This window comes from Natator depressus, chromosome 3 (genome assembly GCF_965152275.1).
Source record: "Natator depressus isolate rNatDep1 chromosome 3, rNatDep2.hap1, whole genome shotgun sequence".
Classification (NCBI taxonomy): domain Eukaryota; kingdom Metazoa; phylum Chordata; order Testudines; family Cheloniidae; genus Natator; species Natator depressus.
The window spans coordinates 135,004,581-135,062,974 of NC_134236.1; the positions used below are offsets into that span (position 1 = coordinate 135,004,581).

Consider the following 58,394-nt stretch of genomic DNA (forward strand, 5'->3'; position numbering starts at 1 on the left):
AGAAGCACCAGGAAGTAGTAAAGTTAGCTTTCAGTAATAGTACCTTACTAAAAAATCTCAATGGCCAAAATTCCAGGTAATTTTATGAAATACCTTATACCTCTCCCTTTTAGTGTATTTCAGATTTTATTATTGGAGGGATTTCTAAGTGGTAGGTACTAAAGGGAATGATCTAAGAATAGATACCTACTCTGTAGTTTCTTCTGCTTAGAGTACTTTAACTATGATCTCTCCTTCAATCAGTGAAAAGAAAAGGAGTACTTGTGGCACCTTAGAGACTAACAAATTTATCTGAGCATAAGCTTTCGTGACCTATAGCTCACTTCATCGGATGCATTCAGTGGAAAATACAGTGCGGCGATTTATATACATAGAGAACATGAAACAATGGATGTTACCATACACACTGTAACCAGAGTGATCACTTAAGGTGAGCTATTACCAGCAGGAGAGCAAGAGGGGGGGGGGAACCTTTTGTAGTGATAATCAAGGTGGGCCATTTCCAGCAGTTGACAAGAACGTCTGAGGAACAGTAGGGGGGAAAATAAACAAGGGGAAATAGTTTTACTTTGTGTAATGACCCATCCACTCCCAGTCTTTATTCAAGCCTAAGTTAATTGTATCCAGTTTGCAAATTAATTCCAATTCAGCAGTCTCTCATTGGAGTCTGTTTTTGAAGTTTTTTTTGTTGAAGAATTGCCACTTTCAGGTCTGTAATCGAGTGACCAAAGTGTTCTCCGACTGGTTTTTGAATGTTCTAATTGTTGACGTCTGATTTGTGTTCATTTATTCTTTTACGTAGAGAGACTGTCCAGTTTGGCCAATGTACATGGCAGAGGGGCATTGCTGGCACAATGGTAGATGTGCAGGTGAACGAGCCTCTGATAGTGTGGCTGATGTGATTAGGCCCTATGATGGTGTCCCCTGAATAGATATGTGGACAGTTGGCAACGGGCTTTGTTGCAAGGATAGGTTCCTGGGTTAGTGTTTTTGTTGTGTGGTTGCTGGTGAGTATTTGCTTCAGGTTGGGAAGCTGTCTGTAAGCAAAGACTTGCCTGTCTCCCAAGATCTGTGAGAGTGATGGGTCATCCTTCTGCAAATACTCACCAGCAACCACACACCACACAACAAAAACACTAACCCAGGAACCTATCCTTGCAACAAAGCCCGTTGCCAACTGTGTCCACATATCTATTCAAAGGACACCATCATAGGGCCTAATCACATCAGCCACACTATCAGAGGCTCGTTCACCTGCACATCTACCATTGTGCCAGCAGTGCCCCTCTGCCATGTACATTGGCCAAACTGGACAGTCTCTACGTAAAAGAATAAATGGACACAAATCAGACCCACAAACACCCATTGTTTCATGTTCTCTATGTATATAAATCTCCCCACTGTATTTTCCACTGCATGCATCCGATGAAGTGAGCTGTGGCTCACGAAAGCTTATGCTCAAATAAATTGGTTAGTCTCTAAGGTGCCACAAGTACTCCTTTTCTTTTTGCGGATACAGACTAACTATTCTGAATCCTTCAATCAGGCCCATTTAAAAGTGCCCACACTAGACAGTGTTACACTGGCATGTAATTTAGATTTACTTTTCACTGTTAAGTACGTTCCAGCTAAAACATGCTTCTGTAAACAGCCTCCTCACTAAACATTTAACCTCAGCCTAAGAAAAGTTGGTTTTTACCGCAATTGCCTGGCTACCTAAAGAGCACTACGTAAAGATTATTTTCAGTTAACTTCACTTTTCTCCTAAAGTCCCTGTGTAAGTTTGACTTCCGCTCTGTAGTGTAAATCCTGCAAACAAAGTTCTTATTTTCTAAACTCCTTTGAAGTTGGATTCTTGTATAGTCATCCATGGTCAACAGCCTTAAATGGAGTATTGCTGGCTTCTTCACTTATTTTCTTCCACAGTTAAAAAGAAGAGAGACAGGAATAGAAAAGGTAACATCTGCCCATTCATTCTTCATGAAAGATTCTAAAACCAAGGTAGTTAAACTAGCACATCTAGACAGAATACCTGATTTTCACAAATGGGTACACACAGTTGTAAGAACCTAATTCACATAACTAGTAACGTGCACATCCCTGTGGCGTATCAGACTTATGGCATAATGGTGATTATAGTAATCACTTTTTAAAGAAAACAGCTACAAAGAAAACACTAATTTAACAACTACTGTTTGAGGTTATAGGCTGGTATAATTGAGACTCAAATCCCACAGAGCATAAAGGATGAGTGATTTAAACTACTGAGTTAACTACTGTGAAAAAAACATCTCACAAAAATATAGCTTCTGTAGTCAGGGACTCTGCTACTAGAAAATGCTTATGGTCACTATAAATGACTAAAAAGCTGCAGTACAAACTTAACAGGATAGAAACTAAGTCTGGAAAAAAAAAAAAAAAAAAACCCAGAAGTCTGTCCCTTCTAAAACCTTGCAGCACATTTTAGTTTATGAAACTTCATCCCCCTTGTCTTTCCTGAACTGAATTCATACAACAGTTTCTACAAGTCACAGATTACAGGATGGCTTTTTGACTTCTGTATAATTTTCAATTTATTAATAACCGTGGAAACTGTCATGACCCTGAACAGCATATAGGCAAGATCTTCGCAGTCTGCTACAAAAAGAGGTGTTACTCTTAATTGGAGTGACATAGTAACTTTGTGGCAATATCATTAGTTCTTTTATGTGAGACAGACATTCACATCTCATGACTGAGACTTTACGACAAAGAGGCAATGGTGTTTCTTAGAAGTAGCTGTGGAGTGGTTCTCCTAAAATAACTTCCAGTTGCTGAATTGTCTTCTGGCACTGGTGTTCTACTTCTTCACATTCATCTAAAAAGCAAACATTAACAAAGATGTAACTAACCTATATGCCCTATCTCCACCCTCACCACTTTTCTTATGTTGTAAGATCTCCCCACACCCCGTTTCATGGGTGTGTCTTTTCACACTGTATGCTCCTTTGGGCAGGGTGTTCGGGATGCACTTATGGTGTTTGGGAAGCATTTACTAGTTGAGCATTACTGCAGCTGAAAAGGTAATGCAACAAAAATATTTCTGAAATAAAGTGGTTTTTCCACTCACAAGAGTGTGGTAAATGTACTAACGCTTCATAAAAACCTGTCCTAAAAGCAGTGCCACAGTCTGACTGTTTGGGACTTAAGTGGTGCACAGGCCCAGTGCACAAAGGTGAATTCCCATCAGTTAGTCTATGGCTCCTAAAACAATGCATCCACTTGTTAACTAAAATTAAAAGTCCCATTAACACCTCAGGTATCAAGTCCCAGTATACTAATTGGTGTACTAAGCCAATGTCATAGTCACTGATTATTCTTTTAAAAAAAGAAGTTATCTAACACTCAGGACAGTGGATTTTTAATATTTGTCAGTGATCGATCACTGTCTTTGTTAAAGTTTGTTTTGTATTTTACAAGTATTTCAAAATGGACAACCCAAATATCCTGGTTGTCAACTGAAGCATTGTAGGACATTACCTTCCATTAGCTCAGCTAAGAAAGGGATGGATTCTGGCAACAGCACCATGTAGTTCTCCTTTAGTTTCCCTGCAAGTTCTACCAAAGTAAGCAGAGCAGCAAATCGGACCTACAATAAAAAAAAAAACCAAACTTAAGACACTGTATAGGGAAACAAGCAATACAGCATATTCTCAAACATACCTTTTAATACTCCATGTCTTAGATCAATTTAGTTCCCTTTCCATTCTCCTCCCAGGGCCTTTATTTGGGGAGAGGGGTAATAAAGTGAATTCTGGGAACTGAAGTTTGCTAAACTACTTGGAGCCAGAGAGCCTGCACTCTACAGGAGAGGCTAAGGTAGTTCAGTCTCCCATATACATAAAAATTTAGAGCCAGTCACATCTTGCAGGGGAAAAGGACAGAAAATTAGTCAAGAATTAAGCCTGGTTGAAGTGATTAGAGACATTAAGGAGGGATGGGTTTGTTAGGAGGAGGAAATTTTCAAAGTTAGCTGATAGACTGGACTCCTTTCATAAAGTCTTCAAAACATTTCCACCTCCAATGGGTCCTGAAGCACACCCAGACGGTTAATGATTCTGACCAACAGAACGGCAAAGTGAAAGGACCCCCATGTAGAACACTGCCACCACCTCCCTCTACATTACATCAGTGGAGCTCCAGCACTTTTGCCGACTGCAATGGTGACAATATCATTGGAGGAGTGAGACCAGTCTTTTAAGAGGAAGAGCCCAAACCATTTAGGACGTCAAGTGTAGTCCCAAGCTGCAACTTAAGTACTGTCTATAGAACTATTTTTAGAGCGCTAATGTGATCCCCGCTGGCCTGAGTGTCCACGCAGGGTGGGAGGCTCACTTCCGTGGTCTGTGTAGACATACCTTAATCATCAAGACAAACAGCTTGAATCCCACCAGGGAGCCTATAACCCTCCAGCAAAGCTTACAGAGCTCTGGTGTTTGTGCTCTTGAAATACTAGCCCTCTTAATAAAATGACTGCTGCATTCTATGTCAGTTCTAGGCTCCAGCTGGTCTCAAGGTGTAGCCCAAATTGAATGCATTATTGAAGGCTAGTCTCTTCATAACAAAAGGACAAATAAGTGTAGCAGGTTCATATACAAAATAAAAGGTCTCTCTTTGTACTAAAAGCTGAAAGCTGGGCTCCTAACTAGTCTGGGGTCCAATGAGACCCATAGATTATACACCAGGCTCAAAAAGATAGGCTATATTTGCTTTTGAAGTTGTGATTAACGCTTACTAATTCTTCAGGTTGCTCCCCACAACCTATCAAAATTAGCCGAGTCTTAGCCAGTTCGCCCTCATCACAATCCCACTCACAAGACAGTAAGTCATCTGTTCTGCTCCATCAGCAAGCCTTGCAGAAATAGAGCTGGGTGTTATCAATTTACTGAAGACATCACAACCTGTCATTCCTCATTAACCATCCTAAGGGCCTAATATACTTGGGCATGGGAGGATTAGATTTTTATCTATAAATGTAGATGTCACCATACACAAACAAACCCATGAAGATTTTTTTCCTTTGATAATCAAAATGCAAAGAAGGAAAAATGCTGCTTGAGAACTTAAGAGTTTGGTTTGTATACTTTGACATGTGGTGTTGACAATTTGTGTTTTAATGGTTATAAGGTTTTAACTTTCTGAATCTCAACATCTACTGTCATTAAATAAATTGCTTGACCGCCCCCCCCCATGAAAACGTAAATAGATAAAAATTGAAAAAAATGCTTAAAAATGAACATGGATATCTTAAAATGATCAAATATAAACATTGAATTCTGCCACACTTAGATATACTATAAATGTGGAACATGAACAAAAGAAAGACACAGTGAAACCCTGCTAAAACATAGGTCAGTCCTTGGGGGCTGATGAACAATTGCCCATAATTATCTTCTGGCATCCATTCTGAAGCTATTCCATTCACACTATAGTAAAGGACCATCTGTATTAATAATACCAGTGTGTTATCCCATAAAGAGCAAATTTCATGTCAAGCAATGACCCAGCCAACCCACAATCTGCTTTCTATGCACAGCAGTTTAAACACACTCATATTCAACTCGGAGATAATCCAGCTTCATACCTTAGGTGAGGTGTGCCTTGTCTTCAGCAGAATCTGGTAGTTTAGTGGTTTCCATAGAGAATCATCTGCCATTGCAATTGAAAACTGAGCTATACATGGAATCAGGTGCATGGTCACTCTTTCCTGGAAGTTCTCTTCTCCTCCAAGCATGTTTTCTAGCTGCAGGAGTAAAATGATCACAAAGCAAGTCAAACAGAAAGGCCCAACTGTTTAACTGAGGCTTAAAAACATCCTGCTGCCCTCTAACCCGCAACATCAGGTTAACATTTCGCAACACACGAGTTCAAAGCCTAATGGAGGGAGATTCCAAAGGCCAGAGTATTAAGGAAGATAAACACCAGTAAGATAAAATCCACCAAACACCAGTAAGATGAAAAATCTAAGAAGTTACATTTTAAAATGTTGATTCCCCTAAAATCTTTCAGCTATGAACTCCCTCTTCTGGGCTTAAGATTTAATGGTACCATTGTTTACTGGTGCATGAAAAATTCAGGTTTAAATTCTTTGGGGTGCCATATCTTTGACTGATAAATGCTGTCTGAGAGCCCGCAGAGGGAGTGCACTTGGCCTGCAGGAGTTGGGGGAGGAGACAGAAAAAGCTTCTTCATGCAGCAATGACCCATCCAACTTGGGAGTGGTGTTGGCTGGCACTGCAGAATATCTAATTGTGTGATGGGGCAGTTTAAAAGGTCCGAGCAAAGGAGAAGGAGCTGGAAACTCCTGAGCTTTGGGCAAGTCACTTAATCCTTCCAATACCCCAGTGAGGTAGTAAGTATTAATTTCTCTATTTTGTAGTAGGAGAAAACTGAGGTGCAGGGTTATTTAGGTAACGCGTTGAAGTGCTTTGAAGACAAATACTAAAATAATAATAATACGATTACTGAAAATAAAACGGGAACAGGGAGAGATTAATCCAAAGAAGGCCAAATCCATGACAAATTACAAGGAATATAATCTGAATATTTAATAGTCAGCAATAAACCTGTTAAACGAAATGGGATTACAATACTTGGATAATCCAGCAATAGTCTCCTTTCAATGTATGTGTCAGTACCTGGTCAACTAGGGGCACCATCAAGGTTTCTGCTCTCTCTTTGCTTACAAAACGCTGGGTATCAAAGAGGAAGATTTTGTGCAAACAGTCAAGGATGAACTGCAGCAATAAGCAGCTCTTTTCAGTACTGTTCTCAGAGTCAAAGAAAGCTTCATCTGCACGTGGGGAAAAAAAGGAAAGGAAAAACCATGAAGAAGCCACTTGCTCTGCAAACACCAGGAATTAGAAATATTGTTAGCTGTTCATGGAACGGGCTATAATGAAAGGAGAGATTATTTAGCAGTCGATGTTACCAACACTCTTTTTAAGAAATGAGTAAGTAGTAAATGGCCTATGGCCTGGATATCCCATGATTAAATCTAGTCCACATGAAATGCAATGTGCAATACGGCCTTTTAGCTCACTGTAGTTTGGAATATTATTGCTTAGACTAATATTGTTGCTGCTAGATGTGGCATACAGCTGGGGAAGAAGGGGAGCACATAGCTTGTGGGAAAAGGTGCTAGGGATTAACTGAAGAGCCTGACAATCAGTGCTACTGATGTACAGGCTGCCTAGGTATGGAAACATCCTGTCACCAATGCATTTGCTGGTTGCCTGAGTTTTGAATGGGGAGAGGAAAATGAAACAAAACAGCAGCAGATATTTCATCAACTAAGTTGTGGAGCCCAAGCCTGGCTGGTGTGTTCTATATGGCCATGTCAGGGGAGGCAATGAGTGAAACGTAAGAGAGCAGGGTCTTGAAACAGGCTTCACTGATCTCACAAACTGCAACTTTGGCTGACTCCAAGAGAAATGTCATGAGTGGAATGACTTCCCCTAGTTGAAGAATATTCCTTTCTTTGGACTTCTGGCCCACACCCCCCAACTGAAGACATCCTTTTGCATCCCCCAAATGAGTAAGCCACCTTGCTGCAAGATGCAAAAGAAAGCGGGAAGAAAACGTGTTAGGAGACAAGGGTGGGAGGCATGCAGAGACAGCAAGCTTACAGTGATACTATATTTCAACTGTTCCTTCTTTGATAACTATAGTAACTGGAGACCTACCAGTTTTGGAGATGTTAATCTGGTTCAGGGTATCAGCAAAAGGCTTCACTAAATTACCAGCAAACAGATTGAAAAGACCCTTGAGCTTGTCTGCAATGCAATCAGCTAACCGGTAGAATGTCAACAGTCTGTCCTTTGAGGTGACTTCTGATTTGGACCAATCATATAACTGATGAGAGAGAGAGAAGTTTGTTCTACATTAACGCAGTTGTAAATACAGTTGTGCTAATACCAAAGGACTATATTAAAATTCCTACCTTGAAGAAGAGGGGTCTGAAAGAAACCTCCGAAAGCTTCATGACCATGCTAATTAAACAGCTAATAATATGAGTCTCTGTTCTACCAACTTCCTCCAGATCATCCTAGAACAAGTGAAAGGTATAATTCAAAATCCATACAGTAAGACTCAGAGCCTGATGAGCATCCTTTTACAAAGTCTAACTTTATCTCTACTATGTTTAGGTCCAAGATACTTGTGTAACTAAAATTTTCTATTCACAAGGAGCACTCTCTCACTTCTCTCCTAGCTGAATACACAATTCTCAAAAGTGCAGAAAATGCATTTAGCAGGAAACAACCTGACACATTCTTATAAAGAACTTCTAAAATTAACATCTAGTAGAAAACCACATCCATTCTTGCTCTTTAAGAATTGCCAATACTCCACCTGTGAGTGCTCTGTTCTGAAGTCCAGGGCTTTCATGAAAAATGCTGTGAGCTCAGACTGATGGGAGATGAGCTGGTTTCTCTCCATAACTGCAATGTGCTCTTTAAGAATGTCCATAAGGGGACCCAGGCAGTTCTGTAAAAGATTTAAAAAAAAAAAAAAAAAAAAAGCTGTTACCCCATAGTTAAAAAGAAGTCACATCCATAGATCATCAGATCAACTGAATTCCTTCCACAATTTATTTTTGAAAAGAATACAGGTAAAATCATGGTCTTTAAACAAATAAACATCCCCATTCACAATGTTAGAAACCCAAAATTTGCACCATTAAGAACCCAAAAGGTGAATCTGACCAAACAAAATAAAATTGATTTAAAACTGATTTTCATTGCCCAAGCTAAGAGAAATAAAAAAGGTTGACAGGTTGTAAATAACTTGGATTTTATAAGATTCTTTGACTTCTGGTAACCTAAGGCACTATCAATAAAAGGTGAAGATGTGTTTGTTTACAATTTGACTTAAATAGGCAGTGTCCCTTTAAAGAGTTTTCTTTCCCTCCCCATCTTGGCAGCAAATTTTAAACGCCCAAGCATGAGACAGTAGCAAGGCCCAGAGGAAAGCTGCAATTCCTAATGTATGTCCCGAGCAAATAAATGAAAGCTTTAATGAACGGAACTGTCTTCCATACTTGCCATCTAGCATGTGAATACTCTAGAGCCTGATGGATCCTTCCCTGTTCTAACTTTTCTGGTTTAATATAAAAATGCATATTTAAACTATAATTACATTTCCATTCACTTTACGAATGAATGAAAAAAATCATAACCTTCCAAGCATTTGCAAGTTCATCGTAACACTTGGTAATCGCTGGCAACAGAACTCTGGGACCAAGCTGTGTAGCTAACATAGTTTTCAGTGATGTTAAACGGAGATTAAGCTGGGACGAAGGACCCATTTCCACTGCAATCCTTTCCAAGCGAACGACCTATCAGAAAATCCAAGAACAACAAAACCAGTAAAACAAATCTTTCAAGAGCTGATTTCATAATCATCTCCTCCAGAAAAATATTGCAGTCTAGGAACCAACAAAGAAATCACCTGCTTAATTTAAAAAGTTTATACTCAGTTTAATTAGCACTTGCAAAGCATTTTGGAAATAAAAAGCACTACTGTCTGTTACTACTTTAAACACTACAATTTATGAACTTTGTATATAAGACTTTGTCTCCTGCAATACATGAAAACTGAAAAAGGGGATTCATCAGTGGAATACGCAGAGGATCATTACATCCACTCTATTTATAAAAGCTGGAGTTTTTATTAATATAGACACATTTGATCAACTTACTGGTACAGGAGAAAAACCCTCAAAATTCACACCCCGCCTCCTACAGTAGCAAGCTAAGTCTCTGCAAGGTTGCAGGAGGAGAACACCAGCTACATCATTCCATTTACTCACGGAGGCTGAGTAGAAGCAGTCGGGAGATTTCCCCCAACCACCCAGATGGCCAAATTCTCATTTTAATTCACTGCAAAATCCTGCATGACCTCCATAATTTGAGCTTCCTCATTCTTGTCCCCTGACCCAATAAAGACAGTGATGGCTCACCTGCAGCAAAGTATCCACCAGGCAGGGGCTAAGGAAGTGTGCTAGTGTTGCCACAACTTTCAGCAGCGCAGTCACCGCGCTGAGCAAGTAAATCTCATTAGAGACCAGCTCCTTTTTGTGTTTTAGTGTCTTCAGCAACGCTGGCATCAGCCTGCAAATAATCAAGTAAAAACACACAGAAAAGTAAATCCATTGTCAGCTGCAAATTTGGAGGTAAATTTCCAAATAGGCCTCAATCCAGCCTACAAAACTACAGGCACAACTTTCATGTCTAAAATTTCTACATGCACAATTGCAGAATCTATTTTTGAAAACCCGGCCTTTTGGGATTCGCTTCTCTATTCTATTTCTCAAAAAGCTGTGAAGAATATTAGATTTAAGGCCCTACTACATTATGAAAGTGATCATTCTTATTAAGGCTAAGGCGTTTTTAAGAAGCTGTTTATTAAATGCCTGAGTTCCATATGAACAGGCAGGACTAAACAGAGTTGTATCAGAGCTATTTTCCAACTGTGCTGAACAAGGTTTCTATGTTTTAAATACAGTCAGGCTTACAGTGGTAATATAGCCATTTGACAGATTCTGCAAGAACTTCTGTGATTATTAAATGATCTCCAATTCTTACACAATTAGTGCATCATTTGCTTCAGAGTTCTCTCACTATAAAAGTACTCAGGAGGACTCTTGGGCCTTTATCCATTTCTACAAAGCACACTGTGCACATACAGACTGCCAATTAGTTTAACAAGCCTTTAAGCCAGTCTTTAGTAATACGTTTCATCTGATGTAGTTCCTGCGGCAGTGAATCCTTTTATGAAAATGGATGATACCTTGGAAGCTGAGGTACGGCTAGTGCTTTCAGTGTATAGGTGACCTCAGCTATACATAGCAAAGCACTTCCCATCACATTCCTTTCTTCCTTCCTCTCTGAAGAAATCAGGTCAATGGTGGCTTTCAGAACAGGCACAAAAGGCTCTGGATGGTCTGTGCCAAAACATTTGCACAGTAATTTGAGGCTGAACAAAGCAGTCTGCCTGTTGATGGCTTGCTCCTCCTCCTCTTCATTTATTTTACGCTGTACCATAGTGATTAGCTCTGGAATTAGTTCTAAGAGCTGCCGAACCTAAGAGAACAAAAGAACACACAAATATGAAATTAAAAACATAGCTAGGTCCCGATCCTGCAAGTTCATGTGGGTGGGCGGACCACATTTTGGTATTCAAAAGATACGCTGCTAATGTGGAACTCACATTTCCATCTGAAAGTTCTACACCTGCCCTTACACGACACCTCATTTCTACATTAGTGGAAAGGTGCAAACAGTTTAAACAAAAAGAAAGGGCTTAACCCTTTGCCTTACTTGGACCTTCTGCCAACGTGTGCGCTGCTGCAATTTATTGTTCAAGAGATCCATTGCTTTACGTCTCACAGAAGGCAGCTGGTTGGTCATCAGTCCCCTAATGACAGGGATAAATGTCTGTGTCGGCAATAAGGCATTGACCTGTAAAAAAAAAAAAAAAACAGCAAGAGAAATGTTCTTTCCTGTACTGCACCATCCAAGCCCCCCAAAAAGTAAAGAAGTGTGCACTTCCTGAGAACAAAGAGGGGATCAGAAAAGAAGGGAAAGCATGTCCTGATAGCGCTTTGTTTGGGAAAGCAAAAGGAGAAAGTAAGTTCCTGCTACAATGTTTAATTCTCATACCGTAACTGCTAGCCACCAATTTGGAAATAAACTACTTACTACTTGCTCTGCCTCATTTAACCCTCAGGATTCCTACGCAATTTTCTTCCACTCCAGGCCGCAGTTGGCTAGATATTACTCGCCACCAAAATAATCCTTCTGACATTGCTCCATGCACATTGGCTCAGAGTGGCGGGACAACTAAGTCTCTAATGGAAGAAAATTCAGCACCAGTCACCCTGAGAACTGATGAGAACTCTGATCCATAGCTCCACTATTGCTGCTAGGGCACCAAGCCAGCATAGCATCTGTACTTCTGATTTAAAAAAAAAAATGACTTGAAAAACACAGCAAGGCTTGTCACTTCATGTAAATTCTTCTACAGAAATATTAGCTAACTAAAAGTCCACGTTAAAAGTTGTAACTAGAAAAAACACCAGAAGGCTATTTTCTTTCTGACAATATCTAGATGGCTCTTTCCAACCACCAGGACGCTTAACAGAAAAATAACCATCACTGGGTTTACTTCACTTTGTTTGCTCTGCCTAATAATACTGCTGGCACTAGAAAATTAAAGTAACAATGCATCAGGTCCCAAATTGGTTGGTAAAGCTTACTAATGAATTATGTAACATAAAACCACCAACAAAAAAACCTTATACAAACGTTGCAAAAATAAAATGTTATATGCAGTGCTGTTGTAACCATGATGGTCCCAGGATATTTGCAAGACAAGATGGATGAGGTATTATCTTTTATTGGGCCAACTTCTGTTGGTGAGAGAGACAAGCTTTCAAGCTTACACAGACCTGAAGACCAGCTCTGTGTAAGCTTGAAAGCTTGTCTATCTCACCAACAGAAGTTGGTCCAACAAAGATATTACCTCACCCACCTTCTCTCACAAAAATTAAAATGTAACAAATGTTATAATCATGTTAAAAAAAAAGGGAGAAGGAAAAACAAAGCCAACAAATGGAGTAATGAAAACTTACTTTATCTAGCATATCATAAGACTTATTGAGCAGAGCCCTCCAAAACTTTGCTGTTGGTTTGTCTGCATTTTCTTCCACTGAGTGTGCCACAACATTTATGTAGCAAAGAACTTCTTCTAATAATCTAAATGGAGAAACATCTTTTCATGAGTAACATTTACAAAGTGATTTTATTCCTGGAGGGCAAGAAATTTCACAGACAATAATGAGGGTTAATAAAATACCCCGTACAGAAAACTATTTACATTAGATCTAGATATTAAAATACAAAAACCTGTTAGGAAATAGTTCAGGCTGGGGGCACATATTAAGAAGAGTCCATCTAGCCCTCTAACCATTCATCATCCTTTCCAAAGGATAAGAAGTCACCCAAACACCTTGGGAAATGTATGAAAGCCCATAAACAGGTCTAAGAGGTGCAGCACTTCACTTGTGCCACACATCCCTTCTTTACTTACTGTCATCCCACGCAAGTTACACCTTCCCCCCAAAACCTAAATTTTGCTGCACTGAAACATCTACTAAGTCAGCTCTTTTAAATTACATCTGTGATGACTGTATACTCTCATTCTGACAAACGGGCTTACATCGATAAGGGATTTTTCCTGGGAGTGAAGGAGCAACAAGTGTTGTGGCTAGAAGAATTTCAGATTTTTAGAGACCCTCTTATCATGGCAGCTACGTGCTCATGTAAACATTAAAGTAAATACATGAAGTCACGCAAAGTGGACAGAATTAATTTTTAAAAAAGCACTTCACTTGTCAAGAACAAAAAAAACCCCAAAAATCAGACAACAGCTAAATCAACTGAAAAACAACCTGCTTGTAATAAACACAGTTTGGTGTTTCACTACAGAGACATAAGTTTGTAGGGTTTTTTTTTTTGTGTGCACGCGCACATGTACCTCTGCTCCAACTCCTGTAGCTCTTCAGCTCCATCACATTCGACTATCTGATTAACAACAAAAACAAAAAACCAAACAGTTGTTAGGACTGTATTACAGTAACACATTGGAGCTGCTTCCATGAAGGATATGTTAACATTTAATTACAATTTTTCTATAGCTGTAATTTAGCCATAAAAAACCCCCCAAAACTAATGACAGGATGAAACCCAAGAAACTCAACTAAAGATTGTTGTAACACTGCTGATGAATGACACTGGATTACCACACTTCAGGTAACTGAAGTCCTCTGGGCAAGCACAGGATTGGCACCTGCAGTGAAAGCTTGCCTAATACTATTCTATCAATATGTTTCAAACCAGAGATGAAGGGATCACCTCTAAAAAGATGAGTTGAGTTTCTATGTCCTTTCAAGCTCCAGCCTCTCTGCTGAGACTACCAGTGCCCAGCCTACTAATACCAATTGCAATGGTGGATTCGTGATCAGATACTTATCCACGAGAAAGAGACAGAACACTGACTCACTTCATGTAAGCCACCAAACTGCAGTCAGATGGATAGAAAAATGCTACAAACTAGGGCTAGATTTGAATCATTGACCTACATGTGAAAAATTTCATCTCTCATCACTTCTCTGTTGAGCCACCCAGTTCCCCATAACTGATATTTTTTAAAAAAACCAAAACCTTTTTGGTTCTTTAAGATTTAATAGTATAATTTTTTATCTCTGAGTTAGAGTTTTACCCGATTCCAAGACTACATGGATTCACCAAATTCCAGCACTATAACTCAAAAGATACCTTATAATATGTAATTCGAAATCACAAAATAAAAGGCACCTTGGAATTATAATGCTGGAATCTGGTGAATCCAGATAGTCTCAATAACTGATTGATATCACACTATTTGCCATTGACTTCACTGTAGCCAGGATTTACTCTGTCTTTTACCTAATGATCAATCACGCAGGCTAAGTCTCTTTGTAAGAGAACTGGAGGGGGGAAAAGGGGAAAAAAAAAAAACGAACACAAACAAAGAAAACAACATATCACCAAAAGAAACCCCCCAAAACTTTTACTGATAAATTGCAAAAAGACTTCAGAACTGTGTAAAAGGCAGTCAGCCAAATATACTTCAGAAAGCTAAAAGAACAGATGTGTTCAGAATGAAAAGAAAACCAAACCACTTGACAAAAAAAATCTGCATTACCTTTTTCACAAAACTTTGAGAAGCCAAAAGCTGTGCCATGAAAGAGACAGATAAAAATTTAAAATGTCGCAGTTGTTTGCCTGAGTGAGACTCCACATTAAAAAGCTGCACTTCTTCATCTTGTGTTTTCATCTTGTGTGTTCTTAATTTTTTTGGTCCAGGATCATCTGATAAAACATCCCCCACAAAAAATTATTTTTGCAACCATGACTAGAAAAGAAGCTTTTGACTACCAATTACTAAAACTGAAATAAAATATTGTAACAGTTAAAGGGCATATAAGTGCTGCATTGTTCAGTAGTTGAGGTAAACTTGGGTAACTAAGATATAGGGTCCAACCCTACAGTCCTCACAATGGCAAAATCCCTATTGACTTCAACAGGAGTTTTGCTTGTGCAAGAATGGAAGGATCATGCTCAAAAGAGTCTTCTATATTTTTCAATATATTCTCCTACAAAATGCCATCTGAAAGTCATCAGTTTTCTCTCCCCACTGTGTTAATTTTTTCATCATCATCAGTGATATTATACAATAGGCAAACCAAGGGCTCAAGCAGAATAGTGGAAACACTGTTCTGAACTCCAGTCAGCTTTGTGCTAGCCCTATTCATTTTGCAAAAGTCCCAGAATCATCCCTATATAAAGTCAGAAGCAAGACACTAAAATACAGGAGAGGGGAACGTCTCCATTTCATTAACTTCTAATACAAATGTTGAGATTTTGTCCGATTCTTTCTGTACTGTAAATTGTATATATATTTTCTTTTGTCTCTTCTGAAAAAGCTATATGGGAAATGGGCCACGAATAGGATGGCACCAAAGGGGAGGGAGGGCGGGGGGGAAGGGGTTGGGTCACAAAATTCTAGACTGAGTATATTTGGAAATGTTGCCATCAGGCCTGTCCAGTCTCCCTTTGCTGGAAAGAGTCATGTAAATATCAACAAGGAAGGGAAAACTCCTTACACTTAAATAATGGTTTGGTTTTTTTTTTTAAAAGTATCAAGACACACTGTTCAATGGGTGCCTCCACCAGAAACCTGCATTTAAAAAAATGCATAAAAATTGAGTTAAGTCCCTATATTTTTTTTAAATTTTTTTATTTTTTGCTTTAAAGAACAGCCTTATAAAACAAGCATATGCTATATTACACATGATATGTTCTGTACACTAATTATTATGGTTGGTCCCTTTTTATTTTAAGCTAAACTACTTTGGAGAATCTTACTGTATTCTATGAAGGAAAAGTACTATTTGGCCCTGAATGCTAATTCAAAGTATTCTGAAATGAAATTTTTTGGCACAAAAAAGGTATACACTTCTTAACTGTAGTTCTAACGGAATGAGAAGGAGAGAGATGCAATTAAGGTAATCCTGCAGCCCAAAACCTTGAACAACAGAAGTAACATTAAGATTCACAAGCATCTGCAGAGCAAGTCCGTTTTGTGGTTACCTTCTTTGTTCTCTGGCAGTTTTGTTAAGTACTGGATTATTTTCATCAAGCTCTGGAATTGATGATGAACACTAAACTCACAACAAACAGTAATCCAAAATTCAACGTCTGTTTCCAAAACAGCATCCTGTTTAGGGATTAAACAGAGAAAATATTTATTTCAAGAACTAAAAATAAGAGAAAAAACTTTTGTTGTTGAATGTGTATGAATGTACGGTCCTAGGGAATGTTGCTGGAACTGTTATTAATGATAACAGCAGCAAGATGTGTTGGACTCATGTTCCCTGTGAATGGGCAGAGACCAACAGCTCATTCCACATACTGAAGGCTATCGAAAAGCCGTACTGTGGTAATGACTATGGCTTACCACTAACGTCACTATTTCAGATCCAGCTGATCAATAGTGAAACGCTCCACAATATTCTAATAAAAATCCTCTAACCCAGTTAGTGTGCACCTGAAAAAATTATCTGAGGTAGAGAAAAATCTCTTTTGCTACTGCATTAGTCAGTTTGGTAGGGTATTTTTTGTTGTCATCTGTCTTTTTTAAGCCCAACAGAAAACTACTAGATTTCTAGAGCCAAAGATTATTTTGATTTTTCCATCCCACAAAGATGGCCAGAACTGACACATGAGAATAGAACCCCACAAAAATGTCAGCTAAACAAGAGCAAAAATAAGATGATGACAATGATTTTTACAGCACAGACTGAACCTTTTCCAATTTTTGACAGGTACCATGTACTGAATATTAGAATTAACCTCTAAATGCATTAGAAAAGTAGTCAGTAGGAAACTTATTGTATTTGCTGATTTTTGCACAAGAGAAAAAAACCTCCTCAAAAACCTGACCTTTAAAACAAACAAAGCAAATAATATGGGCCCAGCTGAGCCAAGACTGGAGTACCACATGCACAGCAACCTAGGCAGAGCTGAATTTGGCCCAATAGGTTATGAAATATTACAACAGCTGTGCTATTAACATTGAATGTGATAGTTAAAACTGAAAGTTGTAATCTACCTAACTTTTCCCCATTAATGTTGTTTGAATACTTTCAGTAGGTCACTCAGCCTGGACAAAAACTAGACTGATCTATTTCACTTCCCGGGTACCTGCAATAGCAAAGTGCTGTTGTGTTTGGGGTCACAACGTGGTTGGGGACTATGACTAGAAAAATCTACATTTATAAAAAAATGTAACCACCCCCTTTAAAAAAATAAAACACACCCCCTGAATTTTCAGCTTAAACTATTCTAACAGTCTCCCTTTAACACTTTACATGAAGATCCTGGCTACACTACAAAAACACATACATTTCTGCAACATAATATGGTTTAGTCCCACCTATGTGGAAGAATAAAATCCACACCAGAGAATCTCATTTCAGTAAGACACACAGCCAAGGAAAAAGAAATTTTAACACATAATTACTTACACTGTAAGCAATTTGGGGGCAGGGACTACCTTTTTATATCATGTCTGTATGGTACCTAGAACAATGGGTCCCAGGCTATGATGGGGTTCCTCAGTGTTACTACAATACACATAGTAAACATTATCCTCATGTTTTGGCAGCAACACAGATGGATTTTTTGTAGGCTAGGCAAAAGTCTTCTCACAACTGAATGGAATACCTGCTAGAGACACAAGGTGGGTAAGGTAATATCTTTTATTGGACCAATTTCTGTTGGTGAAAGAGAAACTTTTGAGCTTACTGTAAACTAAAAAGCTTCTCTCTCATCAACAGAAGACGGTCCAATAAAAGATATTATCTCACCCACCTTGTCTCTAATATCCTGGGACTGATGAGGCTACACCACCACCACCACCACCACCTCGAAAACATGCTGTTATTTTCAGTCTGGACATTTTTACAGTTAAAGAGTTCACCCCCTCATTGTTCTGACCTTTTCTCCATTGGTTGCTGCAGTCACGGTTTTGGTCACATGCTGTTCAAACAGGAGCACCAGAAGAACCCAGAGGAATCGTTCCCCTCCCAACGTATCAATCAGCTGAGCCAGGATGGGAAGGCGTCTGTGCTCAGGCACATGAGGCAAGGCGTCCACAAACACGTGTATGATTTTAATAACTACCTCCTCCACATTCTGTGCAGCCTCTGGAGCGCCACCATCTTCAGCCTATAAACAGGTTAGGGAGTTCAACAAATTATCCTACACGGGCACAATCTAATGAGGATTTTCTATGCACATAAAAGCAAATAAAGAGGTGGGAATTGTTTTTGTGAGGCACATAAAGCAAGACCATTGCCAAACATTATGATCACAAGATAAACATCTAAAGGCTTCATCCTGTAAAAATGTAAGGCTTGTTGATATTACAAAAGTTTGCGCTGGCATAACGGTGTATGAGCCCCATTAATGTAGATGTGCTGCACCAGTGCAAAGTGGGGCTAACAAAAGACTATGTTTTTCTAACCAATTTTCAGTCGTCAAATTTTCTTTTGAGTTTTAGGAAAGTATTTTACTAAATTGCTCTCAAGTTGACTGGGATTTTGAAAATTACTCAGCAACAATCTAAATTTATGCCCATGAAGTCAACAGGAGATTTTCAAGGGAGACCAATGATGAGCACTTTTGAAAATCTCACCCTCAGCATGCATTTTAATTCTTGCTCAAATTTTACACTTTAATAAAAACAATTTTGGTGGGACCTAGAGAATATCAGCTTACTAACAGACCACTATCTATATGTAATAATTATGTATACACATATATGCATACATAGATTTGTTTTCACATTGCATAATGGCTCCATTAGTCAGTAATTACAAGTTACTTTTCAAAATGTACTGGAGAACAGCCTGATTTCTCTAAAAGTGACACGCAGAGAAAGTAAAACAAGGGTTCTCTCTTTTTTGTTTCTTTATGATGTATGAAGGGGGCCTGAAAGGTTTTCCAACCAGAGATTTGTGTTTACTTTAGAAATTCAGATCTCACCCACGTTTTTCATGAAAACCCATGGACTATTGGAGAATGTTAGGGACATTGTCAAGTGAAAGCAGATTCAGGGAAAGTGTTTTTATTAAGTCTTTTTCTAACTCTTTGTGTGTGTTTGTTTTGGGTTTATATTCATTTAGCTCAAATGGCCAGAAATAAAGAGAGTTAGAAGAAAAGAAATGACATTCCCATTCCCATAAATAAATACTATAGTACATCTGTGATCTCCAATGAGTCCAACAAAACCAGCGAAGGCCAGATTTGATACTCCTAATATTTCTTTGCTAAGTAAGTTACAAAATATTGTTATAACATTTCAGGCCACATTCAGTCATACAATCTGATTACATATGGTGTTTTAATCAAATCATTACTAGGCTTTTAAGTATGTCACTGAGACCTGTACACCAAAATACATGCTCCAGACCAGCTATGTAAGTCATCACTTTCATTCCACCTTCTGTAAAATCCATTTCCGCTCCCCGGATAAGGAGGATGCTTTTTCAGTACTACTTTTTATTGGACCTTAGGGCTGGTCATGTCTGTTATACCCAACAGAAATCTCAAGGAACATGCTATAAATAATTTACTAGTGCCTTAAAAAAAAAAACAAAAAAAAAAACAAAAAACCCACACCCAAAATACTGTTCAGAGCTTTCTTCCTGCTTCTAATGAAAGAAAACAAATCTCACCTGTATAAGAGCAGGAATAACCATCTTCACCGTCTTATTAATTATTTGGAAACTATAAGTATCATCTAGACGCATGACGTTTGCCCCCATGAATGTAAAAATGGGCATGATGTTATGGAGAACTTTGTCCTGAAAAACAAAGCCCCAAAAAACTAAAAGGTTAGTGTTTTCAGTTTTAGATACTAAAGCTACTAATTTTTGTAAGGGGTGTGTATGTGTTTGTGGTTTTGTTTTTCCTCCATTCTCCCTCCCCACCTGTCAATATACTTTAAGGCTTTTTGACCCTTTCTTTATCTGGAATAATTTTTTTTTTTTTTTTAGAAACAGTACTTAAGTTTACTATAACTGAAAGAAATTAGAGAACAATTCTTTATTCAATTTTTTTTTTTTTGAACTGACTAGATTTCAAGTTGACGGTGTCTCTTGAAGTTATAGAGAGCAACTATGCTGAAGGGAATATAATATTTAGACATCAAAACAAAAATCTAAGTAAATTAGTAAAGAAAAGGAATTGAGAGTTAAGGCTGACTAAGTCTGTCATGCTCTTATATCCAGATAATGCAGTACTGTGGTATGCAAAATCACCTATGAGTAGATTTTCAAAGACACAAATGCCAATTAGGTACACAACTCCCACTGACTCTCAATGGAAGTTGGACACCTAATTGCCCCTCTATCTTTCAAATACCTGCAATACCAAAGGTGACACAATGTGAGGTAATGACTGAGCAGCTGCTTTAATTTTTAGTTTTCTGACTTCTTTAGGCTACCTCACAACCACAATATGAACTTAAACACAATTCAATTTGAAACTTTTCAGTTTAATGTAGCCTAGCACTGTGAAAGCTCTAAAGATAACTTCTGACAATTCTTTGAGTACTGCTGATGGCACCATCTTGCTAAAGCCTGTGCGTTATTGGTTTTATAAGAGCACAATGAAAGGAGGCTGTGAACAGGTTTCCCATGCAGGCTTAACAAGCAGAATAAATATGCCATGTTTTAGGAAGGTGTTTAATATTCCAGGCAAAATATTTACTTTATTTAAAACACGAAAACCAGCCACTGACCCGGTATTAAAGAAGGATGGAAAATTGCTTTCATGTTATATATTGGGTTTCCCTAAAGCAATTAAAAACTACCTGTTGAATAAATTTCAGTTTAATCATGGAGAGGAGCACTTCATTTTTCAACTTCTCAACTGGTAGACTGAACAACAAATATATGCCTCTATATACTGATACACGTTAACACCACTTGCGTAACTTATTTTAACAATGGTTGCATGTTCAAATTTCAGCCCACAGAAGAGAACTCCTATTTCAGAAGCAGTTTCAAAGACTTAAAACATTATTAAATACAATCATTACACTGTTGCATGAGATAAAAAACACTAATACCACCTTTCATGGTCATATCTGGGCCAGACGCTCCACTATACTGCATAGCGTGGAGGGAAGAAAGAAGAAAAGGAAGTGCAAAAGGCCCTGAACACAACAGAAGGGTGGGTGAGCCATTTAACCTGAGGGGGATAATGTCATGCTGAACCATATTGCCCTTTTGTAATAAGTTCTCCATTCCCCAAGGGTTTTTCTGTGGGAGGGATAATAAGACCCTTGATAATTAGTGATTAACAACACCATGGCAAAGTATCTTTCTGTTTTTAAATAAATAAATGGGAGTGGGAATCTCTTCAAAAGAATGTAAGGGACATCTAATTTTGTCCCGTTTCTTTCAGTAGTTTTCTCTCCTGAAGTCCTCTACATCTTCCCCTCTATCTTAGCTTTCTATCTTCCCCTCTCTTAAAACCAGAGACAAAAGAGAAGAGTTGTTAATAAACCTCACACACAACTTACAGGGAACATGCCAGCAGCAGTACCAAGCAGTAGCAGCGCGTGGTGATGTGTCTGAGGCATTTCTGATACCCTGACACACTGAACTACCAGCTCCACATTAAATTTCTCTTTATCAAGGATATCTGCAGAGGGGGAAAAAAATCTTGCTTAGTACTGTTTTTTAAAAAAAGATCACTCGTCTTAAGAACAGACAGACATATTATTGCAATCCTAAAAGGCAGCTAATGTACAAAAGCTAGGGAAAGTTTTCCTGCTCAGAACTGGAAGCTGTAATTTTTACCTGACTGGATCCTGCTGCCACCTGGGGACAGTTTCTGACAGATGTTTAGCAAACAGCTTAGGATTAGCTGCTTTGTATATTCCATATTTTCCTGTTCTGTTGTTGAAGTTTCCAGGCATCTAAATGATTCAGGAGGTAGTCAGGAGTAGGAAGTGGAAGGATGAAAAATAAATTTCAGATAAACTAGTGGACTAGTCACATCTTAAAAATTCAAACCAGAGATAATATTTGAACAAAGAGACTTCCATAAAAACATCACTAATCTTACATAGTATGCGGAGAAATTTCCTATTTTATCTCAGTGTTCTTTTTACAAAAGCTGCCAGAAGTTTCAAACTACGAACAATTTGTACTTTTTCTTCATTACAGGCCCTTCAGAAAATAATCACTGTGCACTGAAATGTCATTTGAACACTTAATGTCACTGAAAGGAAAAGCTCACTGAATCACCCACTTTCCTTTGAAATATCCATCTTCCCTTGACTGTAAAAGGTAAATCTGAAGGTTTGAAAACTAATCACCAAATCTGTTAAAATTTTAAGTTACAAAATAAAGGGAAATTTAGGGATTTAATTTTTACAGACTAGGTCCCAAGGAGGCAGACAGGCAATTCAGCAAGGCTCTACCTGCCAAGATGTTTGGGTAACATCTGGCTTTGAGTGCTTCTTTGGGGGATTGGGAGAGGTATATGTAAAAACCAGTAAACATCTGGAAATGGGGCAAGAGAGGAATAGCTGTAATTTCATTAGGCTGCTTTAAAAAGGGCAATATTACTACTTTCTGTAAATCATCCTTCAGCAGCCCTGAATTAGGAACCACAAGGTCAGTCTGTCACCACAACCATCAGTGGAGATCTGCATGACCATTCAGAAAATCAGGGTTTAGGGAAACCGTAGCACTCCCAACCCCCTTAATACAGAAATAAAGCACATGTCTGACAAGCTGTGTGTGTTGTACCACTCAAAGACCCACCATACAGTATACAATAATGACAGCAGCCCTGTGTCCTGCTCTCCTGACTAAAGGAGTTAAAACAAAGGGCGCACCGATACGTTGCTGCCACAATGTTTAGGTATTAGCTCACACTCTAATGTTTTACATCCCGTTAGTGAGGAGAGAACAGGTAATGACTGATGGTTCTTACTAAATTTTAATTAAGTGTCATTACCTGGCCAGCAGATTAAAAAGTACAGGTACTAGCACCTGAGGACGCTTGACCTTCTTCTTGTGCTGCAGTAATTCCAGGATGAGTGTAACTCTCTGCCAGTTCACACTGCTGATTTCCGGTACTGATTCCAGAACTTGGGGTTTTCTAAAAAGATTATAACTCAAGAAAATTAAGATATATTCATTCAAAGAAAATGAACTGAGCACAGCTCACTGTTAGAAAAGAAACCACCACCACTTGGGTAGATATTGCAAAGGTTTTGCATGGCCTTTCAAACAAAAAATAGAATCTCAGGATGTATCAAAAGAAAAAACAGACTCAATTGTAAAAAAAGAAAAAAAGTAAAATTACAGCATGCCTACTATACAGACACACACCCAAAACACAAATCTATATTCCAAGATGGGTTCCTGCGACTAAAAATCATTTTTCTGTTATTAGTCAGTTTGTCTCAATGCTGACCCGCTGGGCATCCAGCTAATCGACAATAGTCTCATTTTAACTTCTGGGTGGCTAGGCACTGACTGAACTTGGTCCACCTGACCAAGAAGGGGCATGGCATCTTCATGCACTGACTCCAACTAGTAAGGAAGGCTTTAAAACAGGTTCAAAGGGGATAGGTGACAAAAGCCCACAGATAAGATATAAGAAGGTAACTTTAGCAGAGGATTAGATATTTGAGAGCAGGGGAAGGATATGGACAATTACAGCAGGGTCATAGAAGTGACAAGAGGAAAATCAGTGGGAGAATCTGCTCAACATTTTAGATGTCTATTCACAAATGCAAGGAGTATGGGGAATAAACAGGAAGAACTGGAAACATTTGTGCACAAGCTAAACTATGACTTAATTGGCATCATTAACTTAACATTGGGATAAGTCTCATGCCTGGAATATTGGTACAGAGAGGTGTAGCCTGTTCAGGAAGGACAGGCAGGGTAAAAAGGGAGGTATTGCATAATACATCAAGAATATATACAATTGTTCTAAGGTCCAGAAGGAGGTGGGATGCAGACCAGTTGAAAGTCTCTGGCTAAAGATAAAAGAGGTTAAAAAAATAGGAGTGACACCATGGTAGAGGTCTACTATAGACCACAAATCTGGAGAAGGTGGGGATGAGTCACTTCTAGAGTGTCCAAAACAGAAGATCTGGTAGTAATGGGGCACTTTACTCAGACATTTCTTGGAAAAGTAATATGGCAAAACACAAAATTTCTAATTAAGTTCTTGGAATGTACTGGGGACAACTTTTTGTTCCAGAAAGTGGAAGCAGTAGCCAGAGGGACATCCATTTTAGACTTGCTTCTGATGAAAAGAGAAGAACTGGTAGCAAATCTGAAGATGGCAGCCAATTCGGGAGAAAGTCATCATGAAATTCCATGATTTCATGAGTCCAAGGAAAGAAAGGAGAGAGAGCAATAAAATAAAAAGACAAGGGACTTCAAAACAGAAGACTTAAACAAATTCAGAACTGGCAGATAAGGTCCCTTGGGAAGAAAATCTAAGGGAAAAGGAAATCTAAGGGAAAATTTAAGAGTTCAGGAGAGCTGGCAGCTTCCTCAAGGAGACAATATTAAAGACAACAACTGCCAACTACCCAATGCGAAGAAAGGATAGGAAGAATAGTAAGAGGCCAATATGGCTCCATCAACCATTCTTTAATGACCTGAAAATCAAAGAGGAATCCTACAAAAAGTGGAAACATGGACAAAAATGGAAAGGAAGAGGACAAAGAATAACACAAGCAAGTAGGTACAAAATCAGAAAGGTTAAGGTGCAAAGTGAGTTACACCTAACAAAGGACATCGAAGGCAATAAGAGGATCTTTAAAACATTACAAATAAGAAAGAAATGAAGAAAAGTGTAGGTCCTCTACTTGGAAGGGAAGGAGAGCTAATAACAGCTGACATCAAGAAAGCTGAGGTGTTCAGTGCCTATTTTCCTTCAGTCTTCACTAAAGTTTAAGGGTAACCAGATACTCAACACAATTAATATTAACAAGGGGGAAGGAACATAAGCCAAAATAGGGAAAGAATATTTAGATAAATTAGATGTATTCAATTTGACAGGGCCAGATGAAATTCATCCCAGGGTACTTTAGGAACTACATGATGCAATTTCAGAACTATTATCTTTAAAAAATCTTGGGGGACAGATGAGGTCCCAGAAGACTGGAGAGATGCAAACACAGTATCTATCTTTAAAAAGGGGAACAAAGAGGACCCAGCGGAATTATAGACCTGTCGGCCCAATTTAGATACCTGGAAAGATACTGGAACAAATTATTAAAAGACTGAGGGGGGGCTTGATAACAGTCTTCAAACATGTTAAGGGCTGTTATAAAGAGGATAGTGATCAACTATTCTCCATGTACACTTAAGGCAGGACATGTAGTAATGGACAATCTGCAGTAAGGGAGATTTAGGTTAGCTATTAGGAAATACATTCCAACTATAAGGGTAATTAAGCTCTGGAACAGGTTTTTAAGGGAGGTTGTGGAATCCCTGTCATTGGAGGTTTTTAACACCACTTTAGACAAACACTGGTCATTGATGGTCTAGGTTTACGTGGTCATGCCACAGCACAAGAGGCTGGAATTGACTTCTTGAGGTCCCTTCCAGCATACATTTCTATAAGTTTTCCTCTGACAAACACAATCTAAGAAGTAATTTAATGAGCAAGACCCTCTGTAAATCAAGTGGATGAAGTGGTTGCATACAGATGAAGAGATAGAAAGAGAAGGACTGACGAACGGAATGAAGGTTCTCTCTCCGGAATTTACTTAGTGAGGGTATAAAAATAATATGACTGAAGCTTTTACTAAAAATAAAATAAAATAAAATAAAAAATAAATTGCTTTTTAGTTGAATGGCAAGATTTTGTCAATATCCATTAAAAACTCACCCATGCATTTTCTTTACATATATGTTAATAGTAAAGACACACAAAAATAAGCTCAGGCCTGACGATGCACAGCAAGTTCAATATATGATTTTAAGGTTGTTGGGTAGGGATAGCGGTCTTCTGTATCAAGCACTCTGTCAGCTCTTTTAAATAATATGGGGAGGCTTTAAACTCTTAAGTCCTTGGGATTTTTTTTCTTCTTTACCGATGTAGTCAGAGAAGTTCCTATGCCTTCTATATATTTTACGACATTCTCTCAACAAGTGGCGTTTTCTAAATGTATACAGACAAAGGCTGTAGCCTCAACATCTCTATGCCCATTACCTCTGCTGCTGTATTTTCTGTCTCCTAGTTTGCTGAACGGTAGCCAGAGCTTTGGCTTTCTCAGGAGGTTCTAGCTCTACACTAATCTGCTCAGCATCAACTGAAATCTAGAGCAAAAAATAAAATAAATTAAGTACATATGAGCAACAAACATCTATCCACCCACCCAAGTATTTATCTGGCCTTGGTCATCATAATAGCTATGAATGCCTGTCCTAACTGCATTTCTTATGTCAATCAGAATGCAAGAAGAGTTTTCATCTATGTATTAAACAAACAAATTACTATTAAAGCAACAGTTACTCTCAATATATTTGGAGTAACACTTTTTGATTCCAGACAAATTACTTTTTCATACAGAAAATAAAAATGAAGCAGAGTGGACTGTTCCTCCTTCCTCTGAAGTTCATTATTACAACATAATGAATTCATACAGATATGATACTTACCTTTTAGGAATACTATTTTAATGCATCTTTAATGCATATTAAATTACATTTTAATGTGGTTTATATGGCTTCTGATGACTATCATGTTAAGAATTTCATAAGCAATAAATATAATTATTGATTGCAATTTAACCTGAAATATCTTAACAATTCTGACTAGATTCCCAAGTCCTAACAGTCTGCAACTTACCCCTTTAAAAACACTGCTAATTGCCTGGGCACAAAGTGGGTTTTTGCAATTTAACAATAAATCAAACAGAACTCTCAGTAGCTTCTGTTGCACCTTCCCATCTGGCACTGCAGCAAAGAATGGTTTAGTGATCTGCAAGGTTAAAAAAAATACATATATATTTAACGAAGCCAAAAACAGATATACTTTTTAAAGGCAAAATGTGAAATGTGGGAAAATATAATTATTTTTATATCTGTATATATAATGATTTACATATACACACACAGACACGCCAGTCACATTTATGTACACATTGTCCCACTTTTGTGACTGTAATACAATATTTGAAACAAACAGTTGATTTCTATTCCAAGCAAAGTTATTTCTCACTTATCTTATTACTACTTCTTGACATTATATCTTTTCTTTTTGTCTCTTGAAAAACAAAAATTTGAGGTAAAGCTCCTGCAGTAGCTGGTGAAAAGTAAAGAAAATGGAGCAGCAGCAGCAGCCGCCACAAGCAACCCTGGATACTTATCTTATTAAAAACAAAAAAATAAAAGGGAAAACACACTTTTACCTTTCAACATTTTAAAGACAAAGAGCTTTGCGGTATCTGTTTTGAAAACACTTCAAAAGAGCTACCTGAATCTGGGAAGCTGGTACGTAAAATAGTTTCATTCAGAATTTAGGGCCTTCTAACTTTGAAAGAGTCTGTTTAAATTCACTCATCAACACTCACATCTGCTATTTGAATTAAAAAAAAAAATATGAAAAACTTTGTTCAGAAATACCTACCTGCCCAAGTGCTGTGATCTGGAAAGTTGGAATTCCTTTGTAAAGCTCCTTTGCAATGTGCAGACTTCTGATGAACAAATCCAGACTCTGCTGATCCTTACATAAGAGGGCAGCTGAATGTTCACTGTATTTCCCAAGGATGAGAATCAGAAGAACAACTTCATCTTTCAACACTGTCTCGGGTTCCTTTAGCACTTTTTCCAGTAATCTATCTATTGCAGGCAACAGGTGAGACAGTATCATCTACAAGTGAAGAACATTTATAAGAGGGTGTTTTTTTAAATCACCTGTTGCTTTAACAAACTTTCAGAAGAGCAGTTTCATTTTTAGTGCAATATCAATCACTGACATCACACTGTGCGTTACTTTTTATTATACTTACATGTCAGGGCATGTCCTTACCTCTAGGATGCACCTTCCAATGTGAACATGGCATTGCAGGGGACTTTGCCCATTAATACCCCTTCAGTAACGGGGGGGGTGGGGGGGGGGGAAGAAGGAAGGGTGGCAAAGACAGCTGGGGGACAGGGCTGTTAAGAGGGTTATAGATTGCTGTGATAAGCCATATATCCAGTATCTCTATTCAGTCCATGGATTTTTAGTGTCTAGCAAAGTTATGAATTAGTTATGCTAGACGCTAAAAATCTTGGACTAAATAGAAAGACTGGATTTATACAGGGTTGTTGTAGCTGTGTTGATCCAAGGATACTAAAAAGAGACAAGGGGGGTGAGGTAATATCTTTTATTGGTCCAACTTCTGTTGGTGAAAGAGAGAAGCTTTTGAGCTTACACAGAGCTCTTCTTCTTCCAGACCTGAAGAGCTCTGTGTATACTCAAAGTAAAAGATTTAGCTCACCCACCTTGTCTCTCTAATACCCTGGAAGTGACATGGATACAACACCACTGCATAAAATCTATGCTCGGTTTTTCAGAATATTTATGATTACTACAGCTCCTACAAACCCTAAGTTTCTGGCAACAATGGCAATCATCCAGTATGCCATTCACAATCCTTTTAAATAGGATAGCCTGTTATAATGTATTAAAACTCACACGATATCTATCGCCATCCATGGTTTTAAGGCAGTGAACTAATGCATTCGGAAGCAGTACAAAGCAAGGAATTCTGAATACACTGCTTAAAAGGGAGTTAAATAGACACTAAGTAAATTTAATTTTAAAATACTGAACATGCACAGAGCATTTGTTATTGCACTTCTCAGTGAAATCTTTCTAGAAAAATGTTCTTGAGACCTTGTTCCAGAGTCAGGAGGACTTTAAATTTGCCTAAGGACTCTGGTGCAGTGATCCTACAATAGAAAAAGTTCATGGCTGGAGCATGGAAATGTTTGTGATAATCTTTGAGTTATATTTTGCAGATGTGTAACATTTGCATAGCATCTTAAAGTATCATCCAAATGTCTGCCAAAAATACTAGAACATAAAATCAGCACTAACTCAAAGTTACCGTTGCTAAATAAAGCTGCATCTTTTGAGTTCTCTACATTTCAAGACACTTCCATCATTTAAACAAAAAGCCCAACAAATCTTACATCCTATCCATAAAATAAATTTAAAACCAGAAAGCCCACACGCACCTCACCATTGACCTGTTGAAGAATCTTCATCAAGCTTCTTGCAACATATGATGGACAACCAGGGTCTTGTACACAATCGAGTATGTGTTCCAAAGCTTCTAACAGCTTCTTCTGCTGAGATTTCTGTTTACTTTGTGTCTGCAGTTCCTCAAACAAGCTTCCCAAACTCTAGTTGATTTAAAAAAAAAAAAAAAAAGTGAAAAACAAGTCCTTCCAACAGAAGTTAAGGGCCCCAGAAAGCTGAAACATTTGAAAGTGAATGCAATGTGAGGCAGATGTGAGTAAATTTAATATATTATTCATTTTTAAGTCCTTCTTAAGTTTATTTCTGACTGAAGGAGAAAAATCAAACTCTCTCTTATATGACAGACGTATGAACACTCCACATTCAAATAATTTGTGTACTGTACAAATACAAGCTTTTATGAATCTATTGCTCTATACAAAATCTGGCTGGTTCACAAGACATTAGCAAAACAGCCCATTCACCGCTTGAAAGAATAATGTAGACTCAATGTGTGTTTTAAAATTGTTGGGATTGCCTTTGTCTGCAATCCTTCTCATCCATGGGGCTAACTGTGGGAAGAGGCTTCAATGTCTACTTTTCCCTTTACAAGCTTCTCTCTAGGGGAAAACAGACAAGTTCCTGGGCCTTACTCCTCCAAGCAAGAGCAACCTTTGGAGAAGTGGGTTGGTGGCTTGTGGCCTCTTTTTCCACCCCAATGGCCCAGCGGAAATTGCCTTGGATTCCAGGAGAAAAATGACACATGGCGAGAACCACCAATTTTTTCAATAAATGCTAGCTTTCTCACCAATAGCCTTGCCGCCCTGCCTTCCACATCTAGTTTTATTAATAATTATTGTCCAAGAAAATGTGGCTATTTATTCAACAGAGGATCTCTTAAAAAAAATATTAAAAGTTAGTATGTTTTGAAATACAAATTATCTGCAAATTATATAATTCTGTTATAGACACACAAGCTGATTTTCAAGTCGCATTTAATTTTTCACTATATGAACAGTGGTTTAAACAAATTTATTCAGTCCTCAAGTATTTAAGTGAGCTCCACTGCAATTTCTTTTGCATTCTGGTTTCCCTGGCAAATATTTTGATACTTCCTTGCCCACACCCAGACTTTCCACTTTCTCAATGCCATTATGGCTCTTCCCTTCACACTCAAGAAAGCAGAATGAGTGGTCTCCTAAACCAAATAGGGGTTGGAGAGAATAGACAAGCACCTTGTCTGTAACATGATCTCTACTAGCCAATAGAGAAGATGGAATTCCAAGTAGGTCCCTGAAAATTTATTTCATTCACATGAACTTCAAAAAAAATCTTACCTGGGTCACATAGATGGGATCAGTTAAGATCTCCTCCGCTTTTTGTACCAGATTATGAAGAATGGGATGAAATGGAGACTCCTTTATTCCAGTCAGGGAACGAAGACAATTAAGAGCAGCCCTTCGCACTTCACTCACGGGACTCCCCAAGTTAATCAGCAGAGATATTACCACTAAAAATGAAAATGGAAAAAATTTGTTAAAAGTGAGCAGTTAGAATTCTTACATTATTATCTACAGCAATATCAATAGATTCCTTTGTATTTAAAGGGTCTGCTCTTTTCCTTAAAAATCTTGAGGAATATACAGTAACTATTTTTAATATGAGCCATGTGGAAATCTGGCCATAAATTTCATCACCAAGATGCTTACATTATTGTTTAAAAATGAAGGACTTAAGTTTTACTACTAAAGCCTACCTAGCATCCTTTTCTTGTTTAAAATTTGTGTTACGCTCTACATAAAAACATGGTGTGATTTCTCAGACACAAATTTCAAAAGCAGGCGGTGATTTGACAATTGCACGCACAAGTATTACATATCAAAACAACACTACAGCTCTGTTATGGTTTTGATTTGTCAAAGACAAAACATTAGGAAATTCAAATGTATGGTTTCAACAAGATATGTAGCACTCATAATGCAGACAGAAACAACATGACAAGAAAATGAACGTTTAACACTTGTTCTAGAGCACAGATATCACTTTTTATTAACATGTGACTAAGCCTTAGCGAGACAGAAGTATATGGTTTCCCTGTACCTGGGGAAGAGGCTGATACCAGATGTTTTTTCTTTTGGGCAGCCTGTGATGTAAGTATTGCACACCCTATATACAAAGCTCGAGTCTGTAGCATCGCATTCACTGTGTAGTTTAGCTGATTTGAGAGGTTATAGTTATAGGTCCATAAAACTGAAAGGAATTTGAACAGATCCTCTGAATCTTCTAAATGTACCTTTAAAATAAAAAGTTAAATATATTTGTTACCTCTTTGTCCTGTGTACCTTTACATTCTTTTATGCAAAGTACCTTTTCTCTTATATTTTCTATTATAGCTTGAAAAGGTATTTACAGAAACACCCATTTCATTTAGATTGAGACTAAAAGTGTTGGGCATAATATAAAGCTAACATTAAGAACTTTTATTCCTTGTTTGAGGACTCTGTCCTTTTTTGGGCAGCTGTTAACCCCTTGCTGCATGCAGCATTCTTTATGCTATCCTGAGAGCTTTCTATAATTTTACTTCAACTGAAGTCTTTTTTTTTTTAAACTTTTTCTTTCAGAGACTATTGAAATCAATGTCATTTGACACAAGGATTTCTGAAGCTCTTGTACTTTTAATACAAACTGGAACCTTATCTTTTCAGTTTGATTTGTGGTTGCCATCTAATGATCTGTTCTAACTTATAATTATTATTAAATACGAGTATTGTGGTGCCCAAGGCCCCAATTTGGTTTGAGGCCCCACTGCGCTAAGTGGTGTACAAACACAGCCCCTACCCCAAACAGCTTTTTTGAGAGTAAAGTACTGAAAGACAATTTGGCACCATCCTCAGGGGCGCAACCAGAATTCTTCTAAGGAGGGAGACTAGGTTATGCGCTAAGTAGCAGAGGTCACTACAAAAGATGTATGTGGAGGTAGGTGGCCCTGGGAAAGCTGAGTCCCAGTGGAAAAGGGGAGCTGGGCAGGGGGAAGCCCTGGTAGGGAGCAGAGGGGAGCTGAGCGGACAATAGGGGCAGTGAGGAAATGGGATCAGGCAGTGACCCCGCACAAAGCCTGTCCGATCCCCACCTCTCCACTACCTGTGCCTGGCTCCTGCTCCTTATGGGGGGCTCCACTGTTTGGGCGGCCCCATACCTAGTTCCACCCAGTCCTGTCTATAAAGTCCTGGGCTCCTTCTCATTCCATGCAGACTGGCCACTGAGCACATCCTGGCTGGGCCTGGCACCTGCTGGCTCACAGGACGCTCTGCAGCCAGGGATGGATAGGGGCTGCCTGGCCCAGGAGATTGGCTCCCTGCACAGGAGATTGGCTCCCTGCAGCCAGGCTCCGGCACCCCACTCGTACTCTGCAGCCAGGCCCCCAGGTCATTCCTCCCCCCCCCCCCCCTCGGAACATGCTACATGCATTCTTACCATGTTATATGGTAAACCAAACAGCTAACTAGATTTCATGGGTTATGTTATCAAGATATACAATTGGACATAATTAAGCACAACTACTTTTCTCTATTTGAAGCAGGTCTGCCTTGCAGTGTTAAACATTTCTCCATTCAGGCAATCATAATCGCTATAAAAACTGTCCATATAATGACATCTTCTGTAAAAAGACCTAGAGACCAAATTTTAAACCATTATAGGATGTTTATTAAATGCTTTCTGCTGTATATCAATGAAGACTAGTGCACAAAAAGCTATGTTAAAATACCTGAATTGCACTATACAGTATTTACTCTTATATTTAGAAATAGTAATGGACTTCCGGCAACCCACAACCAAACCTTTTACAGAAATACATTGCTTAGTGCTTAAACAGTCTTCCATTCTCACTCAGATGTTACCATGAAGCAAATAAATATTTAAGCAGGATCCCTTGGAATTGTTCTCAGCTTTCTTTAAATTTTATGTAGCGATTCAAAACAAGTTAATGAAGAAATAATTCAGAATATTCACTAAGAACAAACACACACACACACACAAAAATACCTTGAACAAAAGACTCAGCAGTGCTCTGAACTGAAGAGCATCAGCTCCCTCACTGGCTCCACTGACAATGACGTCAAACAGCCCCAACAACAGGTGTAAATACTCTCTGCTCTTTTCATTCAAACTTTCAGGATTCCACCAGATTTCATCTATGGCCATGAGCAGGGCGGAGAAAAACAAAAACCCCATTATTAGTTGTATAAAGTCCCTTCAGGGTTTGTCCACCCTGTGAAAAAGGACGTAAGGCATGGTCATGACCAGCCCAGGTCAGCTGACTGAGGCTTCCGGGGCAGTAAAATTGCAGTGTTAATGTTTGGGCTTAGGCTGGAGCCCGGGCTCCCAGAGCCTCCCCTTTTGCAGGGCCTCAAAGCCTGGGCTCCAGCTGAAAGCCAATCGTCTACACTGCAATTTTATAGCTCTGCAACCCAAGCCTGAGTCAGCAGCATAGCCATACCCCTGAAACAACTCCCCCAGCAACTTTGCAGCTGAAGAATCTAAGAAATGTGGCCGTTTTCAAGTCTAGAGAAAGGAAATTTCTAGAAATCTGTTTAGTGTAACAAAATAGTATAAGAAAGCAAAGTCTGTGTTTTGCAGAACAACTTTTAATGGGGAAAAAATCCCATGGACATAATTTTTTCTTCCTTACTTCACATGGTCTGTGAAGGTTCGCGGTTTGAGTTCTGAAGCTTACCTTTCATAAAGGATATGGGAGGCTTCAGGCCACTAACAAAACTTTTCAGGAGACGCATGAGCATGGCTGAATCTTCTACATCAACAGCCTGACCACAGTTGAGCTTTTCTATGTATTTATTCAACAACTCGACTGACACCAAGCCCCCAGGTACTGACTCAATAGGCCATTTTGCAGGAATCACCTGAGAATGAAAACATAACTTGAATGTACACCCACACAACCCGTCGACTTTGCCTGCATCTCTTGCGGTGCTGGAGTACAGGAGTCGACGGCAGAGCGCTCGGGGGTCCATTTATCGCATCTAGACTAGACGCAATAGATCGATCCCCGCTGGACCGATCGCAGCCCGCCAATCCAGGGGGTAGTGAAGACTTACCCTTAGAAGTCTTAATATCAGCCTTAAGAAAATGCTGACAAGTGTATTTTTTTTTAAAGGAAGAGAGACAAGATTTTCTGTCCATCCCAACACTGCTGATCTTGCTACTCCACTTATGAAAGAGACCTTACCCTCAACAAAAGAGTATCATCTACAAAATTACTTAATTCTTACCTCTGCAGAATGACTGCCTTCGAGTTGTCTTATTTTTCCCTCCAGAAGACTGAAGATTCTGAGAGCCAATGACCAATAACTTTCTTCCATTTGTGAATTACAGCAGCACTGGACAAGCACAAAGCTGATTACGTGAGCAGTTACTTTCTGCCTCACGCTGTCAGATTCATTTTCAGCTACACGTATCAGACCTTCCACCTATTTAAAACAAACAAACAAACAAACCCCAAAAGCCACAAATGCATAAGAGACGTCACAATATGCTCTTTTTATGTCCTTGCTCCAGCAATTTCACAGGCAGCCGAAGTTCTAAGCTTTCCCACACTTCCTTATCAACTACCTTAATTATGACCTGATATTAACACCTCTATGGGTGCGAGGATAGAGTTCAGTCTCTATGGCCAATTCAGTCATTGGTCTCTCCTCCAACAAGGGTACCAATCAATACAGAAAATACCATTGCAATAGGCAATGTGAACATTTGCCCATGGACATCTGTCTGTCCAAACTGGACAGAGACCTCCAAACTCATTACATATTTGTTCTCTGATTGGCAAATCCTTTGGGGGAAACATAATGCCCATAAAATAGTTTTGCTATGGTTACACTAATAAGGCACCTAAATGTAGTATTCTGTGTGTCGTATACAAGGTTTTCCTTTTTATGAGAGAGAGTTAATGGGCATTAAATTTATTCTGATCATTACATTTGGTACTATGCCATAAATATATTGTATCAGCAGTTGGATAATGCTGTAAAATGTAACAAACAGCATATTTCACGGTCCCACAAATCTCATTCTGTCTGCTATAGCGATCATCTATAAGTACGTACAGAAGTTTGGATTACCATTAAAAAGAATGTATTTTAATTGTGCACATACCATCTGTAACATTAAGGAAGGATCCCCTGAAGTTATGTTATCAGAAAACAGCAGAATCATCTTCTGGTTGGCCACACCAACCAAATCTGCAGACTTGATGGATTTTATCACTTTTTCAAAAGCTATTTCCATAAAACAGAAAAGGTGGATACGTGAATCACAAGTGAAAATACTGATAGCTTGACAATATTTAGAAATATTTAAACACTTTAAGCAATTAATTTTCTTATCACCAACATCCTTGCTTTTCTTTACTAAGCTCTCAAACTATTGATGCTTTCCATGTGCACTGTCTCTTGACCTCCCTTGCTTAATCCCACTCCTCTGTTTGCACCAGAAGAGTTTATTCTACGAACATGTTATTCTTTCAAAAATAAAAAAGATCCCACTACTCAACATGTCAGCCAGCCCCGTTTCACTGTTTCCTCTATTGTTGAAAGTTCCTTTTAAACCTGAGTTCAACTAGAATTTTGCCTCATTAAAGTCCATTAAAGACTTGGCCTCAACATGGCAAATCAAAGTCTCAAAAAAAGTCTCCTCAAATCAGTTACAATTATAAATGTTAAACGAAACAAAAGAAAAAATCCCACTTCATATCAAAGTATTTCTTTAAATTTGAGTAATAAATGAATAAATAAATCACAAGAGTTTGATGTATGAATACATAACCCACTTTAGCTTTTAGTCACACATTAGGGGTGATAACTTTTTAGTGGTGGCCCAGCTCTCTACCACCTATATGAGTATCAAGTTCTAATGTCCAATACTCTTTCTTTACTCAAACCAATTGTTTTTAATAGCTTACCTTCTGGCCAGCCCTTCAACAAAGGATGTAGGGAGCAGAGGCCAGATTCTGATAGACAAACTGCCATTTTCCATTCTGCAGATTTTGAATTATTATTAGTGATTACCATAAATGGTAGCAACTGCATTACTATTTGATTTAATAGCTCTTCCTTCTCATTCAGAATCTCTTCTTTGAATAAAATGTTTATTGCTCCCTCAAGAACCTTATACCTAGAACGGGGGAAAAAAGAAAAAAAAAATGCTGAAGGAGCACCACTTGATTACATCACCAATAAGATTTCTCCAAATTGTTTCTATTTCCTATTGATTCAAATTAGAGTTTGAATAACAAGCCAGAGAGTAAATGAAATTCACAAAAAATATCAAGTAATTTCAAATCTCTCTCAATATAAAATTACCACAACTAAAGGAATCCAAAGTTAAGATATGACACACACCACCCACAACAACAACCTCACAACCCAAGCTCCACCCATTAATATTAAAAGCTTGGGGGGGAGAAAGGGGAAGACAAAAGAAACACAGGCACCTACCACTTCCCGTCCTTTGAAAGATCAACTCTTTGAAATAGAGTCAACAGACTTGAAACAGTTATTTCTGGACTGATCTGTCCCTTGTAAATCTAAAACAAATCAACGGATGCAAAAATTAAATGACCAATATACAAGATATAAGATAATCTATGAAACTGTGATAGCAAGTGCATCACTGATCATATTAAGTAGAGAAATTAAACACTGATAAGTGAACTTATGTTGATCAGCTAGTATGTTTATTATAAGGAAAAAGAAAATTAAAGTAACTTGTAGCAAGCTCTGGTTTGCTAGATCCATGAAGAATATGGTCTGAATGCACAGCTGGATGGAAAATGCATTGATTTTGAAACAACCAGAATGTTTCATAATGAAGTAAGTTTTTCCTCTGTGTAGTATTTGTTAAATGCAAATAAAAAAACCCCAACACATGCTAACAAAAAGCTTTATTTCTGATCATTCATGTGTTCTGTTCATATCTCTTTGTGGTCACTGGTATACCATTTCTTAAAATCAACCACTCTACAAGTGTCACAAGGAAAAATCCTACCAGAAATACTAATAGATGTAATAATTAAAAATAGTTTATGTAATGATCTCTTCTCCCACAACACACAGTATTGCCTGATGTAGAAATATTAGGCATGACTTTAGAAAGTATGTCTCTAATCAACTGTGTTTAAAAAAAAAAAAAAAAATGCATGCATGCTTATCCCTACCAACACCAAAAAACTTTGACACAGATGTCTTTTCCTAGCACCTAGAGCTTTTCTGGGAGGGGGCTGAAGGCTCCTCTTATTTATTTGTATAAAATGGACAGAGTAGTTTATAGGATGAGCAGAACTCTGGATTAAAATATGTTCTAGTGACCAGATCAACACAGTACCCTGGGTTTAGTAGTCTCCAAGAAGAGGAAAAAAAAAATGTAAAATAAGGAATAGTCTGCTAGATTTTTGCTTCTTTGTCCTATTAAAAGGATAGAGCTACACACAAATTCTCGTCAATGACAGAGGGTCAGTGGAAGGGAAGGCACAATTAATATAAAGCATTAATTCCAGACCGCTTCTGAATATAGAGAAATAGCTAAAACCTCACTTGACCTATCAAGAAATACTGACTTACCTCCAAGGCACTGAGAGCAGTCATAACAACCTCCACATTGTCATCCATAAGTCGTGCAAAAATGGCTTCTTCTATGAAGGACTTGTCAAAGCCCTCCTGAACAAAGAGGGAAAAGCAGTTAAGGACCATTAGTTTCCAAAGCCTTCTTGGCAATATAACTTTCATGACATATGAACTCAAGTACAGCAGAATAAAAACCTCAGTTAGGGAGATGCTAACTGCTAATACCAGTGGAAGAAAGAAACAGAAGTATCAGACTCCATTGTGGGACCACAAGCAGCTTCATAAACTGGAATTAAACCCAGACTCTGGATGACAGGATCCAAGTTTAAAGAAACAACAACTGAACTGATTGAAAACAACATTAAGGATAATGTCATTTTTTTTGTCATATTATATTTTGACATTAATTTGTCATATTTTAGTGTGATGTTTGTCTTGTCTTCAGTTAAAGTTTCTATAAAAAGACGCTCTGAAGATAACAGACATCATTTAAGTTCTTTAAATGAGAGACAGAGGTACCAACCTTTGATGCTTCAATGATCTCCTTCAAGTGCTGAACAGCCAAGACTCTGACACCGGGCTGTGGATGATTCAGGCTAAGCACCAGAGAGGTATCCGAGTCTTCCAGAAACTGAAATGTACATTGCACAGTTGCTCAATGTATGTTGAAAATTAATCAATTAAACTTTGCGATTAATACATATGCTAAGAAAAAAATTCCCAGTAACTATCGATCCAGAATAGAAACGATAGAATTCTGATTGTAAAATGTCAATTTCAGAATAATATAATACGATTGCCCTGTACATGGACTTACTGTATTTTAAAAATTATACCGAGGGCATGTCTACATGAGAAAGTTAATTAGGATTAAGGTAGGGTGTGAATTTAAAATTGAAATACCTGTTGAATAACTCCACGTGTAAAGTATCAGGGGATAGCCGTGTTAGTCTGCATCCACAAAAACAATAAGGAGTCCAGTGGCACCTTAAAGACTAACAGATTTATTTGGGCGTAAGCTTTCATGGGTAAAAAAAAAAAAAATCACTTCTTCAGGTGCATCTGAAGAAGTGGGTTTTTTTTACCCATGAAAGCTTACGCCCAAATAAATCTGTCAGTCTTTAAGGTGCCACCGGACTCCTTATTGTTTTTGTGGATGCAGACTAACAGATTTATTTGGGCATAAGCTTTCATGGATAAAAAAAACCCACTTCTTCAGATGCACCTGAAGAAGTGATTTTTTTTACCCATGAAAGCTTATGCCCAAATAAATCTGTTAGTCTTTAAGGTGCCACCGGACTCCTTGTTGTCCATGTGTAAACAAGCCCTAAATTCTCACTCTGCCAAGGTAAGGAAGCGCCCACACTGCATTTATCTAAGGGTTCTGAGAAAACTCGAATGACTGAACACCAGACTGCCAGAACCCAGACAGAGACAGCTAAGAAGGTAACTCGAATAGACCAGATGCCCGCAGCTTATCTCAGCAACCCTGAAGTTGCTTGAACACAGAGTCCTGTGTCCTAATTTTACATACCATGATTTCATCAGTTGGCCACCCATTTATAGAATCTGTGCTATTTATACAGCTATGTTTTTCTTGAATTGGCCTAAAGTGTCTGAAACACTGCTTTTAATGGCCCATAATCTTTACCAGTTTGCATGTTTGATTTGGAGGTAGCCAGCTTTGAATATGAAGAAATTTAGCTATAAAAGAATGTAAAAACAAAAACAAAACCACACATTAATGTTTTCTTGACAAAAAAAGTGTGGAGTACAAATGATTTTGCAGTGCACTGGTATGTGATATGCTCAGGCTTTGTTTCTCTTTGGAGACAGCATGCTAAGAAGCTTGGAGCCACTAAATTCCTCTAGTCACTAAATATCATCAGCCTTTGAAATGAGTAAAAAGCAACACAATAACATTATGAAAAATGTCTTCACAACCTTCCTTGATTAGAATAATGGTCGTCACTCCGCTGCCACCTTTTCTAATTTTGACAGTTCTGTCCAGCTTGCAAGACATTGACAATGTCCCAAAGTAACACTGGGGCACATGTGACCTTGTCACAACACAGCAGAACATCATGACCAAAGCAGCACAATATAAGCTAATAGCCATTTATTCAAGTTGCTTTTTACATTTGATAATTTTAGACATTACCACAGTTTTGACCAAGCACAATGGCACTTAAATCAGTCACAATGCAAGAAAAAAAAAAAAGAGAGAGAGACAAGAAAGGACAATACACTCCAGTATAATACTACTGACGTCAAGGCAGCATACCAGAGTTGATTTAGGTCCAGAAATTGGGTCTTTACCTACCTGATATTTACTGCCACTCACTGAGAGAGAGATAAATTGGTGGAAAAGATCTTGCTCATTCTGATTTATAACATCTTTCAGATACTCTTCCAGTACCAAGTCTAAGGCTTTAGGATATCTGCCAACAACCAAGAGAAACAGGTTCTGCACAGAGAATTACTATAGAAGTTATGCACCAATTACAACAGAAATACATGCAGAGGATACAGAATGTTGGAACACTTGTCTGAATCACAGAATCATAGGACTGATTCTATGGACCTCGAGAGGTCATCTATTCCAGTCCCCTGCACTCAAGGCACGACTAAGTATTATCTAGACCATCCGTTTGCTTAACCTGCTTTTTAAAATCTCCAATGACGGAGATTCCACAACCTACCATGGCACTTCACTCCAGTGCTTAACTACCCTGACAGTTAGGAAACTTTTCCTAATGGCCAAACTAAACCGCCCTTGCTGCAATTTATAAGACAACTGCATCTTGTTTTACCCTCAGAGGTTATGAACAATTTTTATCCCTCCTCCTTGTAGCAACCTTTTATGTACTTGAAAGCTGTTATGTCGCTTCTCAGTCTTCTCCAGGGTGGATATCAATAATTTCAAAAATAAAAATAATAAAATAAAAATAAATAAATAAAATCGGATTTTTGGGATAAAATGCTTTTTGAAGAAAAAGCCTGTCTAAAGATAGTTTTAATTAAGATATCTTTGAGCTATAATGTATCTCATCATGGAATAGGGATTATAAATTCTAATTCTATAGTATGAGACAATATATTCACGTAATGTTTAAAAAAAGTTTTGTAAATGAGTTCCAAAAGTTCATGAATTAAGGGACCCAATCTTATGGGGTTCCAGGGGCTTCTGTATAGATTCTTTAGGTTAATCCTTCTATCTACCCAATGGGACTCAGTACTCAGTCTAGAAGATACCACCAGAGATGTTTAGTTTTGCAGTTCTCAAACTGTGGATTTGTGTCTCCAGAGATAACATACTTATTAACAGCAAAAATGTTTGTAAATAAATAATACATAGAGATGAGAAACAACAGACCTCAACCATACTGTCCCTCTGCAAACTTGTGTACACAAAGTCAAACCCTTACTTCTCTCTAAAAGTGCAGAGATTCAAAAAGCTCAATGAACAGAAGATGGTTGGGGGCGGAATAGATCTGGACAAGGAGAAGAAGTCTGGAGAAAACGTGAGAAGGGAGGGACAGGCAGTAGAAACAAAAGTGAAACTGTTTGAGCAGCATATTCCCGAAGTCTTGAGGTTTTTCTGAGTATAGCCTTCATTGATTTGAGTTCTACCATACCATTCTCTCACTAGAAGGGCAAACCTATAATGGCAGCAGGCCATAAAAGAAACCCAGTTTGGGAATATTTTAATGAAGTTCCTCTACCTGTGGGTAAGACCGGCATGTGTGCAAAATGCAAACAGTGCAACACAGAAATACAAGGCCTGGTTGCCCAAATGAAACAACATCATGAGAAGTGTTCCTTCTCAGCAGGAAGCTGCGTTGAAGACGATGAACAGAACATGTCTGAACATGCAGGATCTTCAGGTTGGTGAACTTTTTTATTTCATACTCCTTTCTTAAGGACTGCCTGTCTTCCTTCTGGACTATTCTCGAATTTTCATATTTGAGCGAAAAATATAGTTGTTACTCTATGGTACTATCATTTTAGATGCAGTTGGGATAAAAAAATACATAGCTAAAATAGGCAGATCTTCCTTTTACAATTTCACCTTTAAAATAGCACTGTCAGTGAATGCAATGAGCAATACTCAAGGTATTATTATGGTAATAATAATAATTTTTTTTCCAAGAGACATCTAGGTAGTTGAAGTCCCCCATCACCACCATGTCCCATGCTTTGGATGATTTTGTTAGTTGTTTAAAAAAAGCTTCATCCACTTACAATAAATTATAGTAAGTAATTCTTCAAAGGGTATTAATCTGATCGTGTTTTCATAAAGCTGGTCAATAATATAAAGAACCACTAGTATAAATGATTAACAGAAAAGGCTCAGTATAACTTAAGAGTGCTGGGAGAGGCTAGCAGCTGAGGTGCTCAGATATTAAGGTGATGGGGAATGTACAAGGATAGATTTGGCTTTAATTACATGTACTGTAAAGACCAAAATTATGCTTACATAAATCACTCAGCATACCTAAGTGACAAGTATGAAGTCACAATTAGGATAAAGGTACCCTAGGTAAATGCCATATGAACACAAATTACTAAGAGAAGAATATATTGATTCACAGATGACTTACCATACTTTCATACTGCACAAAATGCATAGGAAATAAAAAGTAACTTACTTTCTTTCAAGAAGTCTGATGAGAGGAAGAAGTTGTTTATTGAGCACAGCCATTTTGGTGGAATCAGATTCATTCTCCACACCATAGGAAATAAACTCTTCAAGAAATTTACTAAAAAGTGACAAAAACACAAATAAAACAGACATGTCGACAAGACAACACTAATCATCAGCATTATTAATTGAGACAAATAGAATAGTTTTCGTGATTCATAGCATATGTTATAAATACAGGTTTTCTTCTGAGTTTAAATCTCATCCCCAAAGTAAATTTCTCTTTGTAAGGCCCCAAGCCGGCAAAGACTTATCCATGTATTTAACTCTGCTCAAAGGAGTCATCCCAGTGAAGTCAAATACCCAGAGTTCAAACACCAATATGTCTGCAGGATCAGGGTGCGTGTCAGGAACCCATGAAAGCTGGGAAGATAACAGACATTCTGACACAATGCTAATTATGCTGTCACAAATTAGGTGCTATTGTAGCTGAAGTTAACATACATTGTGGAAAATAATCGAAATTAGCTCACCAGGCCAAAAGGCGATCTAAATCCTTTTCCAGTGCTACACTTGTAAGTATGGCTTCTAGATGTCTCTTATAGATTTGGTTATCTGTCACTTCAGATTCCTCATGCCCCTCTTAAGAAGAAACATACAATTAGACATTTTTTAAAAGCAAGATGAACAGTTGTTTTAAAATAAACTCTCTACATTTATTACACCAACAACCACAGAAAAAAAAGACAGCAGTTTCTCGTGGATTAAGCACATAAATGGGAGACAGGAACGTACCCAATCTGTAACACTAGCCTGCTGTGTGCCTTTGGTCAAGTCAAGTAACCATGTGCTGTACCTTACCTTCCCAACCTATAAAATGGGGACCATAAAGGTTATTTATTTCCTATGATCTTTCAATGATTAAATATTACAAGCTGCTCAGTATTATCACTATATGCCTGGAGTAAAAATTGTGGCAACTGTTACATATGTTCTCTCAAGCGACGTTCTATGTGCAGCACTTGTCAAGTCAAGGATCTTCGTAAAATTAGACTAGCTCTCACTAGATCTAGTCTCACTGGAGCACTGCAAATGAATATCTAGGTGCCTAGCACATCACTAATCTGCTGTTGCATTTAAAAAAAACAAAGCTATTCCACAAACCTCATAGATAGAAGACCACGAGCAGTTCCTCACAGTTTGGAGTAGTCTATCATCAGGAACAATTAAAACTGATTTATCTAGCCAAGTTGCTACAAGGGTTTACCCAGAAAAAACATTGGGCACATGCTAACATACCAGTAGCGCAGTCAATAATGGAGCAAACCAGGTGCGGCAGCAGGTAACGCAGAAGGGGAGTGACATCATATGCAGCTGAAATGCCATGCAGGATAGTAACCAGGTCTGGAATGTTACACAGGTAACGAAATGGCCTGCACAGAAGAACACCAAAAGAAAGACTGAATATTGCTCTGGGTTATAGCTTAGCCATCACCTTCTATTATATAGAACTTTCAACTGTCCACATCATATTGTCAAGTGGCTCACCCTCAATGAAAAAAATAAAAAGGGTTACAGGGGATGCATTTCCCAGTTTTCACCGGTTTAAGAACTGGTGCATTTCACATTCTGCAAAGGTACAAGGTACTGCCAATCAACCATAACTCTGCCTTGTTTTTGGGCAGTCTACTTCCCTTGTTTCTTAAAGTAGTGGTGGTAGGGAAAAGGGAAAGATTGAGGGGTACTTGTATGTGTTGGGGAGAGATGAGTGGGTCTTCCTTAGAAGACCTCACCACCATTCAACTACTAGCTCCGCCCTCCTCCAGTGCCCAGTTGGGCTAGGACAGGTGATCCAAGGGCAGAAGGGAAGGTGGTAACTTGTGGGCTGCAAAGAGCACATCTACCAGCTAAAGGGAGGGGAGCCCCAGAATCTCTACTCCACTTCAGGGGAGGGGGGAGGAAAAGGGGGTTGGCAGAGGCCTCTCTAGTTACATGTGAACTAGGCAGCTGCCTGGGGCAGCCAGGCCAAATCTGTCACCCGAGGCCTATGAGGAGGGGGTGGCACACTGAAGTTTTGATCAGGGTGGCAGACTGTTCTGCGTGGCCTCTGGGGCTGATATAAGGGGAAAGGGAGCAGAAGGATTGCAGAGGCATACTCATCTCAATGGGATGTGCTCAGATGGAAGGACGACACCCTTTTGGTGATGAATGATACCTGAAACAATAGCTCTGAGCTACTGCAAACTGCTCCATTCATCTGAGTGAATATTCTCACCCCCGCCTCAGTGCCTGGGTGCTGTGCCACACATTGATTATGCATCTTACCATCTTACTTTCCATGCTGCACGAGCATTGTGTGCCTGTGCCAAGCACCAAGGATGTCTGTTCCCAGTGCCCAGCAGGAGTTCAGCAAACCTATCCCACCAGAGAATTGATTCATTTCTGGCTGGAACTCTTGCTCTGGCCTCTCTGCTATCATCTGCAATGTGGCAACTAGTTCCTCCGTATCATTCTGTCCCCACCCCAGGCTTCACATCCTGGACACAGTCTTGCCCACCAAACCGTCCCAGGGAAGGACTTGGGCAGATAAGTAGATGCTGAAATTCCTCAGAATTGCATACACCACTAACGCTTCCAAAAGGAGCACCATAATGGCCCCGGACACCAAGGGAAAGGTGGGTTGACCACACTAACGTACTCCGAATGCAGAACTCCAGAGAAGAGGATTCTAACTAATGGCTCTGGCATTCAAGTGCTTGTTCCTCTAAGCCACCATGTGAACACATTTCTCTGTGTTTCACTCTCTAAGGAGTTTCTGAGGAAACAATAGCTCTCACAGATGAATAAGCATTAGCAATAAAGCTTCCAGAGTGCAGTAACTTCAGAAATATTTTTGAACTGGTTCTTAGTACTGGTCAATATCTGTTCCCAGGAGCAGCCCATGCTATACAGATCAAGAAAAATTCTTTCTAACTCTGCATCAAAAAATAAGAACCTAATATTATAAGCAGCTCATTTTAGGAAGGCTGTAACTCAGAAAACCACTGACCAAATTACCCCAAATGTGCACTACGGACTCTACCCTAGCCCCTCTTGTGGCATGCCAGTTTTCAAGCTAATCCCCTCATGCTTTTGGGATTGACACCTGAATATTACAAGCAGCTTATTCCTGGGGAGGGGCTATATCTGAGGAACACCTGGACAAAAAGACCTCAAACTTGTGCCACTAACTCTACCCCTGACGAGACACAGAAATCTTCAAAACAATCTTGATTACGCAGGTGGATTTTAGAGCACTTTGAAATATTGACTGTCAAACAGTATGGTAGTCTCAGCCTTAACTATAGTGCTGTGACCACCCTATGGTAATGACAGAATCCTTTTAAAGATGGAAACTAATGATATTTAGGACTCAACTATTAAGACGGAATCTGTCAACTCATGTATACTTACTTTTTCCCAAGACCCTCTCCCTTTTGGTTCTGAAGAAGAACGAGCAGGCAGGCCAATCCTTCCCTGGCTAGAGAAGGTGTTTTAGTCAAATTCTTGCTGATCTGTAATGTCAAGGACTGCACCAAGGAGGTCTCCATTGTCACTTTCATTGCCAACTGGCAGATGATCATGTAGGTTGCAGCTCTGTAATCCACTAGAGAGGATTTCAAACCCTACCAAGAGAGAAAGAATTCAAAGTGCATTTCTGCCAAGTTTAAGTTTAAAAAAAGTCTGTCTAAATAATGGTACAGGATACTCTTTGGCCAACATTAATGCGATTGCATTATCCCCTTTTCATCATGTTAAAGCTTTAGTGAGTTAATTAAACTTCAGATCTAGACAGAGAAAAAGAAGACATATGCTCATTAACACTGTAGCAAAGCGGGTAGACAGAGCCCCCGCCAGCAGCAGCGCAGAAGGATGGCATGGTATGGTATTGCCACCCTTACTTCTCCGCTACTGCCTTCAGAGCTGGGCCCACAGTCAGCAGCCACCACTCTCCAGCCACCCAGCTCAGAAGGCAGCAGTGCAGAAGTAAGGGTGGAGAGATATGGTATTGCCCCCTAACTTCTCCGCTGCTGCTGGCAGGGTGCTCCCTTCAGAGCTGGGCGCCTGGCCAGCTGCCACTGCTCTCCTGCCACTGCCAACTCTGAATGCAGTGCAGAAGTAAGGGTAGCAATACCACACTCCCCCTACAATAACTTTGCAACCTCTCCCTCCCTCCCCACATCTCTCTCCCTTTTGGGTCAGGACCCCCAGTATGAGAAAGGCTGATCTACCCGATGAAATCGGTACAGTATAGGATAAAAGTATACAAAAGACCAGATTTCACAGTCCATGATGCGTTTTTCACGGCCAACAAAGTTGGGAGAGCTTTAGCTATGGTTATCCAGACTCCCTCAGCCTTGAGGTGCCGTATTACGAGAAGCATATCAGATCAAAGTCAGGCGGACACAGCTCCCTATACAGTCCAACAACAGCAATCCTGAACCAGTCAAGGTTTACTCCATCATGCAGGATTGTGAGGTAAACAGGTATTGTACATCTTTCATGGTTAGCAGAAGCAGCAACAGGAACACAGAAAAGTGAGCTATGTTTTGTTTACCTAGTCTCTTTTCTAATTTATTCCAGGGTGAAAATCCCTCTTGGAAGCTAATTACAGGATTCTAGTTGGCAAAATAAGCCACATTGTATCATGCAAGAGAATGAAATACTGGGTACCTTTTGTACGTAAGGGAGCAGTTTGGAGACTATAGTGTCTGTTATCTTCTCTACAGCCCCAAGAGCAGACACAATGGTGGAGGCGTAAAAAGTAAACAGGACCCTCAACTGAGAGACGCTGCCATCATGTACAGAAAAGATCTAGAATGAAGGGGAAATAGTTACTTAGGCATTAGGATGATGATCAAAAACATAATTAAAATATTTAAGGTCTCATGCTAAGAGTTCCTGTTACTACAGGATTCTGCTTAATAGCACTTCTGATATTAACAACTTCTGATTAACAGCAACATTTCACCAGGAACCAATCCTGTCCCATTGACTTTATTGTTAATGAGATTTGGATACTGGCAATGGCATGCCACTGACTGAACTCTTTTGAAAGAAAGGCCCTGACTGCAGGCAGGTTTGAGGGGCTGCAGCCAGGGAAGGAAGCACTGGGATGTGCCATTCCTAGCTGCAACTCTGCAAACATGCCTACAGCTGATGCTCGGCAAGCCCCAGAGCTTCCTTTCCTGGCTGCAGCCCGGTAAACCTACTTTGCCGTTTATTGGCAACTTCGAAATAACAGCAACTCTATGTCAGGAACTGAGAAGTTGCTAATAAGCGTAATCCACTGTATTTGCATTTTGCTTATCTTGGCATATTCCAAAAGTTTAAGAAAATGTGACTGCTACATCTGTCTTTCTTCTAAGATTTTATTACTACAGGGTTTTTGGGGTTTTTTTGGGCCAGTGACTTAAAACTATGATTCTTTCTACCACCTTGAGATCAATGGGGGTAACATCCACAACTTAAAACTACTGTTAACATTTCAAAGCGCAAACTTAAAATAGCCATGACAACTACGAAGAGGTGCACAAGCGCAAAAATTATTTTCAAACAGCATGACAGGAATCAGGTGGCTTTTTTTTTTTTTTAAAATAAACTTAAAGCATCTCAATTTTCTCCATAAGGATTACAGTAAAAATCTTGTGGAGTCACTCTGGGCCATCAGTCAATTTCCTGCATTAACCAAGAAACAATCTCCTTTGCCCCAGCCTTCTCCAGCTAAAGCGCTCTCTCCCCTTCACCTCTCACTGTATATACAGTGCTGAAGTTAGCCAACTGCACATTTTGTCTCTCCCACTTGGGATTTTTCCAATTTTGCCTCAGATATTGGCCACCACCAGAAGCAACACATCAGAGCAGAAAGACCAATGGTCTGATCCACAGAATTTTCAATACTGTTCCCAATGACAATATTACACTAATTTCTATTAGGTTCTAACATCTCTGTAAATCAGAGTGGGCTCAAAGAAAAAAGATTTTCAGACGCTTCTGTGTATTGAGTACGTTTAGTGCTACACAATTCAGAATGTGCAAAAACAGCACACCATGATGCAAATACATAAGGGGGGGAGGGGGAAGAGAGACAGAAAGCAGAACTAGAACAATTTACCAACCTTTACAGATTTTGTCACCAGACTGCAAATGAAATCCATGAAACCCAGGTCTTTGTAGCAGTGTGTAATCAAAGCACCCCTAGCAAGGGGGACTCCTGGTTTCTGTCCAAGACAAAAATAAAAGAAAAAGGATTTTAAAAATATAAATAAAATTAGAATATTCTAAAGTGAAATCAAACACACACACAAACTTCATTCATCTCTACAAACCATATTAAATGATCACAGATATCCTGATTTAAACTCAAACAAGTAATGGTTTCCTCTCACTGGACTTCATTTCGTCCCCTTAATTTTATATCAATTACTTGTACATATAATTTTATATGTTTCCAAGTTGACTGCAAACATACTACATAATAAAAAGCAGATTTTTTTTTCCTTTGCCAAAACAAGGGCTATAATGAATTTTCCTTTAAAGAGAGAGATCAGGAACAACATGTGGACGTTGTGGCCCCAATGCTGCAACAGAATCTTGTAGCCACGACCCACATCCATGGGGATGCAAACAAGGGATTGGGGGGAGGAGGGTGCATGATAATAGATACAATATCAGGACCAGGACCTTACTAAGTTCTATTTCTCATACATCCTCTGAACTGTATCTTTTAGCTATTTTACCTTAATTGGATGCAACCAATTCCATTTATGAGTTGGGTCTCCAATTTTTAACAGTTGAATAACTCTCACAAACAATTTAGTCTCATGGTACGGCAAGACACAACCAACCAAACTGTCCTGGTTGTAAAGATGGATATGAAACCTAAGGAAAAAAGCAAACAATCAGAAATTTCATAGCACGAGGTCCATACATACTATTCTTGCAACACAGGTTGCAAATAAAAACCTGAAACATAGAATGCCATGCTGAATCAGGCCTGAAGTGCATCTAGACTTGTATACTGTCTCCGACAGCATCCAGGACCAGATGCTCAGTCCAAAAAGCAAGACACCCTGCACTCAGCAGTTATGGAATAACCTGCTCACAGAGAAATTGTCTTTCTACTCTAATTAGTTAAAAGTAGATCTGCCAAGCGATTAAAAAAAATTAAATCGTGATTAATCGCGCTATTAAACAATAAGAGAATACCATTTATTTAATATATTTGGATGTTTTCTATATTTTCACATATTGATTTCAATTACAACACAGAATAAAAAGTGTACAGTGCTCACTTTATATTTATGTTTGATTACAAATATTTGCACTGTAAAAAACAAAATAGTATTTTTCAATTCACCTAATACAAGTACAGTAGTGCAATCTCTATCATGAAAGTTGAACTTATAACTGTAGAATGATGTACAAAAAACCTGCATTCAAAAATAAAACAATGTAAAGTTTTAGAGCCTGCAAGTCCACTCAGTCCTACTTCTTATTCAGCCAATTGCTAAGACAAACAAGTTTGTTTACATTTGCAGGAGATAATGTTGCCCACTTCTTGTTTACAATGTCACCTGAAAGTGGGAGCAGGTGTTCAGATGGCACGGTTGTAGCCGATGTTGCAAGATATTTATGTACTAGATGCGCTAAAGATTCACACGTCCCTTCATTCTTCAACCATCATTTCAGTGGACATGCATCCATGCTGATGACGGTTCTGCTCAATAACAATCCAAAGCACTGCAGACCAAGGCATGTTCATTTTCATCATCTGAGTCCGATGCCACCAGCAGAAGATTTTCTTTTTTGGTGGTTCAGGTTCTGTAGTTTCCGCATCAGAGTGTTGCTCTTTTAAGACTTCTGAAAGCATGCGCCACACCTTGTCCCTCTAAGATTTTGGAAGGCACTTCAGATTCTTAAATCTTGGGTCGGTTAGAAATCTCACACTGGTACCTTCTTTGCGTTCTGTGAAATCTGCTGTGAAAATGTTCTTAAAACGAACACATGCTGGGTCATAATCCGAGACTGCTATAACATGAAATATATGGCATAATGCGGGTAAAAGAGAGCAGGAGACATACAATTCTTCCCCAAGGAGTTCAGTCACAAATTTAATTAACGAGTGTCATTAGCATGGAAGCATGTCCTCTGGAACGATGGCCGAAGCATGAAGGGCCGATACAATTGTTTAGCATATCTGGCACGTAAATACCTTGCAATGCCAGCTGCAAAAGTGCCATGCAAATGCCTGTTCTCACTTTCTGGTGACACTGTAAATAAGAAGAGGGCAGCAGTATCCCCAGTAAATGTAAACAACGTGTTTATCTTAGCGATTGGCCGAACAAGAAGTAGGACTGAGTGGACTTGTAGGCTCTGAAGTTTTACATTGTTTTGTTTTTGAGTGCAGTCATGCAACAAAAAAAGTCTACATTTGTAAGTTGCACTTTCACAACAAGAGATTGCACTACAGTTCTTGCATGAGGTGAATTGAAAAATACTATTTGTTTATCATTTTTACAGTGCAAATATTTGTAATAAAAAAACAACATACACTTTGATTTCAATTACAACACAGAATACAATGTATATGAAAATGTAGAAAAAAATCTAGAAATATTTAATAAATTTCAATGGTATTCTATTAACAGTGCAATTAAAACTGTGATTAATCGCAATTAATTTTTTTGATCATGATTAATTTTTTGAGTTAATCGCGTGAGTTAACTGCGATTAATCGACAACTCTTGTTAAAGGGAAACAAACGTTTCATTTTCAAAGATTTTAAAGCCAGCGAGGATCATTATAATAACCCAGTTTGAGCTTCAGCATAACACAGGCCAATTCTGCAACCCAATGGATGCATCTGCAACAGCCATTCATGCTTTAGTATTATTATTTTCCACTTTCTATATTTGCAAACATCTTATGTAAATAAGGACAGTAGCATATTACAAAATATTTGGTCCATTTTATCTCCCATTCTTTTCAGTTCCTTGGAATTAAAGAATATTTAGCACATACCAATATATTATACTAGACTATACTGGACAGAGTTCACGTATTACATTGAAAATACATCAATTTTACATAGCCTCTTTCATTCTGAACGTTATCAAATAAATGCCTCTGTTGGATCATATTAAAGAAGTTCTGTATTAAAATCACAAATGAGTTTGATTCCCCATAGTTTAAATTCCAGGGTATTACTAATTAAGAGGTCTCTTGGTTTTTGGTACTGTTTCTCTCCCTCTATGTGTGAAACTTGCAAGCTGCTAATTGTGTTAGTACATTCTAAGACAGAGTCTGTTCTCAAAGCAATTCTTTGTAACAACAGAAACAGCACCCAGAGACTCCCCGCCCTTTTGTCCTATTCATTTCGCTTTGTTAACAATTGTGATTAAAATAGAGATAGAGGATGTATGTGGATGGATGCTTGGTGTGGATAATAACTGAATGATCAGGGAGGTGCCAGCCTAAGAATTCAGTGTCCATCGGCTGAAGAAGGCGTCAAGTGGAAATAACCAGAGGACCCCCGGAGGGCAGACTGGAATCCACCCAACAGCCTCAAGGATGGGAGAACCAAAGAACAAGATAACATCTGGCAGCACGGAGCCTTCAGGAATGTGCCATCTGCTGACTGATTCAGCAACAGCATGATGAAGCAATTCCCATAGACTGGCATAGGAAGAAATTCCTATAAAAATGGACTCTAGAAAGTGAGCACTTTGGGGTCTGATTCGGCAAACCAACTTCCAGGAGCATCAGATGAGCTTCTGACAAGGCCCTGCTCCCTCCTCATGTCTAGGCCACCTGGCCAGTGGCTTGGCATGAGCAACTCTAAGGCTGGTAACTATGATAACAACCTTGCAGAACGTGTGTGTGTGTGAACAAATATGAAATTGAATGGAATGTTACAGCTATAACTAACTGCTTACTATGATTCTTTCTGTATTCACAATAAATGTGGCATTTTGCCTTTTCCCCTTTAATAAGATCCTGCTGGTTTTTATTTTATTGGTATAACACCTCATAAAATCCTGCAAAATGTAACAGCTGCTGCTCCGTCCCAGAAGAGCCAACCACAGAACTGGGAAACTTTGGTAAAGGACAATTAGACAAACCCATATACAGAATGCTATGGAATCTTTAATAGTCCCAGAGAGCATACAGACCCTTGTTAAATTCTCTTGTAACAGACCCATATTCTAATTTGCAAGGAACTAAATTTATCTTGCCTAGTAAAGATGAACATCTGAGTTGATTGTGCCAGGATTTGAACCTGTAGTTCAAGGAATCTAAGTTCAAATCACACCCAAACTATTCTAACAAAAAAAAAAAAAAAAAAAAGGTGTGTGTCTCATAAACTTATCTATTGACATGCATGCGATTTATATGATTACCTCTGAATTAGCCACTCCAAGCACTTTTGTGCTGGTTTAAGCATGAAGTAAGGAGACAAATGAATCAGGAATGATGAAATATTCTCATCCAGCTGCTCATTTACTGCTTTAGTCTGAACACTGCGTTCCAAGCCCTTTGACGTGAGACTGAACAAAGTAGAATGAAACATCTCAAAAGAAGGATCAATCCCCATTAGCTCTTCTAGACCAGTGCACCCTAAGAGAGAAAATGGTGAAAATGGTATGTGAAAATGGTTTAACACAACACAAGTTCTCTACCTCAAAACATTCTTCTCCTACCCATCGAAGAATCATCAACATTAGTCTGCAATTTCATACTGCACTCCTGTACATCACTTTCATTGAATGAGTCATGCAAACTAAACTATTATGGTCAAATGTTTTCCCCCCTCCCATAACTGTAAGGTTATACTGTTACACAAAGTATATTTTGCCACACTAGAGATAGATACAACAATTCAAGCAGGCAAGCATAGTTTACTAGAAATCAGGGGACAGGAGTAGAAACCAGTAACTCTGTAATTCTAATTCCCACTCTGACAGTAAAGCTCCATCTGTGAATTTGGACAAATCATACCCTACCTCTGCCTCAGTTTCTTCATCTGTAAAATCAGTACTTATTGGTCTTGCCTTATAGGAATGTTACAAGGAGCAAAATGCTATAACAATGGTAAAAAGTATTAAGTGTCTACTATGTACAGAACATATAGCAGAATAACCAAAATGGAATTTTCTACAGACGATCAATGAACATGTCTAGGAGCGGAGCTTTTGCTGCATTTAGACAGTTTTTAAATTGGCGGGGGAAAAGTACAACATAACTTTTCACCAAAAACAAGCATAAGAAATTAAAAACTTTTTAGAACTAAACTAAAATACATTATTTTCTGATCTATGAGATACATAGGCATGATGCAAAGAACAGTGTATATAGCCAATGAGTTGTTCTTCCTTTTACAGCATAATAAAATTTAAAAAAAAACTATTTCATTATTGTAGACAGGCTTGTAAATACTACAAACTAAGTGCAAAGTGACTTTGGGTGCAAGTAAAGCAAGGAAACCAACCAACAGAGGGAGACATGAGAGAAACAAATGTTCAAATACATCAGGGGTTCGCAAGCTGGGGGTTGGGACCCCTCACGGGGTGGTGAGGTTATTATAGGGGGGGGTTGCGAGCTGTCAGCCTCCACCCCAAATCCCGCTTTACACCCAGCATTTATTATGGTGTTAAATATATTAAAAAGTGTTTTTAATTTATAAAGGGGGAGGGGAAAATCGCACTCAGAAGCTTGCTATGTTAAAGGGGTCACCAGTTCAAAAGTTTGAGATCCACTGAAATACATGGATTCTCTTGGTGCTTAAATTCAAAGTTAACAGATACCTATGTTACATTAGATATAGATTGAGATAAGCTAAAAGGTCATCATCATGTTAAAATGAGGTCGGTTTAATAAACCAGGTTAAAAGTAGTTTCAGGTACTATGCTTGCCCCGGAATCTCTCTTGTAACTTTTGAGGTTTTACAAACACATTTTTCTATTTTAAGAAGTTTTACTCTCCTACATTCCAGTGGGAAAGACTTACACAAATAGGGAGACTATAAAAGAGAAAGAGGAAACTAACTAAATCGAAGTGCTTTCAAAGGCACAAAGAAAAATAGGACAATTTTTTCCTCTAATCACTTTCAGTCATAGTGTTACCCACAACAGAAGATCATAACATTTTCTGACAGAAATGTGGCGTTTAAGCTGACAGTGTCTCAATCGTCTCACTTACCTATTGCAAAGAAGGTGTCTCTGTCAATATTGGCAGCTTCCTTGCAATCAAACAGCAAGGATGCTGCTTCACTTCGAGACAAAAGGCTGGGGTCATTCTGAGGGAGAGCGAGCCGTTTCAGCTGGTGGGCGAGGGACGTCATTTTTTATATTTCTGTGGCAAAAGCCTAAATGTTAAAATAAGTAAAATAAAACTCACCACACACAAACAAAGCAACCCTGCAACAAACTGCATTTGATCTCTGCCCTAGTTTTCAGCAAAGCCTGAGTTTACCGACAATAAAATATCAGAGCAACTGACTGAAGGCGAGTTGGTACCAAGGCGTTCAACGGGCACACGCGGGTGTAGCGCGGCGGGGGGGGGAACATACCAAGTTCTCGTATGTTCACACTGCTGCGTTCCCGGTGACTCGCCACCACCCCGACACAGAGCAATTCATCACCCCCCGGCGGCCGGGCCCAGCGCGCTGAAAAATTTCCCAGAGCACAAGCTCTGCCCAAGCACCCTGGGTGTTTCCATGCGGCAGGGGCCAGACACCCCAGCGCTGCCGGGAGGGGGGCGGGAGTGGGGGACGCTGGCTCTGCCCGAGCCTCATGGGGGGTCCCCGCCGCCCAAGCACCCGGGAGTTGGCGGGGGGGGGTGGCTCTGCCCGTCTCACGGCGGGGGCGGGGAGGGCCGGTCCCTACCGAGCTCCCGCCACACGCGCCTTGAGAGGCAGAGAAGCGAGGCGACCTACCCCCGCGGCCACGTGCGTAAAGCAGCCTCACCTCTGACCCGGAACCGGTAGCGCTGAAGGGGGCAAAAAAAGAACAACAACAAAAAACCCGGCACCGCCTGTTGGGAGACTGAGCATGCGCGCCCCAAGTCAAGAGGCGAGCTCTGGGCGGGGCTTGGGGCCCGCGAGCTGGCTCGGAGTGCGCGCGACCCGCCCCGCAGTCGACAGCAGAGCGCTCGAGCCTCTCGCGTGCAGTCGCTGCGTGGGATGGGGCTGGGTTGAGCCGCGCTGCCGGGGGTTCGCTGTGTGTAAGCAGGCATCGGTCCCTGCTCCGCCTTGGCTGTGGGGCGGGGCGCCCCTAGCGGCGGGAGGCAGCGCGGCCAGTTCTGTGATTTGGCAGTTGCGGGGTGTTTTGCAGCAAGCTTCCAGCTCGCGTGGTGGTGCCGGGACCATTGCAGCTGTGAAGCCCCAAGGCCCCAAAACCAGAGGGCAAATAAGAACTACCCATAATGTGTCAGTTTCCTAAGCTTAGAAGCTGCCTGGGAGAGGGACCATTATTTTGCCCTGGGATTGTACAGCACCTAGCACAGCAGCAGGGGCTTCTAAGCCCCACGGAAAATAATTATTAATGTAAAATCTCATTAATTTTAAGAATGGCTCTTGATTTTTGAGTGCTTGGGGTTGGCAATGCTGAAAAATGACCCATTTTCATACCAAATAGCTTCAGAAGGTCCCGTGCTGTGCAATATAAAGCCACTGGCCAGTTTAAAACGCTTATTTGTTACACTCAGGAATAATGTACTCAAAACCAAAATGCGAATGTGTTTTGTGAGAAAGTGGGAGAAATATGGGGGAAATCAAAATTAAAGCCAATAAAAATTAATTTAAAATTTTTATTTTGTTTTTAATCAAAATTTGATCCCCAAAAGCAAATAATTCATGTTTTCCTTGATTTTTCACCCATTTTTCAACAAACAATGGAAATGATTTACTTTTTTGATTTTGAAAGTCTGAGAACATTTTTGTGAAATTATTTTCCTCTACAATTAAGACCATGACAAATTTATTCCCCACTAATGCTACTTTAGGCAGCAATAACTTGCCATGCAATGTAAATGCAAACAACCAATACAAGTATAATCCTATATCTTGGAAAGATTTATGCACATGCTTAATTTTAATACTGGAAGTAGTTCCATTGACTTCAGTGGGACTATGCACAGTGTAAAGTCAACCATGTGTGTAAATCTTTGTAGGACTTGGGCCACAAAGAGCAACTGAAGGCTGATCTCATTCCTGAGAATGTCTTTCCTGCACCAGAAGAGAGATTGAGTTAATTTTGCATAGTCCGTAGCTACTGTTAATGTGGCATGCATCTGGGATAAAGGTAGTGAGTGCTACTGTTACTGCATCGTGCACAGATGTTTAGGGTTACTAAACTGCTGTTTTAATGATAGGAGATTATGGGGAGGATACTGCTTGTTTATATGGTTAAGTGGCATGTACCTTGCCTGTAAATCAAGATGCTAGTTTCACATTTTTCTGCATAGTTTACTGCTATGTACATCTTTTTCCTCCACAAGGGTGTCCTGCAGCCCTCTTTTATTAAGCATAGTTTAACCCTCTGTGTGCTTAATAAAGCACACTTCCATGTTTTAAAACCCCACACATTACTGAAGAGTATACTTTTTGCAAAAGACAGAGCTATTAAAAAAAATTGTTTACCAGGTTACCATAGACGTGTCATTAAAATCAGTATTTATTAGCAATATGATTATTTCAAATACTCTTGTTCAGAAAAGGCAAACAGGAAGTGCTCTGTTATAAATTCTGAAAGTTGTACAGGTTTTTCATGCACCTCTAGAAAAACGCCCCATTAAGGCTGGAGTGTCTGTTGTTTTGTTTTGTTAAACGCAAAGCAGCAAGGGTTCAGAATCGTCTCAAGAGCTCCCATATGGAGTTAATTAGGTGCACTTAAAGAGGAGCTGACTGAGCCGTTTCCCCTGTGGGAAGACAAAGGTGTTTTTGATCAAACACTAGCATCGGGAATTCTGGTAAAATATATAAATATAGGGATTATGGGGAAAGGTGGTTGGTTGGTTTTTTAATTCCCTAACAGTAAAGCTTAGTAAAGGCAGAGACGTTTCTCAAGTTTGTGTTATTTGTGTTAAACTAGGACTCCTGAGATAAACTTTGAACTTCAGAGGCTTTTTTTATGTTTAAGCCTGAGCCGTCACTTCAAGTTGTTCAGACTCTGGTGCTAGTACATAGCCCTGATAATGGTTATTGCGTTATGGTAAAGGTATCATAGCTCAGATTAATCCTGTAACTAGTTACTGGTAATCACTTTTGAAGATTGAAGTAAATCAGATAAGCCATTTTTGAATTCTCTGTTTGGGGGGAAAACAACTTTTTATGTTTTAAAATCTTTGTGATTTTTGTGAATTCATAGTTAGAAAATAGCTTGCTTTAAGTATCTACATTTGTGACTAACTTAATCCCCTGTGAGAATTAGCGCACAGGTCATGTCTGAAAAGATTTGGTTAAGAGATACAAAAGCTGGAAACGAGGGCTGTCAAGCGATTAAAAAAGATTAATCGCACAATTAAACAATAATAGCATACCATATATTTAAATATTTTTGGATGTTTTCTAAATTTTCAAATATATTGATTTCAATTACCACACAGAATACAAAGTGTACAGTGCTCACTTTATATTTA

The 58,394-nt window shown here is 39.1% G+C and overlaps 1 protein-coding gene across 2 annotated transcripts; it reads right to left on the reverse strand.

Annotated features, from left to right (window-relative positions):
• Window positions 1-2,537: 2,537 nt before the first annotated feature.
• Window positions 2,538-55,741, reverse strand: HEATR1 (HEAT repeat containing 1). 2 transcript variants are annotated; one of them, XM_074948891.1, is made up of 45 exons: window positions 55,693-55,741; window positions 54,957-55,122; window positions 53,159-53,375; window positions 49,496-49,637; window positions 48,875-48,976; window positions 47,430-47,570; window positions 46,170-46,381; window positions 44,016-44,149; window positions 43,250-43,358; window positions 42,724-42,834; window positions 40,395-40,512; window positions 38,595-38,702; window positions 38,069-38,164; window positions 36,947-37,035; window positions 36,412-36,623; window positions 35,607-35,728; window positions 34,724-34,921; window positions 34,171-34,354; window positions 33,480-33,628; window positions 31,536-31,728; window positions 30,773-30,945; window positions 29,432-29,599; window positions 27,834-28,076; window positions 27,054-27,185; window positions 26,415-26,521; window positions 23,187-23,330; window positions 22,019-22,137; window positions 21,739-21,860; window positions 19,886-20,014; window positions 18,144-18,374; window positions 16,236-16,362; window positions 14,788-14,954; window positions 13,579-13,625; window positions 12,674-12,797; window positions 11,361-11,501; window positions 10,831-11,123; window positions 10,001-10,151; window positions 9,218-9,376; window positions 8,392-8,526; window positions 7,982-8,086; window positions 7,725-7,893; window positions 6,678-6,832; window positions 5,624-5,782; window positions 3,520-3,628; window positions 2,538-2,857 (listed from the first exon to the last, which is right to left on the reverse strand). In XM_074948891.1, the coding sequence occupies exons 2-45, from the start codon at window positions 55,096-55,098 to the stop codon at window positions 2,769-2,771; spliced, it is 6,477 nt and encodes a 2,158-aa protein (XP_074804992.1). In that variant the 5' UTR covers window positions 55,099-55,122; window positions 55,693-55,741; the 3' UTR covers window positions 2,538-2,768. The 2 variants fall into 2 exon arrangements, with proteins under 2 accessions (XP_074804992.1, XP_074804993.1); XM_074948892.1 differs by having other exon boundaries at window positions 55,643-55,719.
• Window positions 55,742-58,394: the final 2,653 nt, after the last annotated feature.

Excerpts from the sequence above, each read along its gene's own strand:
- HEATR1 (XM_074948891.1), bottom strand. The coding sequence starts at position 55,098 with ATGACGTCCCTCGCCCACCAGCTGAAACGGCTCGCTCTCCCTCAGAAT. Across the intron at positions 11,124-11,360 it reads CACGTTGGCAGAAGGTCCAA|GTTCGGCAGCTCTTAGAACT; the intron begins GTAAGGCAAAGG and ends TTGTTCTCTTAG. Across the intron at positions 8,087-8,391 it reads TCAGAACAGAGCACTCACAG|GATGATCTGGAGGAAGTTGG; the intron begins GTGGAGTATTGG and ends CACTTGTTCTAG.